Below are 55,675 nucleotides of genomic sequence, written 5' to 3' on the forward strand. Positions count from 1 at the left end.
ATACAAACTAGTATACTCCCATTAAAAAATTTTCACCAGGCAGTTGATGCTGCTGACAACTGCCGGCTGCCTTTAGCACTGTTCTGCAGATCAGATCACATTGGCACTTCTCCCTTATTGTATGAGCGTCCTGCGATGAGAGGAATCATCACTTTGAGGTCGTTGTAGCCAGCCGTTGATCGAAATTTAAGAATTTGACAAAAGCATACCACTGATTAGTGTTAAAGAGTGAATAACATATGAAATGCAACCGCCCATTTTGCTTTTTTTCTTACATACAAGGTAGACACAGGCGCAGTATTTCAGGCCGTCGCCTCACTGGACGTGAAACTTTCACTTGGCCGCACAAGCCCGAGCGACGGTGGCAAGCAACGAGTGGCACCGTAGCGCCGTGTTCTGACAATGTCGCTTACCTCACCGCTCGGTTCTGTGCGCAGGCACTGAATGAAAGCACACCTTTGGTGATGCACGTATGTCGCGTATGTCGCTGTGGCTAGCATGAGGCTCCCATTAAGCTCACACTTTACACTACTACGATACACGGTCGCTGGTTTTGATCGCCCATGAAAGTACTGAGGACAGCCCTCGTTGCGCATAATGCAGCAACGATAGCAGACGCCGCCGCTCCGTGTATGCCCTTGTGACATCACACGAGCATTTGCTGCCAGTGGGAGGAGTTCCACAGTTTCAGTTTTGGTTGTGTTTTTTGGAACACACAGTGCATCCAGGGCACTCAAATTCTAGAAATGGAATCATAGGCCCTTGTATTATTTACTGAAGTACAAAACTGCAATAGAACAACCATGTTGCGGCGAGTGAAAAATAACAAGTGAAGATATGATTTCGAGCTAGTCCTTTATAGAGCAATTTGGTTCAAAAGCTCCTCAGAATGCAACCTAAAAATGGCCAAATCCTCAGAGTATATGATAATTTGTGTGCTGTTAATGCTTTGTTAAAATTAATGGTTCTGGTTTTATGGGGGCTTAACTTCCCAAAGTGACTCAGGCTATGAGGGATGCCGTAGTGCTCTAGAAATTTCGACCATCTGGGGTTCTTTAATGTGCACGTTAAAAATAATGCTAGCAAGTATGTACAGACAAACATAGATGTAACAAACCTCCATGTAATGAATTCCTCTATATTAAGAAGTTTTTCAATTTCCCACCGCCACCCCTATTGATGTATGTGTATTTGCGAACTCCATGTAATGAAGGTGTTCTGGCGTTCGACCTTGATATAACGAACCCACCACGTAGACTATCCGTTAACTAGTGCAGCGTTACTTGAAATTTGGCCGAATTATGCAAAAGTTTTGTAACAATAAAACATGAACTGTCATGAGAGGAATGTCTGTGGTCGCAAGTGCAGTGCTCCAACAAGATTTGAGTCTCTCTGTGACAAACGCAGCAGTCTCCGCAGCTTTCGTCTTTGTTTGGTTTCGTTTATTGGGGTTTAACGTCCCAAAGCGACTCAGGCTATGAGGGACGCCGTAGTGAAGGGCTCCGGAAATGTAGACCACCTGGGGTCCTTTAACCTGCACTGACATCGCACAGTACACAGGCCTCTAGAATTTCGCCTCCATCGAAATTCGACTGCAGCGGGCGAGATCGAACCCGCGTCTTTTGGGTCAGCAGCCGAGTGCCATAACCACTGAGCCACCGCGGCGGGGTCTTTCGTTTTTGTAGTGGCACACCAAGCAGCACTACAACAGTTATGTCTAAAAGCAGCACAAAACAACAGTACATAGCAAATAAGGCACAGTATGAGCAGTGCACGCCTATCGCCGTGCCTCTCAATTGCTCGTGCGATTTAGGTGCCGACAGATAGCAGAAGCATGGTGCACGGCTGAAGCGGAGAAGGTGGAGAGCTCTAGCAGGTGACGTGAACAGTCCATTTTCCAGGGTAACGGCGGGCAGGCAGACTGAGACTTTTTATTTCTTTTTACGCGTGAGGAGCACGTGGAAAGAGGCGGGTGCTTCTGACCCCATCTCTTCACCCACTGTCCTCCACCCCACTTATAGCAGCATCGCGCATTTAATGTGCGATCCGCAGCAGGGACGTCCGCACTGGTACTGCCGCATTCACGTTGCCAACGTGATGCCGAAAAGCCTTTCCATGTTTACGATACGGGTTTGTTGTGCACCTTTGCTAGGCCATTTCATCTAATCTAATTTTTCATTTTGGCTTTTGTTCTGCACAGCCCATTCTATTTTTCACTTGACAACTGGAAGTAACGATAACCTGCATCTAACGAAAAACAGAACTTTTCTAAATTTCCTTAAATCTAGGTTCAGCTTACTAAAAACTGGATTCGAACTTCTGTCTTATGCGTTAAAAATCAATGCTACTACATTGCACCATGAGCAAAGGAAACTATTGGTTTTAATGGTTCTCACAAGTATTCTCGCATTTTCGCACATGCACGGAACAGAAGATGGCACGTAGGCATATGTCTGGCACATGGGCAGGGTCCACTTAAAAGTGGGAAAGCACTCAGCCACAGTTTGCAAATATAATAGCCAACATGCTTAAATTGTTCCTCACTGCATTGCCTGTATTTAACAGAGCTTTACATGTTGCAGTGTAGATCCGATGATGGAAGAAAAGCACTTAAGCAGTGGTCAAATTTCACTATTTGCACCAAATTTTCAGATTGCTTCATATGCTTAGATAGCAAAAACACTTGTCACGTTTGAGATATGCTATAAAAATGAAAACGCAACAATTCCAAAATGTGAGGCTCATCCTACTGACATGCAAGCCTCCACAATCTAACAGTTAACACTAGTGAAATGGTAATCAGTGAATGACGGCATTCATGTGTGGAGCCCCAAAATGTAGCAGAAGTAAGCCGCTACAGGACCTGTGCTGCAAGTAGTGCATCCCTGAATTGGATAACCTATGAACCTGAATGCAACAAGCCCACTCGCTTGGATACTCTGTACACAATTGCGACTTTATTCAAGAATGTAACCCCCCCCCAATAAAACAGGCATCTGGAACATGCAACAACACCATCCACGCACAAGCACGCAAAAGGGGTGTGCAATAAGGACCAACTAAAAGAGCAACCAAAGTTGCAGGCGAGTTTTAATTTGCTCTCTCTCTCTCTCTATAGCAATGTTGCCTACTCTGTACATGTGTACACACACGGGTTTCGACATCACGAGTGGAAACCTTTTCTTTGTCATCTCTTCCCACCATTTTTTCGACTGCACGTGCAACAAAGAAGAAGAACGATAATGAAAATCTGTGTTCCTTCTGCCCAACATCCACAGTCCAGAGTCTTCTTAAATTATAGCATGGCGTGCGATAGCATAAGTTAGCTGCACAGCAGAGTTGCCGGTGGTTGCTGGAGAATGGCATCTTCGGGCATTGCCTTATGTGCGAGAACGTCATCAGGCATACGAAGAAAGCGGCGATGACGACAGGGTTACGGTTGTTGGTGCCAGGTTGAAGCTGTCCAAATCCTGGTCAGCCTGGTTGTTCTTCAACTCCTGCAGGGACTGCACAAACCTGGACCACTCGTCACTCTTTGGCACTGCCAGTTGCTGGAACAGGAATGCAGAGGGCACAACCGTGACAACGTGCACTCAATGCCCCCAGAATCATGCACAAGATGCTTGGTTTAAAGGTGCACTGAAGAGGATTCTGAACTTGTCTTTTTGCCGCGGGAACTCGATCTACCCGTTCCCAGCATTCTTAGAAACAGTGATTTATTGCCCTGTGTGGCCGATTTCCCCAATTAAATCGAATTAACGTCCGGCTCCCGCCTTTTTTTTTTTTTTTGAATTCTGCCTCGTACGGTGGGCGGAGTCGACCAACGCGTGGAGCGCCTTTCACCCAGTCCCGTGGCGGCTTGCTGCTCTGCCATCGGCGGAGTAATACGTAGTAGTCCGTAGTAGCAAATAGTCCGCGTGTATTTTTATTTCTTCGGGCTTATTTTGCGGCTATATTATCTGTGAATGAAACTATTTATTCATGGAAACCTAAAAAACAAAATAAAGCGAAAGCAAAGCCTCCACGGGACTGGGTGAAAGGCGCTCCACGTGTTGGTCGACTCCGCCCACCGTACGAGGCAGAATTTAAAAAAAAAGGCGGGGCCGGACGTTAATTCGATTTAATTGGGGAAATCGGCCACACAGGGCAATAAGTCACTCTTTCTAAGGATGCTAGGAACGGGTAGATCGAGTTCCCGCGGCAAAAAGACAAGTTCAGAATCCTCTTCAGTGCACCTTTAAGGGGGTTTAAAGCGGCTCGGACTACGAGGGACGCCGCAGTGAAGGTCTCTGGAAATTTCAACCACCTGTGGTTCTTTAACGTGCACTGACATTGCACAGTACACAGGTCCATATAAAGCGACATTCTGGATAACAGCACTTTGGCAAGGCAGCTTGCTTAAAAAAACAGCCTTCAGTAGAGTAGCAGGTTCTATTAAGGGAAGACATGGCAAATAAAATGGACAATTTGGACAAAATTTTCGTTTTCTCAATTTTTTTTTTCGTAACTCTTGCATCCCCACCTGTCTTGTGACGAAAAAGTATCGCGAAATGTGCAGAACAAATTTAGAAAGTGGCGTTTTTTTAATGTGTGGGTGTTGAAAATTGTGAGTTATTCATGCTTCCGATTAACCCCACGTATCGCGAATTTTACGGGCTTCCGATGCTGGAGCACCACAATCTTAGCATCACCATGAAGAGAAGATCAGAGCTTCTCTGTTGCTTGCAGCGCCACAGTTCTCTGAACAAAGGTAAAAGCAAACAGGCAATAAATGAGAAAATAAACTTTAAGGTCGATTTTCTCAGCTTTCATTTTCTGCGATTGCTATCACTCATTCCTTTCACTTTTTGTAACAAATAACAGCAGATTGATTCTGCTTTTTTCTGCATGAATCCTGAAATGCTGAGGAGTGCGTTAAAGTGCTCAATATTTCTGCCTGCACACACAATATTTAAAGGTATTTTTGTGAGAAATGGTTTCATGCAAAAATGCAGCATCGTGGAGTGTAACTTTTATTTCCATGAGTACTGGGTATCTAAAAGAAAAAGAGCTATATATTCCACAGAACAAGGCTTTGTGAACACGTTGACTTGTGCACACGTTGACTTGTGCACTTTCTTCTTAATAAATTAGCATCGTGGGGATGACTTTATGAGTGTGTCAATTACAATCACTCATTAACTATACCACTTAGCTTACAATAAAATGCAGTACTAAAATCAGCATGACAAGTTACACATATCTGCACCAAATTCAGTTACATTTCATGCATAAATAACAAAAAAAGTTTTGAATGCTGCATCCCTCCTTAAAAAAATCCCAAGAGATTGTTAGTGAGGAGAGACAAGAAGCTAGGCAGGAAACACAGCTGACACTCTGCTGCTTAATGCAAGTAGGGCAAATCAAATGTCAAACACAGAGGCCACTACTCATTATGCCCCCAACGTTGCACATCTCTAGCAGCTCCAACTCGGGTCTAGAAATTTGATGCACCAAGAGTACCAATGTGCCCCAGTACTAATCAGTACTTCAGTTCTGCTGAACATAAAGTTGCACATCAATCTAGACTTGGTAGGATGCCATGAATACTCACCTCTCCGACGTCGTAGACCCACACTTTGCCAGCGTCATCACCCACCACCACCTGGTGTCCTGAGGGCGTCCAGATGACCCGGTTAAGGGCAGGGCTGCCATCCACCACTTCACTCACTGTGGGAAGCTGGGGAATGAGAATGCTGGCGTCAGCACAGTTGCTACAGCACGGCTGCTACAGCACGGCTGCTACAGCTGACACAGCATGCGAGCCAGAAACAACTGAGGGAAAAAATTGAGACACACGCACCTCTGTGTCGTTGTTGAGGTTCCACAAGTCGAGTCGGCCAGTGCCATCGACACATGCAAACAGGGCTGGGTGCACGGGGGACCACCTGACGTCATACACATAGTCCCCATTGTCTTCAAACGAGTAGATGGGCTTGGACTCCTGCATCCAGTGCGGAAAGGAAGCAGCCATCTATTACAAGTGCTGACACATGTTGTGCACATTACACCCGTGCACACTGGAACAGAATCTCCGACCAGTGTGGAAGACAGCAAAAATCCGCAATGACAAATGTGGCCAAGCAGCCATTCTCAGTCTTCAGCACTTTAATGCTGCACAGAATTCTAACTCCCCCGTGCCCAAGGTATTGCAACACACAATTTCACTACAAGCACGTCAGTCTTCAATACTGCCTGGGCACGTGCCCACATTTCCCATAATTCCAAAGCCACCAGGTCTGCTTCTGGGCTCAGGGTCCAAAAACAACCTAACACAGCAAGGTACTGAAGCATTTGAGTACTGCTGCTTGTTACAAGCAGCAGTGGAGTACAAATCTCTAGTCACAGCCATGCTGTCGCTAACGCAGAGAGCCCCTCTACCCACTGCACCTTTTCTCCGAAGAGGCGGTCACCTCAGATTAGAATTTGAGCTCGAGATTCTGTGGAAGGAGGAAGAAGTCATTAAGGTGCTCAAGCAGCAGTATGCGGGCAGTGTTACACTGCATCTGAAGCAGAGAAACAGTGGCCATCAGATTGGCCGCGTGCCTGGGTGCGGAGGCACGTAGATGGGTGGTGGACTAGACTCGTGTTCACATTAACTGGCTATGCTTTACACAAGACTCCAATACAGCATAGATAAACCAAGTGGGAGAGTTTGAATTATCCAGAAATTCAAAATAATGAAGTTCGAATTAAGGCGCTTTCACTGTAGTAATTTAATAAGTGGTAACCCATCACTTTAAGCCAACTATGACTTGTCCTTAGCGTCCCTTGAACCTATACCATCACAATTAGAGAGAAAATTCACACCTCACAAGGTAATAAATCAGTCAATTTTTGTCAGATCCTCATATTTCCACATGACAACACTGCTTCCCCCTTCTTAAAAACAACTGTCTGTACCCGTTTCACACCCCTGGCATGAGACAGCTTTATATGGCTTGTTGTGAAGAGTCCCAATAATGAAGTCTAGTCATTTGTGACATATTACACCACAAGAGTAACCAAAGCGACATCAAACAAGAAACATGCACATATGGTAACACAGTGGCTAAAAGGGTAAGGACACTGGCTGGTGTGTGGGGGCAGACCTTGAGGCTCCAGAGCTTGACAGTCCAGTCGAAGGAGGATGTGAGGAACAGATGTGACAGGTCCACCTGGCTCTGGCAGCCATGGGAGTGCACCGCTGTCACTGGCCCCTGGTGGCCCTCGAACGCCTCCAGGATGCCAGCTTTGGTGCCATGCCGGCATGCTGCACACAGCGTGCAAAGGTGCTGCAACTACCAATACTCGTAGAATCCAATATTTTAAAAAATTTGTCCGTCCCTAATTTAGAAGAACACCCAGAATGGAACAGATTTCAAACATGGAATAAGCAGTATTATATCCGCCGCTGACTTCAAGGAAGATATTTGCGGATACAAGTACTATTTATTTGTGCTTGAGACATATATCGTTTATGACCGTTCGGCGGCATGGTTCAAAGTTACTTCCCATTTAAACGTGGGTGGCAGTGGAGACAGGAAAGACGAGGGGGAGAAGGAAGATGCTCCCTGTGGGTGGAAAGCGTGCTCCCATCGGGAGGTCCGGTGTGGAAGATGACGTGTGCGCCGAGTCCATTATCCCCCCTCACACAAGCACACACCTCTGAACACTTTTACACACAAAACACTTCCTACCCCCTTAAAAGGCCCTGGTAGTGGTCGGGAGGCTGGCGCACACATGTGGATGTGCACTGACATCGCACAGTACACGGGCCTCTAGAATTTTGCCTACATCAAAATTCGACTGCCGTAGCTAGCATCGAACTCGAGTCTTTCAGGTCAGCAGCCGAGCGCCAAAACTATTGAGCCACTGCAGTGGCTCCTTCTGGGATTGGAATGTTGGGAATACTGCCTGACACGTTCTTTAGGTGTTCTGTAGAGATATGCTGCCTTACCCTAATCTTTCAACAGTTGCCAGGCCGTGATGTACCATAAGCGGGCGTTTTAAAGCTTTGCACAGCCTAGCTTGGGAAGGGCTGTGCTGCAAAAGCTTAAAAAAAAAAAAAGAAAAACTTGTCTAGGCTGTTGAATTCTTTAAAGGTTAGAGGTGATGTGTAGGCACTTTTCTGAGCATTCATTCACATGTTTCCAAAACTCAACGAGCACTTGTCTCAAGTCGGCAAGCAGTGGCACTACAAAAAAATCCTTACCCGTGTAGACAGCACCTTCCTCGCTGCCCACAATGAAGTTGTTGCAGTCGCCCATGGGAAATGACAGGGAGGTGACCGCAATGGCTCGTGACTGCTTCTGCTGAGTCAGATCCAGCACGTCCTGTAACCAAGGCGGGTGTCACTTGCCATACTAGTACAGCAGTTCCCACAGTAGCGCAAAGGCTGTACTGTGATTACAACCATTGCAGTTAAGGAATGCTCCGAAATCCGGACGCATGGCTGCCACTTTAGCACAGTAGCTACAACCCAGCTGCAGCATGAAGTTCCTCCACATGTGTCCTACAGAAGCAGAGGTGCATATAGGTTTACTGTCATTTCCCTCCAAGCATCCCACTTTACTAGGGAAGCCTTCAATTATATAGCTTGCTGAAGCCATTCCTTGGTACAGTGCTTGTAGTGGGCGCTCTTATGATCCACTCATTTTTGGCTGTCAAGCTTGCTTTATTAAGAGAAGACTTCAAATGAAAATTTTTTATTATCAGCAATATTGTAATAAACTTACATGTGACAAGTATTTCTTCCTCCTGTTTTCAAAAATATAACTGAGAAAATCGCACTTGAAGTGCCAGCCATTCGATTCGGAGGTCATTGCAGAGGCCTAAATAAACTGCAGAATGTGGACATTCCAAGAGGATTTCATAATAGTGAGTAATATACCTGGATGTAGGGAAGAACGCCAGCTTTCAAACAAGACCAAGATGGCGGCTATTCGAACACTGCTGTAGTAAGAGATGGGCGTAAAGTTCATTTTGCTCCGAAATCAACATTTCGATGCTTAAGAGGTGTCATATACCACTCTTTTTAGTAGTTGGAGGTCAAATCAGATCTTGAGACATTGTAGTTAGGTATCTTAAAGTACAGTAGACTTTTATTAATTCAAACTTCAAGGGACCAGAGATTTTTGTTTGAATTACAGCATTGACCGCTTACAACGTATGTTGTGGAGGCAGCGACCGCTCTATAAGCTGTACCACATGAAAAGGGCAATCGAATCAACAGGCTTCTAGCAGCAATCGAATGATAAGTGGTGCACACAAGTTGGCTTGGCCTCTCTGAGGGACATGAGCACACTGGAGTGATGCAATTGCATTTGGCCTTTCTGTGCTTCATGAGTGTTTCTAATACACACTAACCTGGTTAGCAAAAGGCTAGTCTATACAAAATTACTTCACACACAGGCAAAAGCTGCTTCTTTTTTTTTTTATGTCCAATAACAAAATGCAGTTAGGTCACATTCACAATGGAGTACCCGGTGACCATAAACTGTAAGTTCCAATGAACAGAGCGATCACCATGTATACCGACCTGCGGCGCTGACAGCATGTCGAGGCTCCAGCTGCAGAATTTGCCGTCTGTGGACACGCTCACCAGATTGTGTGCATTCTGCGTCCCGACAACTTGGACGCAGTAGACAGGGTGCTGCAAACACAGGGCAATGCAAATGACCCTCAAGCGACAAGAACAGCGGGCCAAGGCCACCACGCACAATACAGAAGAGATGATTCCTTCTTCAGCTGCCTTTCATAGGAATAACAATGCATGTGTGCAGTGACAGGAAGCTTAAAAATGTCGGCCAGACATTCGAACCTGCGGTAATGCGAATTTCAGCAACAGCTTGGGGTGAAGCTTAACGCCCCAAAGTGACTCAGGCTATGAGGGACGCTGTGGTGAAGGGCTCTGCAAATTTTGGCCACCTGGGGTTCTTTAACGTGCACTGACATCGCACAGTGCGATGTCTCTAGAATTTTGTCCCCATCGAAAGTTCACCACCGGGGCCAGGTTCAAACCCGTGTCTTTCGGGTCAGCAGCTGAGCGTCATAAGCACTGAGCCACCGTGGCAGCGGGCGGAGCAAAATGCTGATGCCAGCGAATGTTTAATAACTCTGGGTAGGTATGCCTTTTGCTTCTTTAGCGTGTTCGGAACAATCACTGACAGTCATTCTCTCCAATCAGTGTGGTGCGTTGTCATGGTGTCGCGCATGATGTCACTCTGTTCTGACCAGTCAGCATGACGTATTGCACCCAGTGCGTGATAACACTAACAATGACATTGCAGAAACTGAAGATGTGGCCTTAACAGCTGTCGCTGTCAAAAGTTTGGCTTGAATACATCAAAGCAATTGGGAAAAAGGACAGTCAAGTTCAAGTCAGACTTGAACTTAGACTTCCTTTCAAGGCAGCAGTTATAAGCAAGGGGTCTAGCACAAAAAGTGAAAAACACTACAAAAATTTCTTGCTTTTACTTCATTCAGTCTGCCACTGAATTAGAACTTGGGTCAAAGCATTCTACACGTGATGGCATGGTCTGCGTACCTGGCAGTAATGGCAAGCAAGCTGAATCATAACAAAGAGCCTCAGTTTCACATAGATCTCATTTCTGCGGCTGCCCAATTCAACTAATTAAGAAGGAGCCATAATCTGATTTGAATGACGTAAGCTTCTTATCAGCTTGTCCCTTTTCAACCGTCACTACTCACCGTGTGGGCAGCTGCTGAAAGGGGGCTGCGTTGAACGGGAGTCCGCCTGTTATTTCGGTTGTCCCAGAGGGCAATCTGGCCCGAGTAGGTGCCCCCAATGATCAGGTTTGGGTGGAACTTGGCAAAGCACGAGGACACCACTGCTGACTGAGGGAAAAAAAAAAGCCAGTAGGAGCGTCTATTACCACCTGTTACAACAACCTTACAACCTTGCATGGAGCACTTCAATCCACATATAACCAGATTCTGTAAGTCGCACTTGAGAAAAAGCCAAATTATGTAAGAGTACCAGTTTGCCACAGTTCATAAAACCTGGGTCAGTAAGAGCTGCATGTGGCAAGAAAAGCCGATGTACACAGAAAAGTGTCACACAAGCATTGAGAGAAGCAGTGGACATACAACACGGCATGGTATGACACTGGTTCAATATTCCTCTACCCATTACTGCATTTACGATAATTTATTTAATTTGCTGGTTTTTCTGCATTTACTTCTACCTTGACGCTGAACATGCAAATATCTAGGTAGCACAAAAAACCTGGCCAAGCGGCACCCTGCAAGCAGCACGACACACGAGTGTACACAGGCACACACCTGACAGTGGAAAATGTACTCGGGAGTAGTCTTCTTAAATTTCATGTTCCACACCAGGCACACACCATCAGGGTCGTTTGGAGAGTCGTAGTTGTTCCCATATGATGCAACCAGGAGCTCAGGGAACTGCACAGGGCCAGAGAAACCTTTTCAATGACCAGTGATGAATGACAAACCAAAAGCAGTACATCTTCGGAAAGCCATCTCATGAGCTAAGTTAAAATGAAATTTATTTCAGAAGTGCAAACTGACATTCTTTAGCTAAGATTAGCAGACTTCAAAGGTGTAAAAAGCATGATGTAGTAGGTGGCTTTCTTCCCATTCCCCTCACCTCTTAATCAATGTTTGTGTTTCAGCACTGATAGCAAATCTTTTACTCAACCAATAATGCACTCACTAACAATGCTCACAATACCTGCTTCATAAAATTTAGAAGATGACCAGAGACTGTTCAACAGCTAGCAATAAGCCAGGTACAGTAACCTAATGAACTCAAACTCGCTTACCTCAAAATGTTGGCTAAGTCAAAAGCTTCTCACACCACACAACTAATTACAATTCGTACTGTGTGTCTATCATTAATCTTGCAAAAGATTCTGAGAGAAAAAATGGGATATCTCAAAATGTGGCCTGTGAAAACTAAATAGCCGACACCAGCCAGAGGTTCAGGCAGTCTGCAAGTAATGCTACAAACCAATGAGCAAGTCTGCACTATTGTATTAAACAGCAAGTCATGTTTCTCAATCCTAGCCTGCATGTACTAACTTCCAATTTCATCTTCTGCAAGAATGAAGCAGCTATAGCAGCTATTTATTTTGAAGTTGTAAATAAAGACAAAAAAATTATTGTCAATTTGTGCAGTTAGGCCAAATGCGAATGAGGTGTGCTAGCAGCTCGGTTTTCCCTTCGGCTTTGGTGTTCCAATCCAGTGTTCAAGGATGGCAGTTGTTCGGATAGTGATACTGGGTTAATGTTCATATATGTGGAATTGGTTGGGAGCCTCCCTACCACTCCTGGCACAGTGGTGCAGCGGTCAAGTGATGCGCCACTGCCCTAAATGCGGGGAATGGTCACTATTCGTGCTGGCGCACTAAAAGCAAACAGCAAAACTAGAGGTCACCACTGAGGGCATACCTGTGAGGACCAGTCAAAGCTGGTGACGATGCGGTTCTTTGACCACCGGTCATCTGCAAACACCCTGTTCAGGGACAGCTTGATGCCGCTCTTGTCATCGCTGCACAGACAGACAGGAGACAATAAGGATGGCTGAGAGCACATCATTGGCAATCTGTTGGATATTTAGCAAATAATTAGCTGGTGGATGACAGAAGTCCTTGAGAGTGAGACCAGGTGGTTCATGCAATACACTGCTGGTAAATGGCTAATAACTTTGCCATCTTATATGGCAAGGCAGATAGATCAGGTTTGTATACACTGAAAAATAGGCACCAAACTGCCCCTACCAAACTTCCTACTGATGCAATAAAGGTAAATACGAACCCCAAAATGAGTGGCACGAAAAAAGAGGCAAACAACAATGCAATGCTAGACACCACCTGCAAATATTTTGAAGCATGCTCCTGAAATATGACAAGGATAGTTGTTTGTGAGCAACCTTCAACAGTGCAAACTGCGTTGCTGTCATATGTTGCAACCGAAAACTAGACCAGAGAGTGTTGTTGCGATAAATCTGTGTGTGGGCTCAGACAACACCCTCAAATTGGAGAATAGATGGTGTAGGCTTTTTGCAACACACTACATGACTGACTGACACCAACTAGGAACATTTCCAACAGCAACTAGTGTTCGCTGCAACACTCACACTGTTTTGACCAGCCCCCGAGAATTGGGCAGGATCACCAACCTGAGGGGTTCTCGCTCAACATGAGGGTGACTGCTTTGTATGAGCAGACAAACAAACACGATTACTGCATGGGCACGATTCAAGGCACTCCCTTCTTAGCGATGCTAACGGGAAATGCAAGCTGGAACAATTTGGAGTAGAGGAATGTTGATTTAAGAGCTGTCTGGAGCACTTACTTTTAAACTTGGAGCAATAAAAACATTGGCTTAAAACTCTGGAGCATGTAGCTTTTAGTTTTGAAATCTCTCAGGCTGAAAAACAATGTTAGAAAAGTTTGAGTGTGATGTAAAGATGTGTTACGCCATTACGTTACGCCATTAGTCAAGTGCAGAAAGTCCTCACAGAGTGAAAAGATGCAAAACGTTATGGATATTTAACATCAAAAACCAGAAAGATATGTGGTAAAAGCCTCATGGCTTAGCAGCTAACACAGAAAAACAAAAAAAAAAAAACTAGAAAAGTAAAAAGTCACAAGGTAAACTATGATAACAGATACTGTCAAACTAAATTATCAAACATTATGAAACCACGCCCAACCACGTTTGTCATGCAGAATGTGCGGACAACTTCTCTCCACCTTGTATTCTGCCCTCACCAAGAACTTAACTGAATGCTCTGTGTGCTCCTTTTCTGTGTTTAGATCAGTTGCGTCCTTAGGGCTGTCCAGAAGGGGTCAAATGTGCTTGCAAGAACTACCCAATTCAAGAAAAGATTAATACCGTATTTACTGGCATAATCTGAGCACTTTTCAGTGTGAAAGCGCTACTTCACGAAGTCAAACCGGCTCACCAGTCTGTGTGACGCTTCACCTTGAGAGTGACCTCTTAGGCAAACCATAAATAAATTAATAAAAGCGACTGGGTTTTGACCCTGCAACGGTGCGAACAGATCAGCTTTGCTGGTCACTGTATGAGAGCACTAGCCGACCGCCGTAGCCGATCCCGCCTCGAGTTAAACTGCAACACACTCTCGCACTGTGCATTGTAAATTGTGTCCCTCATCAACTAATACTACCATCAAACTAATATTCGTGCTTTGAGCTATGCGGAGGTAGTGACAGAGAGATGTGTGCTACATGCTTTGGCGTTGACAACGTTGTGGCAGAAACACGGCAATAGAGCAACACACGCAGGCACTGACAACAATGCTGCGGAAACGCGGCACTGGAGCAAAGGCCGCCACCGTACATTGGGTACACTGGCAATGACGATGAAAGAGTTGACGACACGCATAACTGGCTCCCTGGGTCAGTGCACTTGCACTTGAACTGCGGGAACTGGCGCCTTTACAGAACTGGTGCAGGGAGCGCAGGCGAATTGAACGGGCCTATTGTTACTGTGCGGTGCTCACACTTCACAGCAAATTTTAAACACGCTTTCAGTTCAAAAGTAGTTTGCAAGCAAACAATGATACTGACAGTTTATCCGGATCTTAAAAAAAATTCCTTACTCTATTTCCTTTTCCATCCCTCACTCCCGTGCTGTAGCTAACCAATATGCAGTTAAAATGGTAGTTACTACTGGAAAAAACTACCCCTACTTTTCAAGAAAAACCTGTGAAAATTAAGGTAAGCAAAACTAATTGCCTGCTAAAATAGAATGTCAGCATAATATAACCTAATTAAGAGCCATCCACTTTAGGCTTACTCCTACCAAATCCAAGGCACGCTGTTTAGCACATACAGCAGCAAGTAAAGAAGATTCACAAGTGATTGAGCACCGGAGTGGTGGAATGGCAATGACTGGCGCAGTGCTTCAAGAATATGCAGTTCCCACTTTAGAGTCCAAGGAGAGATCAGTAGACAAGTCATCATCTTTAAAGAATTTTTTCATTCCCTATATAATGAGAGGCTTTCTTATAATAAAGCTGGTAATAATAGAGAGAAAATAGCTGCTCAGGATGACAGTGCTAAAAAAAGTAAAGCCATGAGCACAGTTATGCAAGAGTGAGTTTGCACAGTAGCAATCTTATGCTTGGCAAGCATCACGCTTCACTGAAGTTGCTTCCTGCCGACTGTCCCTTGATGCAAACATGGAACCACCCTGACGTGGTTGCTTTCAGTGAGTTCGCAAACTGCAGCACTGTGTGGTGCGATTCCGCCACTTCAGTCGTTTGCTAATCGTCTTTACTCACCACCGCAGCATTGGCAAGTGCATTCCCTGCATGCCCTCCAGGTAGTGAGCCTTTATACTGACCATATCACACAACGCTAGCTGAACCAGCGGCTCAAGCGGTGTCATGAAGAGAAGCAACACATGCAAGAAGAAAGGCCCTCATGCACAGATAAAAATTGCGCCTCTCCCGTAACCGAGAGTAGAGTAAGCATGAAATGTTTACGGGCCTAACACAGGCTCCATTGCTCGGCTTAAGCAGCTGTGACGGTGGCGGCATTGAAATCCAGGACGATGCAGAAGCTTATGCGGGCACGACGAGACGCAGGCCTGACAAGAATGTACAGGCTGGTCCACTCTAAGTGCGAGCACAGCTCCGCGTGGCCGCGCTCCGCGGAGCGCCAGCGGATCCGGCGCGTTCGCGCATAGAAGCAAAGCCGTGCAGGCGCACAGGGGCCCGGGGCAGGAGCTTTGTGTCGTCTGCTACAGCGCTGCGCGCACCTCAAGCGAGGTGCAAGCGAGGTGCGCGTCAGCGCGGTAGCAGACGACACGAAGCTCCTACCCCGGGCCCCTGTGCGCCTGCACGGCTTTGCTTCGATGCACGAAGCCCCTAAGAGATCACGTATGACAACGAAGTGTATCGTGGCATTTATGTGCTTTTTGCACGCGTTATTAGAAATCGGAAATTATAATTCCGTGCATTATCAAATTCACAGCTCGAGTGATATCTTGATGAACATTGAGAAGACACTTGCAGCAGTTATTTTTTATGACTCGTTTGGAGAGCAACCGGCGCTTGTATGCCAGTCCCGTAGGAGGGCTTAGAGAGTCTCGTTTAAACTCGTTAAATCTCGTACGGTGCCCGGATGTTCTCGTTTCAGAGCCCGGATGAGTAGAATTCAGTGCCCGGATGTTGGCTCTCGGTCTCGGCGTGACGTCACCACACTGCCGACAACGGGAGCTAAAAGCATTTCATGCTTAAAACTGCAAGCCAAAAGGGGCAAGTCGATAAAAGCTCTCCTTAGACAGCAAGTTTAACCTGCAGTACAACGCCTTGGTATCCATCAAAGCCCCCACGCACATTTCCTGCCTGGCCCAGATTGCGGCACTTCTTTGCAAGGCACGAAAGTACACCTGGTTGTTGGCAAGCACAAGTGGGAAAGTCAAGCACTTCACCACTAGGATCCGAACAAGCTTCAAAGACCACCCCGCAGTGTGGACAGGGAGAAGCCTACCTGTCCTGCTCTTCTGTGGTGCCGCTGTAGTCGACGCAGATGTCCACGTTCTCATACAAGGCTCGCTCGATCACACGTGAGGAGCGGGCCAGGAAGCTGCGGAAGTCATCACTCAGCAGAATCTGCTGCCTCTCCTCCTCACTCAGCTCACGAGGCACTGCAAAGGAGGTTTGTGTGTCTCGCAGCTCAGCAGGAACAAAAACAGGGAGCACCTCGCCGCCCTAGCCATGCCATATCTTACTTGACTGCAACACTCCTTACCAGGGTGACACAGTTGCGTACCTTTATGGCTCACAATCAATTCTTATTCTGCACACCATAAGCTTCATGTTCCTGCCACTCAAGAATAATTTCTCAGTGCGATTTTGACAGATCCTGGCAGAAGTTGAGCCATCCTATGAAACTTGCTTTGCCCTAGCTTCACTGAGCTTCAGAACTTGAAAATTTGGCTTTCACAACAAAACACGGCTTTTAGACTCCAAAGGACGGAAGCAGTGAAGAGGTGTCTAAGTCTCTGGGTGCAACAGGACTGCAACAAACTTCTGCTGCACTAAAAGAGCAGTTATTCTGACCGGTGCACACTGACTGTTCAGTATGCACTGTGGTAGTGAGCAGTGCTACTATTTCGTTGTTCAGCAGTGCAGTGCAGATTTATGCCACAAAAAACTGACAGACATGAGCCCCCGTACCACCTTAACAGTTTAGAGAAAAGTCCATTATGCCACTATCATGCAGGCAGTTTGGCTGACCGCTGAAACTAGTAAGAATTCGCTGGAGCCACATTTTCAATGAACACCAAAATAATTAGGTGTCGACATAATCTCAACAACCATATTGAGAGCTATCTCAAAATCGCCATGTGTTGGAAAAAAAAAAAAAAAACAACAGAAAGCTTTAAATAAAACAATAATATTTTGGCCCAGATTAGAAAATGAAACATCAACCCGTACACAAGTCAATTTGTATTTCATGCTCGAATTGACAGCCTTGTACTATCTTTGCCAAAAGTAACCAGGATGCATGGTTTAATTCTTCTCACTTGTATTCAGGAGTCCCCATAGCACCAAAGACCAGAAGGTGTAGAAGAGGAAGGACAAGGGTTCGCCTCACCTTACCGAGATGAGCTTAAAGGGTAGCATTAGTGCTTTGCTAAATGACTGAGAGGCAAAACATGCAGCCTGGCTACTTTTGGAAAAGATGGCACATTGTTAGATGCAGACAGGCCAATTCTATTTTTGTTCTGTGTCATGCTGCACCTGCATTCGCCCCTGTATGCCTTGCGATGAAGTTCCACACTAGTGCTGCAGCAACAGTGGCTGTGGATAAGACAGATATGTTTCAAAACAAAACGAATGTTTCTGAAACTCAGTGCTAGATATGGCCCATCACTGCCCTACTGTTGCGATCTGTGCATTGCGCCAAACTATGAAGGAAGTTAAGTAACTTTCAAGATCAAGAGTCACCTAAAGATAGCATTTACTTAAATATGTGTCCCTTCATTTGCTTACTACTTTACTCTGGGTGTTTTTGCTGAAAGTAATTTACTAAAGTTGCTGTGCCTAGCACCACCAGTTGGACTGCAAGAATGCTTTGCAATGACTTGAAATTTGGCATAAGCCAGCATCGAATGTGGATCGCCTTTGCAAATATGACAACCACTGGCCTCAATGGGCACTGATGTAACCTATGTGACACTGGCTTTACAGGCATCTGTGCCTCTGGTAGGCCAGCCACTTTCAAGGGCACACCTGGCAATTCAGTGCTAGCAACCAACAGCATGATGAGTTTAGTTTAGTTATATGGGGTTTTATGGCGCATAAGCAACTAGGGCTATCATGCGCCAAACACAAGGTTAGATGATATGTCAAGTGTACAGAGGTTACATTATAATAGATTTAAAACATTGGCTTTCTTTAGAAACTTACAAACAAGTGAAAACTCGACAAGTGTTTGCTCGCCTAAAAGCAATGCGGGATGAAATGGAATGTGTTCATTGTAAAATAGCGTAAAAAACCCAAATGTCTCTTCAAGTTCAATCCCCGATAGCCGCATGATTCTACCTGAGCAATGGCTTCTGCAGGAGCTGCTGCTGCCACTCACCCCGAGGCTTGTCCTGGTCTGCGGCTGAACGGTGTCCGTCGGTGGCCCCCTCGGCAGGTGTCTGGGCGGGCCGGACCATCTCGATGTGGGGCAGCCCCGTCACCTTGTGCTGGTGGGGCTCCTGCAGGGGTGGTGGGGCGGCCACCCCATCCACAGCGCCCAGCGAGGAGCCTTCTTCCTCCGCTAGGACGTCCCCAAAAGCCAACACTGCCCGTGAACAAGCACAGTCCAGGCTCAGTCGGGCACTCTGCCCCAAGACGCCCCTCCTCCTCCTCCTCCTCTCAACTATTCCACCATGCACAACAGAAACCGCCCTCTCCAAAACAGCAATTTGCACATGCTTGTCTCTTAAAAGACAATTAGTGGCACGCGCTTTTCGAAGTGGAAGAAGCCACTTCTTTTGTATAAAGCGCGACCAGCCAGAGATGCAATTTGGCAGCGCTGTATTCCGAGTACCAATGAGATGCTGTTTACCCATAGGTAAACACTTGACAACTTCCAGATTTTGAAATGAGTGCGCTGATGTATTTTCCTGCTCTCTACAGCAGGTGGCAGCACAAGGAAATCAAAATAGGCAGATCAATGATGATGACAACAAAGGTTTCGCTCAGAAAGTCTGCCAATGTATCAAAATCCAGTTACTGCTTGCCTGCATTCTGCGTCAACACACCGCACCACAACCTTGCACCAGACACATGTGCAAAGCAATCTAACAGAGGCATTGCATGTACAGAGACAAGGAATGATGAGTGATAATGTGAATTTGGCACTGACATTACCGAACGGATGCTGGGACATTACAGTTGAAAACAAAACGGCTCTCTACCTCAGAATGCAGAACATTTACGTCTAGTGGACTGCCAGCAATAAACAATCGGTAATTACTAAAGGATCCGAGCGCCAAATGCTGTGATAAATAAGGTACTTATGCACACAGCCACACTCTTTTGTTGTAAGAGCCAGAAACCTTGAACCACAATGCAGTATGTGAACAGCACATTAGACAGCAATATTGCTGAAATTATGCATGATAAAGCAAAGCCTTAATTTTTTTTCGCCTCTTGTTTACAAGTGTTAGCCATTTTTGCCAGCTCAGCATGCAAAAAAGATAAAACTCCACTAACTGCACATAAGACTTACCACAAATAATTAGCCCGAGTATAGTTAACCATCAACAAGCAAAAGCTTTTTAAAATGCTGACCTTGGTTGCTCCAAGCAGTGACTGACCAGCAACCATCAGTAATGCACTAGCAAAATGCATTTCCCCAAAGCTAAAGTGCTGCAGACTTAAACAAAATCACAGCATTTGATTTTTCCTAGTTGTTGTGACTCTGTACACCTTGCATTGGGCCACTAGCAGGCACACAATTGTGTGGCGAGTGCAATTTTTGTCGAAAAAGAAACCTAAACTGGGTAAACTGAACTGAACTAGATCAAATATTGTGGGTACTGTAAAAAGAACAGCACGGATTGAAAGCCAAACTAGAAAAAGGGATGGTGTAAAATTGTACCAAAGGCAACAAGAACCACAACTACCACAGAAAGCCCTTGCTACTGAAAATTAATGCCTGAAGTAGAGGCACTAAGTCCTGCATTCACACAATGCACAAGTCCGTAGTGCGAACCCAAAACTATGCTCTGACAAGCCGCTGTCAGCTTGAAACACAGCAAGAGGCAGTTCACTGGTGAACTGCCCATGCCACCACGCTGACTGCAGCATAACTGAAAGGCTACATTTCCCCTGACATTACATGTTGACACTTATGAACATGTAAAAAGACTTCTTTAAGCTTTCATGCTGTGAAAAAATTTTGGCAATGATCTCTTACCATCATCAACTGCAGAGATCCATGGGGTGCATTTTCGGAGAGAAGAAAAGACACTTTAGAAACCCAGTCAGCGATCAGGTTGTCAAGAAAAGCAAAATAATGGCATGCTTCTAGCTGGCATGCTGGAGCAACCAAGGCAGCAGTGATAACCAATTTTTACTGAGACTGCCAAGCTAATATATAAAAAAAAGAAGGCAATACAAGCTTAAAAAAAAACAACAAGATATCCAACAAGCAATTCCTGCGGAGCTTACAGATAACAATCAGCATAAGTGAACGGGGACTGCAACATGAAAAATGACAAGTGCACCTTGAGAAAGCACCATTAATACAAGGCTTGAGCCGCCAGCAAAGCTTTTGCAGAGCTACTTTTACCACCTAACTTCTGCGGTCTGAGTGCACAAGCAAAAAAATCGCATTGCCTGCTGCTGCTGCTGCTGCTGCTGCTGAACTTGCAACATGTTATAACAACAAAAAATTACAATGCACCAAATTACAATAAGCCATGTGACTGCTGAAAGACCACATTGAGTTGCCACCCAAGACTACCAACTTCATCATGGAATTGCTTCAGCTCGATTTGCATATCAGGAAAGAGAAGTGTCGCCTCTCAACACAGTCATGATAAAGTGAAAGTGTTTTACACTAAGCACCGCGCTCAGAACCTATTTGTTTATAGACAGCAGGTTAGCCTCGCCAGCCTTTCTCTTCACCGTTATCTGTTTTCTAGGTCATTCTTTTTACCATGTACAGTCGGGGACAAAAGTCTCCGGACCACGTGCTCCTCTAACGAAGCCGATAGCTCTGCTATTGGTGGGCGGCTGGAGACCACAATTGTGGAGGCAAAAGTTAAATTTTCGTTCTTTCATCTCCACAAGTGCGGTCCCCACCCGCTGTCTGATAGTAGAGCTATAAGCTTCGTTTGAGGAACACGCGGTCCGGAGACTTTTGTCCCCGACTATACCAACCAGGCCAGCTACAAATTTTACGGGCTCGTCGTGGCGGCATAAAAAACATGCAGCATGCTCTACCTGGATACAGAATAGGAACCGCCAACAATATATTTTTAGCTGCAATCTTTAAGTGAATGATCCTGTCTAATTTACGTGTATACAACTTCATTTCACCCATGTTACAAGAGGTACACGCAAGCCAGTGAAAAGCAATGATGGATAAGAACCTTCCAGAGCATAGACAGGCAACCTGTTAGGCAGAGCGAACTAGAGTTCCTCAATTCAAACATTTAACACTGCCTAAAACTCCACTTCATGCCCTGCTGAATGTTTTAGTGTGCTTTTCCGGAAATGAAGACTGGACAACACAGCTATACCTGGTGCAGTGGCTCAGCCGTTAGGGCGCTCGGCTACTGAGCTGAAATTCCCGGGTTCGAACCCGACCGTGGCAGTTGCATTTTGATGGAGGCGAAACGCAAAAAGGCGCTCGTGTGCTGTGCGATGTCAGTGCATGTTAAAGATCCCCACCTGGTCGAAACTATTCCAGAATCCTCTACTATGGCACCTCGTTCTTTCACTCCCAGCTTCCTCACTTCCATCATGCGTGCGCCATTTCCTTTCCTCAAAAACCAAAACCAACACAGCTAGTGCCGGTGGCTCTCTTTGAAGTATGCAATCCACGCACTTTGACAACCATGGCCACGAATAGCACTGAATTATGCTCAGACAATAAACGGCCATTTTAAGGATTCCAGATTTCAGTCTTGCTTTGAGAAGCCGGCCGGAGAAACAGGTATGCTCGCTCATTAGAAAACCGGGGCATTTAGCCACACAGATTTGGGCGCCCAGACAGAAGAGCCACCTCTCGTGAGTCCAAGGCAGCAGCAGCAGTAGCAGCAGCAGTGAATGGGACCTGTTCACATGGGTCCCAACAGCTCCATCAAGCAAAGGACATACAGGCAATGCAGAGTGCAAGTGCTACGCTGTCCATACAACAAGCGTGACCACAACAATGGACATCAAAGGCCCGTCCTCCAGGAAGCCACAGAGCACAATGCGCACAGAGAATATGTAACACCTCTTGCCAGAGTAACTTAACGCAGCCTTCCTAAGAAGGGACCAGCCTTATGGGGTCAGTGAGGCCACGACTGAAATGCAACACATTAAGGATTGCAGTGGAATAAGACTTGATTGAGGGGCACAGCTAAAGTATAGAGGAGAAAATGTGGGGTGGTACAGAGGGACTCAGGGCAATAACGTGAAAAAGCATGCACAAACACCACACACAAAGATGTCAGTGCAATCCACACATTCAAGGACAGAGGAACGAGCAATGCATTCATCGGAAGAGTTAAGTAAGCAGAGAAATGCTTACAAGCAAAGCCACACAGGCAGGGGGTGTAAGCACTGAGAGCAGGAAAAGGGCAATTACATCACACAAGCAAAACTTCTGGATCAGAGAGAGAGAGCAGTTAATGCTGCACAGTATGCAGCGGCAGTTGCGGGTCCATGCAGGTGGTGTCGCGTGACGAAAGCAACAACAGAGCGCTGGTCAAGACAGGACGAGCCAAGACAAGAAAGAAGGTCAAGCCAAGAGGAAACAAGGCTGAAAGGAACAAGGCACGGGCTCACAAGTAAATTAACTTGAGAATGGAAAATGAGAATAGCACAAGAATGGCGTGCTGGCCAGTTGGAACCTACCTTGGAACTCGTCATCCCACTCTATTGCGGTAGGAAAAACAAAGTGACCGTCGTCTTTGTGAGTTTTTTGTCGGGTGTGGAAAAAAGGAATGGAAAGAACAGAAAAAAAAAAAAAGAAAGACGCAAGAAGACACGTGTCAAGGTGGTGGAATGGCCCCAGACAATACAACCACACATTCACAGGAGAAAAATAAAAAGGCACTCGCGGAATGATCACAGCTGCCTTTTTGCTCAAAAGAAGTCAGGGGCCACTGAGCAAGTTAGAAGCTTCAAGAAAAACCCGACTCTGTCACATTGTTCTTATGATGCATGTACTCTGTTATATGTTCTTCACACTAAGCGTCTCACATGGAAAGTCAGCAGAGAAGACTTTATAAGAAAGCTAGTTCTCAGCCAGCAACGCCATGAAACAGAAAATGTTGGCTGCCTAAATCCACAGGCAACATCTCTCGAGCATGTGTCGTCAAAACTTCAGAAATCTTATGAAGGGACTAAGAAGTCCTGCACACACGTTTTCCAAACAAAATTTGCATAAAGTTGGTGATTAATTCAAAACTTGATCATGCACTTTAGGAGGAGGCATGGGCAAGACAACTTCCAACTGCTTTAAACTAAAGAAAGAACTTTGCACTTTGGGGACTCCACTAAGCCAGTCAAAATTGCTGCACTGAGAGGAAATGAAAATGCTAAGCATTCAAACTTGCGCTTCCTAAGCCCCAATAAGCCACTCCTACAACATGAACACCTAGCACATGAACCATTCCTGCCTTGTAGCATCAGGAAAACGGACAGACTAACTGGTGGTTGTGTGCAGGACTCTTCCTGACATCTTGTCAAGACTCCTCGCTGTTGCAAAATTTATTGACTGAAAGCTCGAACTGCTGGTCAAAGCAATGTGACAGGCTTTGCATGTAATGTGAAATGAAAAAGCAAGGCGGAACAGCAAAATGAAAACAGGTGGACAGGCAGGGCCCGGAGTGAGAGCGGTGAGCGCACAAGTGAGCGAGCTGAGCAGTGTTGGCACGAGATTGCCGTCAAAGGGAGGCCATGTGGCAAAGAGCAGACGGCACTGCACAGCAAACTAAACGAGAGAAGTAACAGAACGCTAGTGATGATGTGCAAGATTTGACAATGACAAGAGAGAATGAATGAAGAATGGGACAAGGGCACCTCAAACAGCAACGCGAGTGACAAATGTTATTGCCCCACTCCCCGCCAAAAAAAATGCAACAAGCCTGGGGCACAGAAAAGAAGATCAGCAACGTACCTTCATCCCAATGTATCACTTCAGAGGGGTTGGGAGAAGAACAAAAAGAGTGGGAAACAGTTTTATATGCCAGCCTTGGATCAGAGTGGGAGACAGTTGGAACAACAACAACAACAGTAGGAGCAAAAAACACCTAGACCACCGTACAACCTCCGCAGCCCTTCGCAGACAGCCTGGCACTCCTTGAGTTTTCATACTTGCTAGACATTTAGCAGCATCACAAGCTTCATTTAGCGACTAACACATACACAAAGCTACCAACCAGTGTTTACTTGACAGCAATAATACTATAAGCTGCCTCTGGCACAAACAAGGCAACTCAAGCCACTCCATGACAACAGTGCCTAGAGAGCTAGCAAGGCCATGAAGAGTAATGACAAGAAAGCATGGTTTAATCTGACGGCTTTAAGACAATGGGTCTCAGAACATGTAAACCATTGTTGCAGTGTGTTAACATACATGGATCAGCACATAATGCAACATGTCAACCCTAAACATTCAACCCTAAATACTACTGTTATGAAAGAACCCCCCCCCCCCCCCCCCTCCCGGCTAGAAAAAATAAGCTGTTTTCTTTGCTTACAGAGCGCATATAAAAGTCAGCTTGTCAGCGTCAGTCACTGGTCAGCTACCAAAGCTGTACACCGAGGGATATTTAGCAGTACAGTATGATGCCAGGAGAGGAAAACTGTGCCCAAGTGAGAAGGCACCTCGGAAGGAAAAGACAGGAGTGTGGCAGGCTCTGATGAAAAGCGGTGCATGCCTCTAATGCGGCACCAGTTCTGGGGGCAGAAGTGAAAAGGGCGCACATAGAAAGAAAAAAAGCTCGTGGTGGTCTCTATTCAAGCAAGGTGCAGAAAAATGGCTGAGGAACAAAGCACGAAAACAAATTATAAGCAGTCACACAAGGATGACAGAAAAAAAAAAAAAGCAGTGAAGAAAACTGCACACGCCAACACAGGTGCTGGAAGGTGAGCAGCAAGCAAGCAACAATAAAGAGTTTACACAAATTTAATTATTGCACTGTGCTAGTTTACAGTGTGTGTGTATATATATATATATATATATATATATTTCTTCCGAGATGAACAATGGCCAGCTTCTGGAAGGATGCGCTAAATTATCTGCAAAGCTCTAAAGAGCAGTCAAATAAAATAATAATAATAATAATAATACAACCCAGAAAATAACGCTACAGCAGCAGTGGTGCAAGCAAACGATGGCTCCAAAAGTGCATTCGCATGCAACACAGGGGACAGAAGAATATACCAGTCAGTTGCCAAGTTAGTCGAGATACAGCCTAAAGTGTTCATTTAACAGTACATTTTGCTGGGCTAGTTATTAGCCCGAAGTGTATTCGCACCGTCTTATGCTGCGAACCAGACCACTCTTTCTGCAATGGGCAAGCAGTTTAAAACCAGAGGATTTTGATGTCTTAAATGACCTCACATGCGGTTTCTTTTCTTTCAAAGTTCTTTTCAAACAAAGAAACTCGTCAATAAATTTTTCCGTGCATGAACTTCTTGTGCTCTCACCCACCATAATGCAATGGCCTGCACGGAAGGTAGGGAGGCAATAATAAACTAAGCAAGCCTTCACAAAACAAGTATTCAACTATGCTACAACTCCGACCATCAGCACGGATGGGCTAACAAAAAAAAGTTAAGTCGGCTCTCCTACAAAGAACTCAATAAAAGGCTAAAATGAACCCTGACTATGGCTGTATGCTGCAGTATGAGGTTTAAAACATGCCGCAATATTAGACCAGTTAGTGCATACCCATGCCACTACCAATACTTCCTCGCTTGTTCTCATATTATGCGTACGATGCACAGCACAACCAAACCTTCCAGTTGCACTCCAGAGCTTCCATTTACCAATTGCACAAAAAGTTGGCACAGATGCAAAAAGGCTGACATGGGGAGCCAAGGTGTCCCTGGACACCAAGTTAAGACAGAAAGCCCACTGACTCCTCTCTATACCACACCAAAAGAAATTGATTTCCAGTTAGTGAAGTTTAGGTTTGAAAGGCTCTAGCCTGTGTTTGTCTTATTTCTGTATAACAGCAGTACACAAAACAGTGTCTCAAAACTTGGCACTACTGACTCGCATAAGGAATGAGAAGGAGGAGGTCGGGCTTGGGTTGGCTTGGAAGGCATTACAAGGCAAAGAGTAATGCAGCAAGCAGCCATGCAAACTTGCTGGGCTCTCTATGACAGATGTTCGAGACATTTGCGTCGTACAGCAGACAGTAACAACCTGCTTGGGATAGGAAGAACTTGTTGGCAAAAAGAGTGCCCTGAAAAGCTATTTCATGTGCCTACCGCTAGGACTTGGCCCGGCCACTGAGGGTACCTCGTAGATATGCCAGAAAACCACCTTTTCTGCTTTGAACGCAATGTAAGCAAGCACAGCAGCAGACTGTGAAATCTCATGCCCAAGCATAGGCTGAGGGAAAAACTGGGCAAGAAAGGAAACATCAGTTCCTATCTATGCACTAAAGTCTAAACAAGCATACACACACAAGAGAAGGAGTGCACAACCACCAACCAACCAGCATACTCAATGGTAGCAAAACGCGTCTGGAGGCAATTCAGGAAGTTACAAGGAATAAACAAAGCAGAAATAGTGCCATGGCACAATCAAGGGCGATGAGCAACAAAGAAAATGTGCGACATTCTTTGTCTAGCGTTGCACTGTGAGGTACAGCCTTGCTCAAAAGTCTTCAGGCCAGCTGGTTTGCTTTTGAACCACATCTGGCACTTATGGCACTTGAAAAAGAACAAAAGGACTCGAAAGTTAAGGGTGGCTGTTCTCACCATGCAGAGATTTAGGGCTTCACACTACATGGCTGAAAAGCAAACGATGTGGCCTGAAGACTTTTACCACTGCTATAGGGCGTGGCAACAAAGACACAGCTACCTGGGAGAGCTCCGAGTACCACTACTGAATTTGCGCAATTAAAAGAAAGTGCTAGAAAGCCATGGGATTAACGCAAAACATTTTTGGCTTAGGCCAGGCACAAAGTGCACTGCTACTACAATGCTATCCACTGCCAGGAAGACTAACACAACAGCTGAGGCTTACTTAAGCTTGCACATGCAACATCAATGAGGATATTCTAAAAGTTATTTGCAATTTTCCGAAATGCAAATAGAGAAACACATTTGGTGCGGGACAACTTGCCTCACCGAAAAAACTCTTTACCACTCAAGCAAAGAGGCCTTGTACGAAACAAGAAATGTCCAGCATTAAGCCCTATCCCATTAACCCTTTCACTGCCAGGTTTTTTCACTCACATCTGCACACACCCTGCCGGGTTTTTTTTGCATGTTAGTTTCCTGAAAATTTTTTGCTAGTAACGCACTAAAATGCTCTGCAGGACATGTAGACATGTTTATTCTGGATAATCTTATAGATATTAGTTGTAATGAATCAAATCTTCCAGCACCAATCTGGCCTGTCGGATTTCCTCCTCTTACGCGGATTTTTCGGTGGCAGGGGGACTTAAGGGGGGACACCCCTCTTAGAACTATTTTTTTTATTTATGGACAGATTTACACCAAATTTTCACTGTTTGTACATTTTCATGTGCTGATTCTAAAACTGCGAACAGTTTCCCCCTGCAGCAGTAAGTTTTGTATTTATCATGAAAAATATGTCTTTTGTTTGGAGGGAGTTTGGTTAATTAACATAAGACCTTGTGGAGAAGATTACTATTTATAAATGATCTAGAATCACCAAGGAGTGCAATAAGGCATAAATGAGCATTCTAGGACGACTTGGACGAAAGTTACAGCTGGTCAAACATTACAGAGAAAAAGCTCATTTTGACTACTGAGACAAACGATTTATTTCCAAAATTTTCCTGAGGAAGCAGTAGTTTAAATTTAGCCTTATTGCACAACCTGTGCATTTATCTTTCTAGCACAAAAAGAATTGTAGTAATAGCTAATATAGAATTGGAGATATCGCTCCTCCAAAATTCTGTGCATGCCAAAATTTCAGTTTTGAGAAATCGAAAAAAACGTTTTTGGCATATTTTTGTGGCACTAAGGGTAACTAGAAATCACTGAAGTGAGTTCTGGCTGGTTTCTGATATAAAAGCACCATTTCCCGTCGACATAACGGCAGTTGCAACAAGCAAATTGCCGGCGAATAGATGGCATTGTTTGGAGGAGTGCCTTTGCACTGTGACCTCCCCCAAGCTGCAGCCCGCAATTCTACCTCACAACGGCGCTGTGATTGCAGTCAGCCCCTAACAAACGATACGTGCTCTTTGCTCATCTTGCCCCCCAAAACATTGAGAAGCAAATTTATTTCGTCAAGGTTTCCCATTCCGCGCTTTGAGGGACGCCGTTTCACGGCCGCCGCTGGCGCTGCATCATCAGGTTTATCGGAGAGCTCGATCTATCGCGCACGCTGTTGCTGGCCGGCAACGGAAGCTGCTTAGGTATCGCTTTTTCATCTGCACAGTCACGATTACGCTGTGCCGCAGGAATCGCCCTGATCACTCCTCGCCGTCGGCGTTATCAGGTCATCAGGAAGCCTGGGCGCTTTATAGCTGATTGTAGATAACGGGTCGGCGCCGCATGGCTGATTATAGATAACGGGATAACACAACACGCTTCCTATCTATACCTTTTGCTCCCTCAGGATGAGTGTTCAATCTTCGCTGTCACGCTAAGCATAGCTGGTTACGGCGTTATCAGACCGTTGTGGAGCGTGGCTGCTGAATGTAGACACAAGGATGCAACGATACAGCGTTCCCAGCGCGCTTCGGATCAATATCTTTTAGTGCTTTTAGACTAAGACTTGCGTAAATTGAAATATTTCGCACTTAGCGCCCCACAAACCTCACTTCGCCGTGACAGTGGGACTGCCCGACCCACACAAAATGGCGCCGTGCTGCAAACGGTCGACGCCATCAACCAACCAAAAGTCGCCATTTTGGTCACGTGATTTTGAGAACCAATAGCAGAGCGCGTTTTGCTCAATTTTGTTTCTTGGTTTGCCGCTGCTTGGGCTTGCTCATAGTTGCCAACCGCAGTATGGAAAAAGCCTGAATCGAGAACTTTCAAACGAAACCAAAATGGCGCCGGCGGAGCGCGTATTTTTCGAACTGCGGGCAGTCAAAGTTCGGTGCGATTAGACCTCAATTTAAAGGGCCGCGCGCGCGGTTTCACGTCTTTGGAACGCTATAACTCATGAATTAGGCGGTATTTTTCAACGAAAATTTGTAGATAGCTGCGCAATCACCTCAGGATCGCGAAAATGAAAAGATTGAAAATGCGATTTTTTGACCAATTTTCGGCCGCAAAGAGCCGTGTCCCCCCTTAATCGCTGTCATCACTCGACAAAGCACTTAGGTGGGCGCCTTCTTCGTTCTCAGTATCATTGAGCTCCAAATTCACAAGCAATTTTGAATTTCTTCGTCCGTCAAAGCGCGGATGAGTGTGGCACAGAGCATCATGGCTGCTGTGCGTAGACCAAAACGAAGTCAGTCGCATGTGGAAACATGCGCGCCATCTGTTGTTTAAAATTTACCCTAAAAGATCTATGAATTTTTCGAGTCTCTCCATAGATGGAGCTACATGTTTGCATCGTTTTTTTTACACGAGTATTATCGGGAGCGGCAGGGGGTGAGTTAAAAAGCCAAAACGAGTTAACTCGGGATAGGCAGGGGGTGTGCATATGTGGTAGCCCGAGTTATCTCGGGAGTGGCAGATTAAGGGTTAAGTACTAATAGTACGTCAAGTGTGGTGCAAAATGCTTCCTCACAGTGTATGTGTTTGGAGCACTCAGTTTTTACTGTTTGTACTAGTATATTTTAAGCTACTGATTTTACTTCTTCTAAAGCAGCATATGTCCTCATGTCCTAAGTGGCTGGCATTCATTTTACAGTAGAACCCCTCTAGAGTAAAGTCTCGCAAACCAGAAAATTCTTTACTATATCAGTTTTTGGTGATTGCATGGCTCTAAAAAAGTTGTCCAGCAATTAACTGACTAATTATTAAACACAGTTTTGGTTTATAAAACGAACACTCGGAAACACTTTTTAACTTGTTCTTATCGTCCGTTTATATGATAATTACTTATTTTCAGTTCTCAATTTCGTTTGCATCTAGCGAAAGTACCGCATTTGCACGAATACAACACAGCTACGAGTATAACGAGTGTGATTCCACGAGGAAACCAAAGCTTTGCATGAACATGGCGTAGTCTTCCATGGCCTCAGTGTCATCTAAGAGGCAGTAGCTAAGAAACGCGCAAGACACAGTCAAATGCGGCAGAAACACCCATGCAGTGCTGCAGCGTCGTGCTTCGTACTGCCTAATGCAATGTACGTTCACCCTTCTCTTCTCTTTCGTACTCCTTACTGCACAGTCTGTGCTTTCTCAGCAGCCTGCTCTGCCTTGCTTCCATGTTCCCTGCCAGCTTTACACTTTCGTGCCTACAAAAAGTTTTCTCCTGGCAAGTGAAGAGCCTGGTGGCTAAGCTACTTCAAAGAACACTAGACTGTGCACGTGCAGCCATTTTATAATTCCCTGAGAAGCACATTACCATGGCGAGACACTTTTAACTATAACAGTTTTTTTATTAAAGACGTCTTTACTACAAACAATGAAAAAATGTACAGTCATCTATGGAAGGCGAAATGGGACCCCAGTCTATACTTTACTATACCCCGAGTTTACTATAGTGGGGTTATTACTCTATAATGAAAGCTGCACTGAAGAAGAGTACCCATATGGTGAACTCTTCAAGAGCCAATGAATACAGCAAAACATGAACAGGAATGGTGTAGGTGGCATTGCGTGGTGGCGCTCTGAGAGGCTTTTCACTCGGCTGGCTTCTTGTGGAAGGGTGTGTGTGCTACTGGTATGTTTCTCAGCATTTCCAGAAGTTTGTGCATGTTACCATGAAGCAACAAGTACCAGGGGTCACACATTCCCGCCATTATGCTTCATCTCTTGTCCAAAATGCACATACTTATTGCCAAAATACACGGACCACTTCAGGAGTAACCAGAGGTTTAAAACGTAGTGTCAGTGCTGTGCTTCTGCACACGAATGGCCCTTTTCACATTACGAAACACAATACACAGCAAAAACAATAAGACGTTCTTCTTCACTCTCTTGGGCCACTGGACATCAACAGCATCATAACTGCCTACTAACCAAGCCCAGAAACAGCTTTTGACAGGCACACAGTGGCCCACGTACTTTTGGCAAAGGGTGCACCATATCTCTCGGAATAGGCAGTGACCTTTAACAAATCTCTCCAGTTCCCCTGAACATGTGCTCTTTATGATACAAACAACAAACAAAAAATATGTGCAGCCTTTAGATTAATCTTCCACAGCTGGAAATGGTGATCTAAAGATGACAGTGCGCAATTTCTGCATAGTCCCAGAGGGTAACCGCAGCCCCCACAAATGACACCTAAATGGGCATCCTATCGTGTTTGGATGGCAATTAAAATTTTCCTGGCAGCAGCAGCAGAGCATGAACACACTACTAGCAGCTCTGCATTAGAGAAATGTGGCTTTAAGGCAATGAATGCCAAACCTCATTCTAAATGATGCGACTCTTTGCTGTGGCTTTGATCTTATTACATGAACTTCTCAAGATGACTTTGAACCTTCACTCGTACTATTTGAGAGTGCACTGATATGTTTGACACAAAGTGTCGTCACCTTCCTTCTAAGCCATAACACTGTATTAACTGAACTTGTGGGCTTCCCAGTAGATGACAAACAACCGAAGATGTGTTTACATGGGACCAAAGCTGTTGCACACAATACCTGCATATGTCACCTCTTGCAATATCTGCTATGCAACCTACAACTGGAAACGATATGCTCTGTTCACTTCAGCCTGTAGCTGCATATTCTGCTCTGAACCTCACCAGCTGGGCAGTCAATGAACTGTTTTATGGTGCTCCTGGTTAGGACCATGAAGCTGCTGACTGAGGCAGCCTGGTTGTGCTCGCACCATGAATGCCTGATTTGCACAAAATTTTTGACAAGCAAACTTCCATACTGCACTAAGCCTTATCTAGTAATAACAACTCGTAACATTACGAACACTCATTTGACCCAATCTCTGCTAAAACATTATTTTTAAATACAGTTTTTTTCCTAGAACTGTCGAAGGCTGGAATTCTTTGCCAACATATGTATTTCATTCTGATGATTTTGTTGACGATCTGGAACGCCTTTTTAAAAACTAAACTGCATGAAATTGTGTTTTTGCATTTCGTACATTTTGTATGCTGCTAGACATTATATGTTTTTAATTTTTTTAATTCCATGCAGAGAGTATGTATTTCACTCCTGCTTGGGCCTAGTATTGGCCTGCAGTATTTTGAAATAAATAAATTAATAAAGAAATAAGAAAAACAAGAGGCATCCCACAAGATTTGCCATGGCACCATTTACGGTCAGGAAGAGGAGGGAAGTTTGTACATACGTGCTTCAGTTCTTATATATGCACAGTCTCTGTGGTTAGCAACACTGCACTAGATCAGAATAGGCTAAGGCCGATGTAACACTTACCGTAGTAATCCAGGGGATGTGCTTTGGGCAGCCAGGAGAAATGGGGGCAGAAGGGAGAGAAACAAAACAAAGCAAAATTGAAACCACCGGACACTCATGGCTAGTTGGTTCAACTAAAAAAGAAATTAATGTCTCAAATTGGACTGGCGCTACGTGAACACAAAGGACGTAATAAATATTGTGAAATTACTAGTTTTGAAGGTAATGAAAATTTTACATTCCTCATTACAAAAGCTCAAAGCAAACAAACATTAAAATCCACTTTTTAAATGCATCTTGGTAAGTTCATGATGTACAACGAGACTGTACTCCTTGTCATTGTTGTGAGAAAAAAAGAACACAGATGTAGCTAGGAGCAAGAGATTTCGGTAGCACTGCCTTCAGAGTCATAAGTCCAATAGTCTGATAAGGCATCATTCCTGTCTTTTGAGCATTAGTTTTCTCTTTGCAGCTTCAACCCAGGCAGGACATGCAAAACCAGTATGAACCATGCAATCAAAATGAAAGATGAAACATTTTCCGGCGTCACCATTCACCCCCCGAAAATTCAGCACTTGCACTTGAAAATGGGTGCTGTGCAAACAATCTTGCAGTACTGAGATGATACCCTGTGTGCTCTTATCATTCTCAAAGCAAGCAGAAAAACTGAACTGCCAGACAATGTCCAGCTTGTCTCTACTCCAGCAGTCAGTAAAACCAACAGCCGAAAGAGAAGCGAGAAACTAAACGCTTCGACAGGGAAGTTCAGAGAGGAGCAGGCAAAACAGACTGCAAGTCTAAGTGTTGCTGCGTGCATAACGTCTTTTGTTACAGGTGCACATAATTACTACTCTCATGCAAGGCATAAGTTAACTCTTTCCTTGCCCTGCCCACTGACCATGAACCATCGGTGACCCACAGATTGGTGAACCTTGATGCGGGACTGAAGAGCGCAGTGTGTAACTTTTTTAGTGAGCATGCCGAACTCAATCATAGGTGGACCCCCCCCCCCCCCCCCCCCAGCAAACCACCTTGGTGTTAATCTTTTTGGCCTTCAAAGATACTTTTTTTTCTAATGCTAGTAGAAGCAATGAACTTTAGGATGATGTTGAACAGTTTGGTTTTATTTTTGATGATGAATACATCAACAAACTAGCCCAAAACATCAACTGCCGTCAACCAGGAAACATTGTTTTCTACCTGCTTCTTGTTTACAGATTTTCAGCTTCTTGTTGACTGAAGATATGGGTGCACCATCGCTACAGGACCATCTGTTTTGCCTGAACCCCCCCACCCCTTAATTCCTTCTAGCCAGAGTAACAGGCTCTATCCCACTTTCAGTAGATGATGGTAACCACACAGTTTTTCCACAGTGCCGATTTCAGCTTATGCAACAGAACAACCCCAGCATAAAGGCTGAGGTACACTGACAAGATGCACTGAAAGATGAAGTGAAATTGAAAAGAACAAAAAGTACTCCCTACAGTATGCATTCAAGCCATAACTTATAACAGCAATTGGCCAGACATGCAGCAAGCAGCTCATCACTTAATTTAGTAAGCACACTGCGCAAATTGTTGGAAAAATATAGCAAAGCAATGTGTTAATTCAGCAAAGGGAATTATTCTGCAGTTGTCTGGATCAGAAGGGACTCAAAAAGACGAGGACAACGAAAAAGACAGCCACCCCAAGTGTTCAAGTTCGAATTCATGCAAGGGGGTCAGCATTCGCATCTCCCGATGTTTGTGTGCAGGCTTAAAAACATGAGGGTGCTAAAGAGAGTTGGAAGTGAATGCTTGATGAGCTCCTTATTCTTCGTCCTTGCATTTCTGAGTGATTCTTCATCTAAACTACGCCAACTAGCTTAGATCTCACCTATTCTGCTACAGACAATAGTGCGAGAGTTGATGCGCAATGATAGGTTGTTTTTAGACACAAGTTTGCCACAAAACTTGCAAAGTTAGTACAGAAGTTGGCGCCAGTAAATATTGGCGCAAGAAAATTATGTGAAGGACAGGTAGTCGGCAGTTAGCATTGCAAAGGAAAGAAAAAAAGAAAATACCCGTGCTTGTGTTCCCAACACTTAAATCTAAACCAAACGCAAATAGAACCTCCACCTCTCCAAAATGATGCACTCCGTTGAGTAGTAACAAAACAGAGGGAGTTAAAAAAAAAAAAAACAACTGTTGTATTCATACCAGATTTTCCAGCTGGCTCTGATGCTGTGAACAGAAAAAAAAAGAAAAGAATTTGACCCCACGTACAAACCAAGAAAAGAAATGTGTATGAACGCCAAAGCAAAGCAAACCAAAAAAGCTACACCTGACAGCAGCTCTTCAAATTTTTACCAAATTTGGAAACATGCTCATGCTACGACGGATGCCACTATAGTACAAAGTAAGACTAACACCCACTATTCAAACTGCTTAATTTCTCGTACCAATCGATTGCGTAACTGACAAGCAAATAACTACCCCGACAGATCTTCTAGCATTTCACTCCAACTTAGCAAAACTAACGGAATAGTGTTCAACATGGCAAGTGAAAATTAACGTGAGAAAAACTAAACACGCAAGATTCTACCCTGTGAAAAAAACGCAGCAAAATAATTACAGAATAAATAGCAACACAACTGAATCTGTCTAATGAATCAAATCTCTGGGAGTATTCAGTCACAACCTAAAATTAGATGCTCCCATAGAATACATAACTAACAAAGTGTGTAAAAAATTGATCTTTTGAAGCGCCGTTTACTTCCTGTTAACAGAAACAAGGTACAGTACCTAAACTATCAGGTCACCTCTTTAATATGCCTCTATTATATGGCACCCCTTGGACGCAAATCTTACAAAAGCTCTCAAGGCAGTACAAGATAAAAGTAGCCAGATTCATTCTGCCATCATAATCAGATCATCAAAGTGCACTGAAGCACAGAATTCGCCCGGATACCACTCTTTCATATGCTAAATCATTCTCCTGGAATTACATCTTCCCTGTGCCTCAGTGCTCAGCTCGCCTGGATCATGCGCATAAAGTCCGCTTGATTTTCACTTGCGCAGTAAAATACCAGAACTCGCCACCGGTGTTGGCAATAAATGAATGGAACACATTACTGCCAAGCATTGTCAGCCATACTAAATCATCGTCTTTTCAAGCAGCTTTACTAACACTTTGGAACACAGAAAACGCGTCATAGTGATCGATTTCTGTGCGACTGATGAAAGTCGTTGCATATTTTCCAGTAACTCTTTTGCTTCATTTGTGTTTTATTCATTTGTGTTTTGCTTACAACAAGCTGAACGATAACAAAGCTTGCCTTCTGTTCTGACCTGCTTGCACAGTAAATATTTGTGAGCAGTGGAAAACAGAACTGTACTACACGACTGCACTGCACTGTTAGCAGCAACCTGACGCCTTATCAAGTTTACTGGTGTGGAGAAGATGCCATAGCAACAAGTTGACCCTTCAAATTTTGCACATCCCGTCAATGAAGAAAAAGAAAAAAAGCTATAACAGGTGTCGTACAGTCTGTATCTCTTTTGCAGCCGTCTGCGTAGGAGGTGTCAACGTGACATGCAGCGTTTCAAGCATACACGACAAAATTTCCCCAAACATCATAGTACACACTCAATTACAGCTAGTGGACACAAGGACACACATGGCACAAGAGAAGAAAAAAAACGCGAAAGGGAGATGATTGCTAAGCCCTTCAATGCTCAATGTGGAACTCTGGCGAAGAATGCAGCTACAAGCCCATGTGCAGGGACAAACCTTTTCGGGTCTTGAAAAAATGTCCATGCTCTCTAGGTGAGGATGTTAAAGAGCCTTCAGGCAGCAGTTAAGAGGGAGAGAAAGAAAGGAGAGAAATGTCTGTGTGTGTACAGCACAGCACATACATATTCTGGAACACGGAAGGCACACACATGCAGATGTGGCTGAACATTTGCACAGCTTAGTTTCCCACAGCGCCGCTTTCTGCCCCAAAAGAACACTAGTGCCTACACTAATCATTACTAAACACTCTGACACACATTATGGCTTTGCATTTAACGTCGGGTAACACAGAGGTGTCGACACAAAAGTTGTCTTTACTTTCCATGAGGCTTTTCCTGCCTCTTTGAAAAACAACCGCAGCACACAGGAAAAGGTAACCAGTGGCATTATGCTTATCATGCATAGACTGAAACCTCAAAAGCTATTATGGAATGTCAAAAGTCTGATAATCTGATAAAAAAACACTGCTTTGGACTAACTGCACGAAAGATGTAGACTAAAACCAATGGTTCTGTGATCACAGGTGGAGAAGCTGCCTCTCGATCAGTGCACTGGATTTGCAGACGTATGGAGAGTGTAGGAAAGGCTACTCGAATGGCTCGGGAAAGGTGGTACAATGGTCCATATTCCCCAAGCATCCAAACCATTTTAAATGTCTCTGGCACACCGTTTTAGTCACAGTTAATAGATGAAATGCAATGGGGGTGGAAACGGTGGAACAGATAGGACACAGGAGGGGCAGAAGACAGAGGGACAACCCCAAGAGGTGCCCTGAATAACCCCATAACAGCAAGTTCCCTTTCGTGCCTACAGGCAACATAAATGTGAAAGAACCCCCAGAATTTCTTTCAATCCAAGATGAAAAGGAAACTCTGACAGCTTTTCACAAAAGTATTCACACCTTGGCCGACCCAAAATGACACCATCATTATCCAGCACAAGGAATTTTTCAGTCATAGTACTATACGAGGGTAATGGAAAGCTCCCTATGGAGTTATCATTGAAAATAAAAATAAAAATGAGGACAAAGGTACCTACATATCAGTAAATGAAGGCAGATGGGCTACCAGCACATATAGCATCAGTCCAGAGTAGAAAGAGGCAAGAGGTTGAAAATAGGCCATGACAAGGAAATAGACTAAAGAAAAAAGTACAAAGAAAAGCATACTCAAACCCAAACAGAATAAGAAGGAAATTGTATGCAATGGAGGCCTCAACCCTGAAAAACCTTGAGATATATCACCAGATTCTTGGTAAAAGATATGTGCTAATTATAAGTGCAAAATCAGCATTGCATTAAGGCCTTGCAAGCAGATGGAACCTTTCGAGCGATAAGCATTGGCTAAGAAGCCCAGGCAACTACTCCTCATTGTTCATCTAGAGTTCACAGGCAACCAGGTCTCCCACTGGGCAGTGTAATGCAGCTCTATATTCCCAGTGCTTCAAGCCGCTGGAGACTGAAGGAACTCTTGCCCTCGACACTACAAAGTACAGGATACTAAGTAACGCTACATGATCACCACTATGCAGCAAAGCCAGGGAGTTTTTGGCAGACTCTTTGACCGCTCCCATTAGACAGTGCCCTCTCATCCTGTTGCAGTAGTTGACACGCAAACAGCAAGAACAGGCTGCTAAAGCACCCCAATCTTGTGCCCACACAAGTTAGAGATGAGGGCAGCAAGGTTACTATAGCTGACAGTGGGGAATGCCCAGCAGTGCTCTGGAAAGTTGAGTAAGGTGCCGAGAAAGCGAACACTAGAGGCAGCACATAAGGCAGAACAGCACTCTGGACACTCACCATCTCTCTCTCCAGATGGCACGGTCTGGGTCTGTTTGTTGTACGTGACATTCTCCCGGGAAGGTATGTTGGTCTGGTGTACAGTGCAGATGCTCAGCTTCGGTTTCCTGTCAGAAAGCACAAGTTTGAGATTGAGAGCGGCTTTTTCATGAGATTTCTTTATGTTTCGTGTGACACACACAGAATGCAAGCACATTGAGACTTGGAAGCTGGAAATATACGCAGTGCACCACACTGCTAGAAACGAAGGTACAGGAGAGCAACTGATGGCAAGAAAATATGTGACAGAGAAAAAAAGAAACAAAGAAAGGGGAGAAACCATGTAATGTTGTGGCTCAATCTTGGAATTAACGTATTACCCACATAAATTCAGGAAAAGAGAGAGGCTGCATGAACACACATTATAATTTTAATTGCCTTGTAATATTGAACAATATCATGTTTCTGCAAAGATATATGAAGTCGTGCATCTCAAACCTCCATGAAAAGAACATAATTGAAACAACTGTGCCACTAAGGCCATGAGGTAGGTTTCCTCATACACCTATGCATTATCATGATGTGCCACGAAAGTGCAGCTACAGCTGGAGACGAAAATTACACAAATGCAAACCACCATTTATTTTTTAATATAACTTTGTAACATCAAACGCTGGCAGTGCAATACGGTGGAGAGCGATATGCAGATTGCCTACACGTTGAAAAAGAACCTGGCATTCGCACTCAACCGATGATCACACCAAAGTATACGAGTGACACGCACACTTTTTCCCTTTTCCTAAAGTTTTTCTCTAGGTGAATAATATCCGCAACAAATTTTCAACTTACATGCAGAAATAACTTTTTTTTTTCTGCACACCGACTCCCTTGTCACATTTGCACCTACCTGCACATCGACCACGCCAACCTTACAAATCGAACTTCATGCCTCAGCTACCACTCCTTCCCTGTCACCGGTGCCTGCCGCGAAGACACTCACTTCTGTGCTTTGGTCGGTGCCTGCTGCTGCACCTGCTGTTGCTGCCCTGGCAGGGACTGATGATCCAGGCTAGAAGCATTGCTGCTTGCGTTCGGCGAGCCCGTCGGCGGAGTGGATACGCTGCTCACGCTTAAATCTGGAAGGCAAAGCGAGCGCCAACATTAGACTCGTCCGTACACAGCTGCGTTACAACGGTGCGCAACGACAGCGCTGGACGGCGCTCACCTCTCGTCAACGTTATTCCCAGCGACGACAACAGCTCGTCAGGATCGAAGGACTGCTCGGACTTCGGCTTCAAGCCGTCATCCACCTGCGAAACAACATTGGCCGCGCCGTGAGACACTGACTGAGGGCGGACGGCGAGCATTCGGCAGAAGTAACGGGGAAATCGCGGCGACTGTAATTACAGATGTCAGTCATGCCGATGCTGAACTCGGCGGTCGCCAGTGGCCCACAAAAGGTCACGCGCCGCCGCATGTCCTGGATGCTTTAGAGTTAGTTTCGGCAGTGCTACAATGGAGACACACCTTCGGCGCAGCGCGTCAAGCATCCGCAGTGCATCTGTAGAGATGGGAGAAAACCCACGGCTTACGTCATTCAACCTGCTGTCTTTCTTCTCCTTTTCCTCTTTCTTCTTTAGCCGTTCCATGCGTAGCTGCTCTAACTTCTGGCGCTTCCGCTCTAACTCTGCTCTTCTGGCCTCCATTGTGAGCAGGTTGAGGTGAAAGCGGTGTTAGAAAGCTTTGGCCGGAGCCCTAACACCGACACCGAAAACACCCAAAGGCTGCGGCCCGTCCTCCCACCAGGCCACGACGACAGTAAGCTATAAGCACAAGTTTACTGTAGCGAGGGCGCTACAAACCGTATTGAATTTGTTTTAAACTGCGTTGCTATTATTATCACGTAGTTAATAACAAAATTATTTGTGTACGAAGTAAAACATTATTAAATTTTTTAAAACTTCTAAAACAACAATATTTTGATTTATTTACTTAATTTGATTTCTAACGTTCTTGACAGATGGCGCCACTAATTACAAAACTAAACGAACGTTCAGAGTTGCAATGTCACCCATGGTTATACTAGCTATACCGAGTTATACCAAGTTCCAGGCGAGACGGCCTCGGCCAGGCAGTGCGGCGTGGGAGACGTTGTCATCCCTTGATCAATGCTTGATCTCATCCCTACTGCTCCCGGCGTATAATTGTGCCGCGGCTCGGCGCGTTGCATGGCGCGTCGTCTGCTTCGCGCCGATACCATACGCGCGATTCTACTTGAACAGTGCAGTCTAGCTGCCAATACGAAGCTCCAACTCCACGTAACCTGATTCAGGACCCCGGTCACCGATCAACGATCAGGCCGCCCGCGCACTCTCTCTCCGGGCTACCTCCCTGTCCTTGGAAGCATACTCTCAAGCAGACAATCTGGCCCTTACATTCAATCACATCACCGATTACTACAAGAAGTAGCAGCGGCGTTACCCGGCCCCTTGCAAAGGACTGGATCGCGCTGACGACAGCCTTCTGATCAAAATCGTCTTTTTACCGCGGGAACTCGATCTACACGTTCCGAGCATTCTTAGAAACTGCGAATTACTGTCCTGTGCGGCAGATTTCCCTAATTTAAATCGGATTAAACGTGCCGGCTCCCGCCTTTTTTCGAACTCGCCGCTGAAAGCAAGGCCGGTCCCGTGGCGGCTTGCCGCTCTGCCATCGGCGGAGTGATATGTAGCAATCGGCGAAAGCAAAGAGTCCACGAGTATTTTTTATTTCCGTGGGCCTAATTTGCAGCTATGTAGTCTCTGACTCGATCTATTTATTCACGGAAACCTAAACAAACAAAATAAAAGCGAAAGCGAAGCCGCCACGCGACTGCCTGAAAGGCACTCCGCGCGTTAGTTGACTCCTCCTTCCTTCAGCGATAAGTTCCAAAAAAGGCGGGAGCCGGAACGTTTAATCCGATCTAAATTAGGGAAACCGGCTGCACAGGACAGTAATTAGAAGTTTGTAAGAATGTTCGGACGTGTAGAATGCTCGGAATCTATCTCCCCCAACCCCACCAGAGAGGTCTGGGAGGCCTCCCTGCTTGGCTGTCAAGACCTCAAGGCCCAAAATGCCTTCGTTCAACGGACGCGGGCGGCGTTGCTTATTGCCAATTCCGGACCCCCCCCCTTGAATTGTGAGGGGAAGGGGGAAATATTTAATGTATGATAAATGTTTTTCACCACCACCAGGGGAGAGAGGGGTCATCAGCTTCCGTGGCGGCGTCAACGATTATGCACGGAGGTGGTGAGCGATGCCGGATCGCAGGGATGCTTTGCAAACAACAGTAGTGATGCAGGTCTACGCAGAGTCCTCCCCGCTTCTCGGCGCCTCGGCAGTAGCATTGATTTTTTGTTTCATTTGTTTGCGAAGAGCAGGCACTTCGCCGCTACCCGCCAGCACCGCAAGCTGCCCAGGAGAAACTTTGGAAAATAAACTGTACTCTGTGTACCTCGCAGGCGCTGTTAAAGCAGTGCGAACACCTGGGTGGCACGCATTAGTTCTTAGCGGTCGATCTTCGATGGAGGCAAAACGTAAAATGCACTTATGTGCTAGCTGATGATTTGTGCTGAATTTCGATATGCTTTGGATGCCGAAGCTAATCGTCAAAGTGGCGCTAGGAACCTCAGACTAGCGGTTTGAGGCTGTGCCGAGTGCCGCAAGTCAAGATGATGATGATGTCCTCGGGCTGAATAAGCGCTCCGTGTTGACATTTCTTTTCATCGTCATAGTACCCTTGATTTCAGCACGTGCTTTAGAAACTGACTCGACAACGCAAGCAGAGTGCCATTGTTAATGGGTAGTGAAAAACAAAAAAAAAACAAACAAAAAACAGAAGTAAGAAAGCAAAAGTAAATATGGCATAATCCAGTTCAGAGAGTCGTGCCTGAGCCAAAAACAATAGCTGTGAGGTAAAAAAAAACACATTCACTGCTTTGTTTACAGTAACCATCACTACCTCTTTCCTTTTCTTTTGTTTACGGGAGGCTGAAGAACAGTGTTTTTGGGAAGACATGCTTCATCGTGGAGTTTTTTCAGTTCCTTGCGTAAACGTCAACAATTAAGGAGCGTGCAGTACCAATCGCAGTAACTCTCTACGCGCAGAAACGTCATATGCCGCAGAACGCTCAGTAATCGTAAAAGAAAAGGAAAGAGGTAGTGATGGTTACTGTAAACAAAGCAGTGAATATTTTTTTTTTACCTCACAGCTGTTGTTTTTGGCTCAGGCACGACTCTCTGAACTGGATTATGCCATATTTTATCAACAAAATACTTTAAAGAAACAAACAGAGAAAGGCTGGCTTATATATAGCTCAGAATTAGTGAACCCTCCATTCATTAAAATAAGATCATATCTGCACAAGCCTGTGATGTGCTGCATGATAGTATATTTTAGTAATAACCTCTCATGCAGTTGATTACGTGCTTCTATTTTTCTTAACCCTTAATATAAGATAGCATGTAGGAACCGAAACTCAAATAAAGCATAGTGTATTTACTGTATGACGGGTGTGCAAATGTCAAACCCGTGGGAAAGAACGTGGGCTGCAGCAAGGGTAAACTAAACTGACAACTTAATTTATTTGTCATAAGGAAAAGGTGACTTGACCAGTAGGCATGCAGTCATTTTTTTTACGTGGTGTTTTTTACAGTGCATATGTTGAACATAACAAATTAAGACTAATATCTGCTGTCCCTAAAGACGCGTGTTCTATCCCGGCCGCGGCGGTCAAATTTTGGTGGAGGCAAAATTCTAGAGGCCCGTGTACTGTGCGATGTCAGTGTACGTTAAAGAACCCCAGGTGGTCGAAATTTCCGGAGTCCTTCACTACGGCGTTCCTCATAGCCCGAGTCGCTTTGGGACGTTAAACCTCCCTAAACCAAACCTAGAAATAATAATCCAGGCCACTTCAGCAACTTGCAAGCATCAGAAAAACCTTCGCAAAAAAGGTAGAGGATATAAGAAACTTCGTAAGACAAAATGCATACGTTCACATTTATTTGGGAGGCCGGCACACGACACGCAGAGGCACTACAGATTTCTTGCAATATACATGTATATGGCTACTAGTGTACAACAGCTATATCTTACCGGTACTCACCTATGGGGCAGAAACGTGGAGGCTAACAAAGCGGGTTCAGCTTAAGGACAACGCAGCGAGGAATGGAAAAAAAAAATGACAGGTGTAACGCTCGAGATCGGAAGCGGGCGGAGTGGGTGAGGGAACAAACGCGGGTTATTGACATCCCAGTCGAAATCAAGAGGAAGAAGTGGGCTTGGGCAGGGCATATAATGCGGAGGCAAAATAACCGGTGGTCCTTTACCGCTGGTCATTAAGGATAACGGAGTGGATCCCAAGAGAAGGCAAGCGTAGCAGGGGGCGGCAGAAAGTTAGGTGGGCGGATTAGATTAAGAAGTTTGCGGGGATACGGTGGCCGCAACTGGCAAAGGACAGGGTTAATTGGAGAGGTATGGGAGAGGCCGTTGCTCTGCAGTGGTCGCAGTCAGGCTGATGATGATGATGAAATCTAAGATTAAAAGGTAAATTTTTTTGACAATTCCAAAGGGAGTGGTTAACTTACCGAGGCCAGTGCTGGGGCTAGAGAATGAAGTGTTGCCAGCAGAAATTTGACACCACGGATGATGGTTGGGTTTATGGGGGTTTAACGCCCCAAAGCTGGTTTGGTTTTGTGGGGTTTAACGTCCCAAAGCGACTAAGGCTATGAGAGACGCCGTAGTGAAGGGCTCCGGAAATTTCGACCACCTGGGGTTCTTTAACGTGCACTGACATCGCACAGTACACGGGCCTCTAGAATTTCTCCTTCAAAGAAATTCTAGCCGCCGCGGCCGGGATCGAACCCGCGTCTTTTGGGTCAGCAGCCGAGCACCATAGCCACTGAGCCACCGCGGCGGCTAACGCCCCAAAGCGACTCAGGCTATGAGGGACGCTGTAGTGAAGGGCTCAGGAAATTTGGCCACCAAGAATTCTTTAACGTGCACTGACATCGCACACTACACGGGCCTCTAGAATTTGGCCTCCATCGAAATGCGACCGCAGCGGCCGGGACCGGGTTGAAATTATTCCGGAGCCCTCCACTATGGTACCTCTTCCTCCCTTTCACTACCGCCTTCCTCCCGTGAGACAATTAATGCGCCATTTCCTTTCCTCCAAAACCATTTATTACTCAGGCGCTGCCGGACAGTTTGCGTCTTCCTGGCCCTCCTAGTGCTATCGCAAGAAAATAATAATAAATAAATAAAACGAAGTGTCATTGGTATGGGTGAGAAGGCTAATAATTATTTAGACATCGCGGACCGTAAAAATGACCGATTAAATATCTGGGGTAAACGCAAAGTTTACTGTTCGTGTACTCAACCTTTTTCATTTGGCTCTCGGAACTTCGGAGCTACCCACAGACGACTCTCTCTAATGTTCCAGTCTATGCATATTGAGGGCGTGAACACAATTAAAATTCATGGTGCAGCCTTCTCCAGCAACTTACACCCATGTAACCATGTCTACCATGTCAACGATGTAGCTTTATTCTCCGCATATAGAAAGTCATAAAGCGCAAGACAACAGGATTACTAAAGCACTTTTTGAGCATAGATTTACTCAATGTGCAAGAAAAAAAAAATAACGCTTAGGCTACTGCACAAGAAAATTCAAGTGTGGAATCAGAGCCTGCATGGTCTAAAAAAACCAGGCTATCAGAGCAGTCTACTTGTTGCTACCGCGACGTTATTAAAGCGCGCTAGTGGCCGCTATTTCAGGCACCTCAGGGGTCTCAGTGCGCATTCAGAATTATGCTAGTTTTCCGAAAATTGCCCTATATGGTGTTTAGCTGCCTACACTCCACCTAAATAACTGAGGCTTTTTACATACCTCCACAGGCTGAAAAACGAGTCTAAGTTGAATTATTAAAAGAAATACTTCTTGGTTGCACTTTGGCAAAATTTAAAGAATTTAAAAAACCTTGCGAGTGAATAGTACGGTAGTAGTTTCACATTTGGTGTCTATAGCTTCCAACAGCTTGAAAATTGGAGCTATATATACATATATATATATCCAGCAGATGCAAAGTTAGTGTTTAATAATTCGAAATCCTTTCACGGCGCTCTATGCTCGACTACCAATATTACCGCGGGTTCTTTCTCGCGTAGACAGTAATATAAATTCTTATTTATATGTTCCATAACCCAGTACCATACTTAGTGCGACACCCTGCATAATCGAAGCCACAAGTACGCACCCAGGGAGCTTTTATCTGTCAAAGGTTGAGACTGGTAGACGCCAGTTTTTGGCTAAGCACGATAAACACGACGTAATTCACTGCACAAAACACCACTTCCAATGAAAAAGAAGTACTGAAGTCACTTTTCGCAAGCGCGAAATTTGAGCATTTATAGTAGTGATATCGACTGGTGGAAAGACACATAGAAAACAGCGGATTCTCATAAATATTATTTTAGTTGACTATTGTCGCTCGCATATTGTTATTATTCGAATATTAAAATGTGGACGCATTTTCGCACGCCTACTCAAGAAAAAAAATAACGTGCGAACACTGCGTAGACGCGGAGTTCCTCAGAGCTCTCCGCACTCGCTGAGTGAAATCATTGCGCTTCCCTCTGGACAGTGGAAGCTGTCCGCGAATGGCTTGAAGACGCTCAGCGGGAAGTTACACCAGGCGGCTGCGCTGAATACGGATTCCGTGGGTGCGGTAGCACAGCTCTGATAGCACAAAGATAAGAAAAACAGTTCTTCGGCACTGTAACGTCCAAAGCCGGTGCTCCAATCTGGATATCCACCGCTGTGTTTTAGTGCGTTGAATAGCGGCGGTAGGCTCGCCACAGTCACGTAGAGGGCAGACATGTCTTCTTTCAAGGTCACGTTGGTCGTGTTGTGTTGAGTTTGGAAAGCTTCGACGAGGCAGTTTATGGTACTCTCTTGGCGGGCTGTCTCCCCTTCGGTCATCCAGTGCTGAGGTGGTGAGCCTCCAGAAAATGTCCTGCCCTTGAGGTCGTAAGCCGCTGCGATTTGTCTCGCAATGAGCGAGCCAACGGAGGAGTAGCTGATGCTTTCGTACGCACCATCAGGGAATACATTGCTCAGCAAGTAAACGTCGGGAATAATTATCTCATGCGGAGCGTACGAAGTATTTGCTTGGTGCCAGAGATCGGTCCACTCGTGGCCATCGACGCCTTGCGCGAAGAGATGGTTTTGCTGAGTCCAGTGGCTACGTGGTAACAGCTCGATGTTTTCAAAAAAGTTCGCCGTCATAGGTGGAATCACTGCCGCAGTGTTGGCAGCCGCTCGCCCGAGCCCACGAAAGACTATTCGCGCATTGGCAATCTTAGCTGTGACGATTTTTTTGGACGCGGGACCGAGCCAAGTTGAACGGCGTAGATAACTGATTGCTGCTTCACGCACGACTTTGGCAACCTCTGTGACTTTGCTGAGGCGGGGTGGTTTGTAAAGGTTCAACGGGTGGGGAAAGCTCAGAGCCTGCGGCATGGCGGCGTCCGTGAGGTGGAAGCAGAAGATGGCGTGGCGTCCACTCGCCGTTGACCTCTCTTCTCCGTAAATGCGAGTCGCGAGATGCGCATCAGCGAAGCGCCCGGCAGCCTCAACGAGGCACAGGCCGAGGACGAGCAGCATCTGTTTCCCGGAGGTGTTGGCCAGGATAGAAAAAAAGGCCCGCAGGTAGTCTGGGTTATCGACATCAACTGGGGTGCTGCTTCGGATGCCCGTGTTCCGCTGAGAACTTTTGGTCATGATGCGAAGCCATCGGTCCTTATGCACACTGGGCATTACGGCTTCAGTGAACTCGTTGACACTGTTGTACGACATCCAGTTTCGTTGACGGTACTTTTCGAGATGACTGAAGATGCTGGACTGAAGCTGAGCTAGGTGCGAACACCACGCAGAATGGTTCGACGTGCGGTCACTACTGTTACGGGGCACACCTTCGCTCAAAGCTTCACGAAGCTCGCAAATGTGGCGGGCGTTGTCTGCACGTGAGCGGTGTTCTGCGAGCAAGGTGTCTATGTTGACGCCCAAGAACGAGCTAAGAAAGACAAGCCGGAGCTGGCTTTCGGAGGCCAACGCGTACACGAAAAAGAAGAGAGGAAACTGGTAATTGAACGAGAGATCGAAGATAACTTCGAGAGGGTCAATATCTGAATGAACAGATGGCCAAGGAAGCTGGATTTTCTCCAGGAATATCTTTAGGTATTCTATGCCGTCGTTATCTGCTAGGCAGCTCTGGTAGAATATGGCTGCCTTCTCAAACGCACTTTGGTTATTACTCGGTGCCCTGACAAGTTTGGCGCGCTCCATGACAGTCTGTTGAAAGAGAAGCTGGGCGTCTTCGAGTCTGGTACGGCCTCCAGCCACTGCGTGGAGAAGGGATAAACCGTGCAAAGAAATGAGATGCGTTGCACTATGTTTGCAGCAAGTCCCCATTGAGTAAACGAAAGCCATTTTTCAGCCAGATACGTGCAATGCTATGCATTAAGCGGCGGCTGGTGTCATCAACTATTATGCTCTTCCCGGAAAGCACACAGAAAGGCAGGGCGTACCGGGTGTCCAATGGGAACAGACGAAGGCGTAGAAGTCTTCGCAAGGGTTGACGTCAATGTCCATGGCGGCCCTGAGCCCCTGCACGTAGTTTCGGCAGGATGTAGACCAACAGGGCGCCTGCTCGCTTCGACGATAGTGGCGAGGAGACAGCAGCCATGCAAGCGGTACCAAGACGATCCCGATAGTGGCTACGGCCACGAGGAGCGGGCGAACCAGCCTCCAGCGCCTTCTGCGAGCTCGGGCGCTCGATGAGCCCAGGGCGGGAGTCTGCGGGCCGGGAGGAAGGATATGTTCGACGTCTCGCGCTATCATGTCACGCTGAGCCCCCCCCCCCCCCCCCCCCTTTAAATGCAATATGCGTTTTAAAATTCAAATTCAAGCCTCGGAGAAAAGTACTGTTAATCCCTGCCCACGGAACTGCCCAGAATAAGAGCTCCTTCACCCCAGTTCTCCCCTTCGTCAAGCAATCGGCTTGGCTGACTTTTCCGAGGCCATGTGCTCAGAAGATGACGCCTCATTCACACACCTTGAAGGCTCCAGTGCTTAGGGCAGGGTACATATTTTCTCGTGCTAGGCAAAAAGCGCACGCTGACAGCCCCCAAACATATCTCACTGGAAAGGGTTGCACCTCTTTATGCAGAGAGCGAAAAACAAATAATCGGCAGTTGCTAAAACAATCGCTTCCAATAACATTTCAGGGTCGTGCCATGAACTAGTTACACTGGGTACTATGCACTACATGCACTGAGCAGAGGAGCCAGTACTTTACTTTTCTTTTTACGACGAAATGATTAACGGGTCAGCTTCGAACTGTTCCTCTGGAGCGTACAAACCACTTGCGAAACGAATATGTGCTATTCATAAGAACCCAATACCTGCCGAACAATTACAATGCATTCTAAAGGAAGCCAAATATGTCATCTGTGCACCACGCACCAAAGTGTGAAAAGAAAACGAATACGCGCTGCTGTCTAGGCATTTCCAGCCTTTTAGTCATTGTCGCGACAGCGACAATGACTAAACAACAGCGACCGACGGCGTCTTGCGCCTTTTCTGCTCTTCCTGCCCTGTTTTCACAACGGAAATGTTAGGCCTCAGGCGCGTGAACTCACCGCGGTGCTGCCCATGCCTTCCAGTGGGCCGACGCCGTGGCGGTACAGCTGCGAGGTCTTGCTCTCCGACGTGGGACGCCGGCGGTCCCGTTCGCTGCTCCTCTGCGAGCGCTGCGAGTCCGGACGCGCCTCCATCCCCCCGATCCTCGGTCTCTTCTTCGCGGTCTCCTGCTCACGCGACTCGTCTGCTTCTTCCCCGGGACGAATGACACGTAATCACGGTGGGGGACTGGCCAGGGTTTGCTGCAGAGCTACGCAGAGGAAAGATTCGTCCTAACCTTGATCATACGGCGCATTAAGGAAGTAGGCATCGGGGAAGGTGGGTTATGGATTTGGAAATATTTTGATGTGGTAAGAATAGAAATCGAGATAACGATGATATGAAATAAATAGTAGGGTTTTAACGCAGTTTAATCGAGTAGATGCGCGAAAGCATTTGTTTAGCCTGATTGGCTCATGGTTTTACTGGGTCGTCGGCAGGTCTGGCGACGGTGATAAAGCCGCGAGCCGGTGGCTCTGAGCGCGAACGAAAAAACAGCACTAAGATACACCGCAACACGAAAGTTTCCCTATTCGTGCATATCGAAGACGCACTTATTTGATCTGTAGGATAAAAATGGCTGTGGCTTAGCTTGGTTAAGCCTGGTAATTGCGAAGCAATACGATAGGTTCCGCTATTTTATTGGTATTTTATTGTATTTTATTGGGCGCGCGGCGCCCCTGGTGAGAGGAGCGGGAGTTAGGCCGCCGTTGGTACAGTTGGTGCCTACCAGCCTCGCGCTGCGACGGCGCGAGATGGGGCCCCGTTTTTACACAGATGGTATGACGTCATGCCAAAGGTCATGTCAAAGGTCAAGTGGTGCCTACCACCGCCTCGCGCTGGAACGGGCTGAGTTGGTAGCTAAAGTAGTATTGCTTCGCAATAAAAAGCGGGGTCCAGTGTTGCATGAGTAGGCAAGGCCAGCGGCGTTGGAAACGTGACTGCCTTTCTGGTAACCGACCCAAACCTGGGTCTCGCTTCTGGGGCCTGGCTTTGCTCTGGCGCGTGTGGACACGGCGCAGTTATCGCGTTCGATCGCTTGCGTGCGCCACGAAAAGCTGTAAATTTTTATCTTCAGAACATATATTGTTACGCTAATCCCCTCAGGGGCCGACTTCATTGAGATAAATATTTAATCTAAGCACTTCATTCCCTTTCATCTTTCTTCCGATGGAGAAATTTAAACAAATACATTGTGAACACAGAACGATACTTTCATCTCAGCCCCACCAAGAGCTGCCCGTGAATACGGCCTGATTCCTCTTACCCATAAGTGTTTGACTGCACTGCGCCTTAAAGAAAGTAGAAATTCTGGGGGATAATTTGCGCCACTCCCGCAATGGACGATGTGGATTGCTTCAACGGACTTCACTTATCCACTTCCTTCATTTATCATCAGTATCATTTTAATCTGTTCTGGTCATCATTTTTAGGACTCTGATTTTTCTATTCCCTTTGAAGTATTACACTTGCACCGCCAACCTCCCCATATATAGAGGCTGGTTGGTTGGTTTATTGGGTTTAACGTCCCAACGCAACTCAGGCTATGAGGGACGCCGTAGTGAAGGGCTCCGGAAATTTCGACAACCTGGTGCTCTCTAACGTGCACTGACATCGCACAGTACACGGACCTATAGAATTTCGCATCCATCGAAATTCGGCCACTGCGGTCGGGATCGAACCCGCATCTTATATCCTCTTTACACGGGCAGCCTAACTATAGTTAAGCTTAACTGCTGTTAGAGGGCTTAACCATAGTTAACGCAAACCACGGTTACCCGTGCTTACACGCAATTTGGGCATGTCGGTTAGAGTGACAGAAACCGTCATGTCATTACCACCTTTGTGAATTTATGATTTCACCTTTAGCGGTGTATTATCAATCAAGATTACTTTAAAAAGATTATATGATAGAAAAAACGGTTGTTTCTCGTTCTTTTATCTGCGGGGCAGTTTTTTTCCTGCGCATGTGGCGGACATTAGAGTAAAGCTGGAAAGGAGTCTACACACAATGATCGTAGTTGACTTTGAAGTCAACATAATAGCCATATCTAGCCACTACTCGCCCAACGGGAGCCGCCATATCGCTCGTTCCTAAATTTTCCTTTTCCTTCCCAGATGCGTATCAAGGCCCGTTGTTGTTGCATCAGGCCAGTTGACACGCCTCTGGGAGTACGACTCGCTTGACATCGGCGTTTCTCCTGCCGCGGGCGCCGCCATCTTGTCGCAAACAGTAGTTAGCCGCAAACAGTAGTTAGCCAGCTCGGCTACGTTAACTGCAGTTAGTGGCGTAACTATGGTTTGGCTTGTCGTGTGAGCACGGCTAACAATAGTTACGGAGAACCATAGTTACCTTAACTGTAGTTAAGGGCGCCCGTGTAAATACAGTATTACGGGTCTGCAGCCGAGCACCATAACCACTGTGCCCCCGCGGCGGGCCCACATATAGAGTGAGACGAAGTAATTTAATGTAAGGAAAGGTGGAGAGGTCGGCCGGTGGTGAGGTGACCCTGGCCTGCTACTCCACACTGGGGAAGGGGCAAAGGGAAAGTAAAAGGAGAGTGGAGGTGCGAATGGAGGGTGATGATGTCATAATACAATGAAATGCTAGGAGTGGTCTAGGTTAGAGGAGACTACGCACACACTGGGTGGCACATCCCGCGAGACGACATGTAGATGGAGCGCATGTCTTGCACACACACGCACACGCCGCGCGCGCACACACCGCAAACGGTTGCAGAGAAGGGCTCTGCACACTCTCACATCCCGGCACAAACGGGTGTGCACTCACAACGCGCACTGTTGCTGAAAAAGCTGACAGTACACAGACACATGCCCCAACACAAACGCTTACGCACATGTGTGGTCCGCACTGATACACCGTATAGACGCGCACAACACGCGCAAGTGTCACAGACGGAAATCTAGGCCTATTTAACAGAACAACCTGAGAACAGCCTTTCGCTGCCCACCAGCCTTCAGTTAGGTTCGCTCTGGCGCATAGGGTAGTCTCCAGAGAGGGCATCCATCCAACTTCCTGAGTGTATTTTCCAACGCCCTCCGGTGGTTCAGTGGTTATGGTGCTCGGCTGCTGACCCGAAAGACGCGGGTTCGATCCCGGCCGCGGCGGCTAGAATTTCTTTGGAGGAGAAATTCTAGAGGCCTGTGTACTGTGCGATGTCAGTGCCCGTTAAAGAACCCCAGGTGGTCGAAATTTCTGGAGCCCTTCACTACGGCGTCTCTCATAGCCTGAGTCGCTTTGGGACGTTAAACCCCATAAACCAAACCAAACCAAACCATCCTCGCATCAGCGTTGTGAGGCCACTAGCAAATAATGTGATGGACTGTCTCTGGATGGCTGCAGTTCAAGCAATCCGGGCTAGATTCAACTCCAATCTTGTGTAGGTAGCTTTTAGTGTACGCCACACCAATCCGCAACCGATGCAGCAACGATCATAGCATAACATTGATGACTTCCCCATATATACGACAACCAATCCTACACTGTACCTGCTCAACCTGTCTACCTTTCCTTTCTTCTGTATGTGCTTGTACAACTCTCATCTTGGTCTTCGAAATACTTTGGCCTCGTCAGCCTACTTATCTGTCAACACGATTACGCTGAGCCTATAATGTGCTTTTGCTTGTGGTACAGAGCCTGCCGCTGGCGTCGCCGAATAGAATCACGTGTCGTCGCTGGCAAGTGAGAACATTATTAAGGCAGGCAGGCGAAGTGGGCGCTCTTGTGAATGTGCTTTGTGTGGGGTACAAATCAGGTAGGCCTAGCCCGTGCGGGCGTTGTGATAGGCTTTGTCAAAACGCCGGAGAAAGAAGGGGGCACTGAAGTTCAGACGCTTGCGCATTTGACGACCCCACAGCTGCCGCTGTCATGCATCTTACGCGGTAGCGTACGTGCCTCATATACTTTTCTATAGGAGATGTCTGCACCTTTTAAGATTAACGAGTCTACTTTTCCACTCCCTGGCTACTGAGGACATACGATGAAGCACTCTATTATGTGCCGCTGTCGTCGTATGCGAGGTCTCCAGCACCGAGGTCTCCGCCCTGCTCTCCGTTCTGTACGTACCAGAATTTCAATTTGAAGGAGCCATAACAGCTCAGTCGCCACAGTGCTTGTTTGAAAATCGGGATGCCACAGGACCACATTGGGCCCTTTCTCTTTGCCTGGGTTTAATTTATCACGGTACCGCTTGTAGCGCGAAATTTGAATAAAGCAGCAAAAGTTTGGCAGGATACTTCGTTAATCCAGCCTATGATATCGGGCTTCCGCGTATACGCGCCTCTCTGTACAAGCACTCGAGCAAATTTTATTCAAGACTGAAAAAAGTTCACACAGTTAAAAAGAAAAGAAATTCGAGTTTTAGACAGCCTCTACTGATCTGGTGTCGGCAAGTACTGTGAGGGACAGAAGTATCCAGCGCTTGGGCACGAAAAGCGATCTAGAGGTATAGGTGACATGTTTGCTAACGAAAACTTCATTTGAACACATTACTCCAACAGGCGAGTACGACCTCCTCCCTCGAAAATGTGAATAGCCAGAAATTCTGGACAAGCGCTCTTTTTCGTCGGGAAGTTGTTTATGAACGCAATTTTTTCACATATCGTAAGATTGCACCATAACAATCAATATATCTGCAGATCAGATCCCTCCGTGGGACGATTGTAGTTTTCTGCTAGTTGTGAGAAAGCATTAATCCGGAGGTTCAGGGCCTGGCAAAATCGTCTCGTTTACGTCTGAGAAGCTGAAATAGCGTAGCGCTCCCGCGGCACTGCTCGCTCATTGTCGTCTTCTACGTAGAAAAAATCCGTGCTTTCACACTGATTCGAATGTAGTAAAGAAAACATTATCTGCAGATTTTTTTCTCATCAAAAACGTGCCACATTTGTTTTCTTCTGCAACCTTACCTACTCGGTGCGAGAGCCGGGCAAACATTAACAGCGAGGTTTTGCTTCATACGCATCGGACGGTTCGACCATTCCCATCAATATATTCGTAACTGTGCATTACAATATTCCATAGTTGCCATACAATTAAAAGTGATGTCTAGGGATGCTGCGATTCGGTTTCGAGAAGCAAGCTATAACAGAGCTCAAGCACCGGTGGCCGCTCACGCATCCTATAGACTTTTGCCCGATGATACAGTAGGGAACACACTTCTGCGATCGAATTCTTTTGACGCCTTATATAGGAGGAACTTCATCCACATGTAACGAAATGGAGCTCTCTTTCGTTAGCGACGTGCGAGAAAAGTGCTCAATGTTATTTTGGCCGCGCCTGTAGGTGCGAACCAAGGTTTGGTTTGGTTTATGAGCTTCAACGTCCCAAAGCGACTCATGCTATGAGAGACGCCGTAGTGAAGGGCTTCGGAAATTTCAAGGTTATTCCGATCAATAACGGTTTTCGGAAGAAACGCATATATAGAAAGCACAGCTCGCTCGGGCACATGAAATATTTCACAAAATACATATCACCCGCCTAAAAACCTCGATTGCTGCACAGTGACGCGCGATGACTTTGGCGTTCGGTAACCACATGCAGAAATCGTTCGTCCACTGCAGGAATACCGAGAGTTGTTAACACGGTAGTTGGCTAATGTTTGTTGGGAAATTTAGTTTCATGTGCAGAAATATGGATTTTATTGATTCAGAGCTCACTGAGGCGTTTTTTTCCCTTTTATAATTCAACCCAACGACAAGTTCATACGGGCGCAAAATGTATTACAAGGCTGAAAAACGCACAATTCAAATGCATTCAATTCTCTCTCAATGAAAGTAGTAGCTCCTTTTTGTCGAATGCAGCTTACTGCATTTGACAAAATCGAGAAACGGTGCTCCTATTGGGAGGGCACAGGAACACAAAAAGCCCCAAAACCTTTCGTGGATTCGTGAATATTCAGGATCTTTGACTGGAGAGACGAATTTTTCATTTTGATCAATAGTGTTAAATAGTTAAAGCAGGTGCACCTTTATGCACCCGAATCGAGGCGCAGGCATATACCTCCAGCCTAATTAAAGTTTTTGGTCTAACACTGGCCAAGTTAAATATACTGCTTGTATTTCCCGGCATCCTTTTGGTGAATGAAACTCTCATCATAAAATTCGCAGAGACGGTGGCTCCTGGTGGCTCAGTGGTAAGGCGCTCGTCTATCGAGCCGGAGTACCGGGGTTCGAACCCGACCGCGGCGGCCGCGTTTCGATGGAGGCGAAACGCAAGAGGCGCCCGTGTTCTGTGCGATGTCAGTGCACGTTAAAGATCCCCAGGTGGTCGAAATTATTCCGGAGACCATCACTACGGCACCTCCTTCACTCCCACCTTCCTCCCTTCCCTTACGGCGCAGTTCAAGTGTCCACCGAGATGTGTGAGACTGATACTGCGCCATTTCCTTTCCTCGAAAAC

At 45.9% G+C, this 55,675-nt stretch overlaps 2 protein-coding genes across 23 annotated transcripts; both read right to left on the reverse strand.

Moving 5' to 3' along the window:
- Positions 1–2,935: 2,935 nt before the first annotated feature.
- On the reverse strand, positions 2,936–40,292 carry LOC149339914 (cytoplasmic dynein 1 intermediate chain-like). Of its 22 annotated transcripts, none has more exons than XM_089548609.1 (20): positions 40,069–40,292; positions 39,702–39,786; positions 39,477–39,612; positions 38,498–38,604; positions 36,697–36,750; positions 35,124–35,147; positions 32,947–32,967; positions 24,387–24,404; positions 23,120–23,140; positions 18,636–18,818; positions 16,536–16,692; positions 12,460–12,559; positions 11,326–11,451; positions 10,732–10,878; positions 9,560–9,673; positions 8,234–8,354; positions 7,131–7,291; positions 5,843–5,983; positions 5,594–5,719; positions 2,936–3,551 (listed from the first exon to the last, which is right to left on the reverse strand). In XM_089548609.1, exons 1-20 carry the CDS (start codon positions 40,180–40,182, stop codon positions 3,399–3,401), a joined length of 2,109 nt encoding a protein of 702 aa, XP_089404735.1. In that variant the 5' UTR covers positions 40,183–40,292; the 3' UTR covers positions 2,936–3,398. The 22 variants fall into 22 exon arrangements, with proteins under 22 accessions (XP_089404735.1, XP_089404730.1, XP_089404733.1 ...); XM_089548604.1 differs by having other exon boundaries at positions 18,636–18,842; positions 23,120–23,173; XM_089548607.1 differs by lacking the exon at positions 36,697–36,750 and having other exon boundaries at positions 18,636–18,842; positions 23,120–23,173.
- A 5,815-nt stretch (positions 40,293–46,107) lies between these two features.
- LOC149339915 (neprilysin-1-like) lies at positions 46,108–49,352 on the reverse strand. Its single transcript, XM_089551019.1, has 3 exons — positions 49,218–49,352; positions 48,105–48,183; positions 46,108–47,918 (listed from the first exon to the last, which is right to left on the reverse strand). Exons 1-3 carry the CDS (start codon positions 49,350–49,352, stop codon positions 46,108–46,110), a joined length of 2,025 nt encoding a protein of 674 aa, XP_089407145.1.
- Positions 49,353–55,675: the final 6,323 nt, after the last annotated feature.

This window comes from Amblyomma mixtum, chromosome 6, assembly GCF_055824585.1.
Source record: "Amblyomma mixtum isolate Tamu chromosome 6, ASM5582458v1, whole genome shotgun sequence".
NCBI classification, from domain to species: domain Eukaryota; kingdom Metazoa; phylum Arthropoda; class Arachnida; order Ixodida; family Ixodidae; genus Amblyomma; species Amblyomma mixtum.

What these genes read in the sequence shown, in the direction of transcription:
- LOC149339914 (XM_089548604.1), bottom strand. Translation starts at nt 40,182, where the DNA reads ATGGAGGCCAGAAGAGCAGAGTTAGAGCGGAAGCGCCAGAAGTTAGAG. An exon ending in ACCACAGAAGAGCAGGACAG is followed by an intron (nt 12,560 to 16,535) that starts GTAGGCTTCTCC and finishes CTGTCTGTGCAG; the next exon opens with CGATGACAAGAGCGGCATCA. An exon ending in TCAAGCTCTGGAGCCTCAAG is followed by an intron (nt 5,984 to 7,130) that starts GTCTGCCCCCAC and finishes CACTGGATGCAG; the next exon opens with GAGTCCAAGCCCATCTACTC.
- LOC149339915 (XM_089551019.1), bottom strand. Translation starts at nt 49,352, where the DNA reads ATGGAGGCGCGTCCGGACTCGCAGCGCTCGCAGAGGAGCAGCGAACGG. An exon ending in AAGGCATGGGCAGCACCGCG is followed by an intron (nt 48,184 to 49,217) that starts GTGAGTTCACGC and finishes AACTACGTGCAG; the next exon opens with GGGCTCAGGGCCGCCATGGA. An exon ending in CTGTTCCCATTGGACACCCG is followed by an intron (nt 47,919 to 48,104) that starts GTACGCCCTGCC and finishes TTCTCCACGCAG; the next exon opens with TGGCTGGAGGCCGTACCAGA.